Source organism: Erithacus rubecula, assembly GCF_903797595.1.
Source record: "Erithacus rubecula genome assembly, contig: scaffold_156_arrow_ctg1, whole genome shotgun sequence".
In the NCBI taxonomy this organism is placed as follows: Eukaryota; Metazoa; Chordata; class Aves; order Passeriformes; family Muscicapidae; genus Erithacus; species Erithacus rubecula.
In genome coordinates this window covers 179208-251296 of record NW_027636148.1, presented here as the reverse complement: position 1 = coordinate 251296, position 72089 = coordinate 179208, and the positions used below count along the sequence as shown (strand labels likewise).

At 46.8% G+C, this 72089-nt stretch overlaps 1 protein-coding gene across 1 annotated transcript; it reads right to left on the bottom strand.

The window, feature by feature from the left end:
• Positions 1-28133: 28133 nt before the first annotated feature.
• LOC306815560 (olfactory receptor 14C36-like) lies at positions 28134-52180 on the bottom strand (the record flags this gene model as incomplete). The annotated part of the gene is made up of 3 exons (XM_079332134.1): positions 28134-29089; positions 50433-51203; positions 52162-52180. The coding sequence occupies 3 exons, from the start codon at positions 52178-52180 to the stop codon at positions 28134-28136; spliced, it is 1746 nt and encodes a 581-aa protein (XP_079188260.1).
• Between the last annotated feature and the right edge of the window lie 19909 nt (positions 52181-72089).

The following is a 72089-nucleotide window of genomic DNA, read 5'->3' as shown; positions in this document are numbered from 1 at the left end:
AAGGGCCATTCCCAAAACCATGAATTGGTCAGCTTTATATTGAATCAAGCTGGGGCCCTCTGAGTCACCATCCAAATTCCTCGATGAATTAAGGGATGTAATGGGCTGCCACACATCACTGGACCCTGGGTTTGATGTAGGCATACAGCAGCTTGTTAATTTATTCTGGGGGCAATCTATGGATGACATAAGACGTAAACTTCAAAAGCTTCAGGGGGAGGATGGGACGAACTTAGAGACACTGTTGGACAAGGTGTGGAGAGTCTTTAGTAACCGGGAAAAAGGATATAAACAAGGAATGAGGAAGTTCATAGTATCATAAGTGAGAGGGAGAGAGGAAGATGCAGACAGGGATCACCTGGACAAGGTCTGTCCCACTTGGGCAAAGACCAGCGTGTGATCTGTAAGAAATATGGTCACTGGAAAAATTAATGTCCAGAATGAAGACAGGGTGACCCTCAGGTAAAGGGAGACTGGGAAAAGGGAAAAGTGATTGCACATGTGAAAGAAGACTGAGGAGGACCAGGAGATCTCACTGAAGGAGATCCACTGGTTGTAAATTAAAGCTGGGGAGAAAGGGAAAAAAAGTGGAATTTCTAGTTGACATGGGGGCAACATATTCAGTTCTGAATTAAACTATGGCACCTGTGGAGAAGGATTATATTACAGTAATAGGAGGGACTGGCCAACTTTAAAAAGCATATTTTTGCAAACCATTAAGGTATAGTCTTGGAAAGCAATAGGATATTCATAAATTTCTCTATCTGCCCAGTTTCCTGAGACAACTTTTAGGGAGAGACTTGTTAGAACAATTACAAGTAACCATTAAATTTTAAAATGTGGAGGTTATTCTGGAGGTAAATTATGAACAGTACATAGAGGCATTAATTTTAATGTTAACAGCTGCTCATATGGAGGGAGAAATTAGTGAAGAAATAATAAATCAAGTGTTTTCCGGAGTGTGGACCTCCAATGTACCAGGGAGGGTGAAAAATGCACCTCCTATAGTAATTAAACTGAAGGAAAAAAAACCCAATCAGTTAGGATTAAACAGTACCCCTTGAAAAAGGAAGATAGGGAAGGAATTAGTCCAATAGTTGAAAACTTCTTGCAATACGGGTTGTTAAAAGAGTTCCCATCTGAGTTCAACACTTCCATTTTGCCAGTCCAAAAACCAGATGAGTCATATGGGACAGTACAGAATCTAAGGGCTGTTAACAAAATAACTGAAGATCTCTATCCCATGATAGCAAACCCATACACTTTGCTAATGTGCCTAACACTAGAGCTAACTTGGGTTACCATTTTAGACTTTAAAAATACCTTCTTTTGCTTCTGTCTCCATGAAGACAGCCAGAAAAATTTTGCATTTGAGTGGGAAAACTCTAAAGTGGCCCAGATCCCAATTCACATGGATGGTGTTGCCTCTGGGATTTAAAAACTCTCCCACTCCGTTTGCGAGCAACTTGCCAAAGATCTGGAATTCTGGGAGGCTTCCTCAGAAGAAGGAAAGCTACTGAAGTACATGGACAATACCCTCATAGCCACCCAGATGAAAGAGGCATGTGTAGCCTGGACAGTAAGCCTTCTAAACTTTCTAGGACTTCAGGGATACAGGACATCAAAGAAAAAGACCCAGGTTGTGAACCAAAAGATAATTTATCTGGGTTATGAAATTAGTGTGGGACAATGGACTCTAGGTCAAGATCACAAGGAAGCAATATGTCAAACCCCAAAGCCTCAGACAGCAAAGGAACTGTGGACATTCTTAGGAATGACAGGGTGGTGTAGGCTGTGGATACACAGCTATGGCTTGCTTGTAAAACTCCTGTATGCGCTCATTGCAAATGGGAACAGAGGCCTCCAGTGGACAAAAGAGGCCACGTGTGCCTTTCACCAGCTGAAGAATGCTGTAATGTCAGCTGCAGCTCTCAGACTCCCAGGCGTAAGCAAACCATTCTTTGTGGTTTCCTGTGAAAAGCAGGGAATTGCCCTGGGGATACTGGCCCAGGACCTGAGTCCATACCAGAGAGCAGCTGCTTAATTATCCAAGCAACTGGACACAATAACCAAGGAGTGGCCAGCATGTCTCAGAGCCCTTGCAGCAGGTGCTGAATATTCAAGATGTACACAAATCCACCTTGGGCCAGAAAATGACTGTACTGGTGTCTCACACAGTGTCTGTGGTCCTGGAAGTAAAGATAGGGCACTGGCTCTCTCCACAAAGGTTCCTGAAATGCCAAGCCATCATGGTGGAACAAGACAATGTAGAGGTAGTTGTAACTAACATGATCAAATCAGCTTCTTTCCTTAGTGGAAATCAAGAGGAGCTGGTACATCACGACTGCCTGGAGACTATTGAAGCCTCCTACTCCAGCTGCCCAGATCTGAAGGACACCCCTTTGGATGGCACAGAATCTGGTTCACTGATGGAAGCGGCGATGTCGTCAGTGGAAAATGACATGCTGGGTATGCAGTTAGCACCTGCAGAGGTAATAGAGTCTGGACCCTTGTCAATAGATACCTCTGAACAAAAAGCTGAGATAATCCCTCTAACCCACGTCTAAGAAATCACAAAGAAATGAAAATAAATATTTATACAGAGTTATGCACTTGAGTTGTACATGTGTATGGCGCCATCTGGATAGAAAGCAGACTGTTAAACTCACAAGGGAAAAAAAGTGAAATGTGCAGGAAATATTGCAGCTGCTGGAAGCAGTTCAGCTACCTGAGCAGGTACCAGTTATGCACGTTAAGGCCCACCAAAAAGTGAGCTCAGAATTGGAGGAAGGAAACGAGCTGGAAGACAGAAATGCAAAGGAAGTCGAAAAAGATGTAGATAACAATTGAGGGAGCTTTAATTCAAGATGGACAGGTCTCCCTTGAAGGCAAGCCAATATGTTTTATTATGCTTCTAAACAGTGTAAAGTATAATGGTCAAACTGCTTTAAAAGGCCTGATTTTTGCAGTAAAAGGTCTCTCTTTTACACCTTCCTGGGGACTCGACATCACTAAAGACCCTCACCCGCATCACCCAAGGCTATATGTCTTGGTTTGATTATGTTTTGTTTGCAAATTTTATTATAGTTAACTTCTCTTGGAGATAGAATTTAGGAGCAAAACAAGGCAGGCCTAAAACTTAAAAAGGGTATAAAGAAGAACTTTATTATTAACACAGAGAAAATAACCAATTCGGAATAAGACTTCCAGATATCCTGGTTTGAAAGGACAGTTACCTGCCAATAAAGGCAGAAGCTTCTCTTTGAAAAAGAGAATTTAAACCCCCTCCCTCCACATTATTGTAAATTTGAAATTAAGGGGCTCTCAGGCAAAGATATGGGAATTAGGAATAACAGTTCCTTACCGGAAAATTAAAATAGAAATACAGTAATACAAAAAAAAAGAAAAAAACAATCCCAACCCTGACAGAGTCAATACAACCTGGCACCCCATCAGTCAGGGTGTTGGTAGCAGTCTGATCTAATGGTGGCTGCAGTCCCATGCAGTGGTAGGTGTGGTTCAGCTGAAGCAGTGCTCCTGTAGAAAGGTGCAGCCTTCCTCCAAAAGTCCAGGGATGATGTAGAAAGGTCCGGCTTCTCCACTGGAATCCAGTGGAAAGAAGGTAATTTGCTGTCCAAAATCTCAATTTTTATCTGGGTAGGAAAGGCTTGACCCCTCTCCCTGGGTGGAGCATCTCCCAATGGGATGATGTAATGTTATCAGTCATACAGTGGGACTTAATGGCCCAACAGCAGATGATATCTTCCTGGAGGGAGGATGGATTGTGGAAAAGATAAAGATGATTGACCCATCTTGTCTTGAAGATGAACCATTAGCAGATGGTATGTGCCACGGAGATAAGGAATCACTACCCCACTCGGTTTTAACCGATGGTGATAGAATACACATTTCTGGCCACATCAACCCAACTCAGCGTTGTGGATAGGGAATTAGATGTTATAGATCAGTCAAAGGGACAAAGTGAGTGAGGTGAACACACAGCTTTACCATCAACCCATATAATGGGTGGTCACTAGAGAGTGGCCCAGCTCCCACCTTCCCTCTGTGTGAGGCTGAGCCCTGCTGGCCCTTCCCCTTGTCCTCCTCCCTGGCAGTGACCCTGGGGGCAGCGCTGCTCAGCTGCCCCTGCCGGGGCTCCAGGGCCAAGGCCCCCTGAGCTGGCCAGGAGCCCAGACCTCCACTCCCAATGCCGGGGCTCAGCACAAAAGTGTCCATGCCAAACAGGTCAGCGAGTTTCCCTGGGAACAGAGGCACCCAGGCTGGGTGGGACTGTTGATCTGCTGGGGGGTAGGAAGTGTCTGCAGAGACACTTGGACAGGCTGGATCATGGGCTGAGGCCACCTGTATGAGGTTCAACAAGGTGAAGTGCCCCATACTGCATGTCTGCCACAACAGCCATGGGAGGTTCCAGGCTGGGGGCAGAGTGGCTGGAAAGCCACCCAGCTGAAAAGGTCATGGGGGTGCTGATTGGCAGTGGCTGAACGTGAGCCAGTGAGTGCCCAGGTGGCCAAGAAGGCCAAGAGCATCCTGTCCTGGGATATGCTTTAGTGGTGGCCTTGGCAGTGTTAGCAGCCTCAGATTATTAGAGAGATTCTCTGGTCTTAAATGGGTTTTCCAATGAAACAGTTCTTCAGCTCTAAACCTTCATTCCTTGTTTTCAAGGATGCAGTCCTAAATAGACACACATTGGTGTTTTTAAGGAATTCAACATCTCCCTTTCCTTGAAAGTAAAGGGAACCAGGCTTTAAATGCTCTTAAAATACTTTCATTCCTTGATCTTCAGCTGTGTATTTGAACTGAGGGGCTTTTGAACAGAAAGGTTGGACCATGAGATAAATGCAGGCAATTTAGCTTCAATGGCACTTGTTTTACCTGCCTTTCTGCTTCCTTTCCCCATGGGTAGCATATTTGTGAGTATTTGTCTTGTGCTTTGAGTTCTGGCTCAGACTTGCTCACAGACATGTTGTAAAATATTATCTACTCCTTTCTCTTGAAAAAATCTAGCTAGAGACAAGGCTTTCAAACCAGTCCCCAGTATGATTAGCCCAATGTCCCTGCTTAAATCCATGTATGCTTGTATTAGAAGGAGTGAATTATTCTAACTCCCCTGCCCCCTCCCCTTTTTTTTAAGTAGCTCTTTGGGCAAGTCCTGTATGCCATTCCCAGTCTTTGTTATCAAATGTGTGATGTTGCTGCTGTAGCAGCACCCTGAGTTGAGTGGGAACAACTCCAGAGCATTGGGTGCCACAGCAGTGGGCACGGTGAGAGACTCGCCTCCACTGCCATGGCCATCCAGCCATGGGGAGAGCAGCTGCTGGGGCTGCCCCCATTCTGCCAACAGCATTCTGCCCCCAGCATGTGGACTGTGTGGCCATGATTTTGACAGAATGTGGAAAATGCATTGTTTGAAGGTATTTTCATGTTGTCTAACATCACCTGACCCGGAGCAGCTTGGTAGGCAGAACGCCTTGTGGGCCGAGCCATGGCAGGGATGGGTGACTGTCACTTGCACTGGCAGTGTCATTTTTCCAGGCAGGCTCCTGATACAGCTGTGGGGGAAGGCACCAGCTGCTGAATCAGGCCCAGGAAGCAGCAGCAGCAGCACATTGAGGAGACCCTCATCTGCAAAGAGCCCCTCACCCTCTTTGCTCCCCCATGGCAGCACAAGGTGATTCCACTGCAGGTGCAGGACTGGAGCAGACTGGAGACTCCTTCAGGCAGGGCTTGCTGCAATCTCATTCCTGCAGCTGTGCTGGGAGGATGTTGGCTGCAGCAGGGGTGTCCATGCCCAGGAATGCTGCTCGGCTCAGGAAGGCAGAGTGTGCACAAAAGCTGCATTCAAAGCACTGATCGTGAGCCCCCTGAGCCACTGGCAAGTGCAGCAGCTCTTCTTCACTTTGTGCAAGTGAGAGCTCAGCCCTGGAGCCTGTCTCTGGGAACAGGGAAACACTCTGAGTATTGTTCTGAATTTTCAGGGACAGTCAAAGTGAGAATCATTTTGAGGCTGGTGTTGCAGTGTTGGGTTTGGGTGTGTCTGCAGGAAAGAAAGCAGGAATAAACCCTTGCCACAATGAAGGAGAACCTTTGCATGGCCAATTTCCACCCAACAGACACACTGATCATATTGGCCCACTAAATACTGGGGGCATCTAATGAAGAGTGAAAAGCTTCTTTAAGGAGACAGGAGAGATGAGACATGAAGAAATAATTTTGCTGATGTAGGAAAAGGGATCAGACCCACTGGTCCCTTGGCTTATGCTCTGTTCTGCCACATCAAGCATGATTAGTTTTAATCGCTCTGTTGGAGACTACTTCAGAAAAACCTGCTCCATGCTATTTCCATTAAGAAAATTTTGAATTGTCAGGAAGCACCAAGATCAGAAATATTTTGAGGCAAATCCTGTTTATGTTGTGTTTCAGTGTCTCTGCAATGAAGAAAGCAGGGAATAAACCCCTGAAGCACTGAAGCAGAGCAAAGGTGGAATGTTTGGATGGTCAGTTTCTTTCCTAGTGATATCGGCCAACTGAATTCAGGGATCATATCCTGGGGAGTGCAAAGCTTCTTTTACTGCCAATGCCTGGTTGTGTCTCAGCACTTTATTTGCTGTGAAGAGAAATAAACAAAATCCTCATCCAACAAGCTGCAGCCCAGAACTCAGTGAGAAGGACATAAATGAAGGCCTTGAAAAGCAGCTTTGGAAAGCATCAATTTCCTAGATAGTGTCAAACCCTCAGGCCCTGCAGAGCCCAGGGCTGGCTGCCCTTGGGAAGGGAAGGGAAGGGAAGGGAAGGGAAGGGAAGGGAAGGGAAGGGAAGGGAAGGGAAGGGAAGGGAAGGGAAGGGAAGGGAAGGGAAGGGAAGGGAAGGGGATGGTGCTGGGGTGGGGGTTCTGTGGCCATGGAAACGAGAGAACCAGGGGCGAGCGCGTCACAAAGGGGCAGCCCCGCGCTGGGGCTGGGAAGGTTGTGGGTGACACGGACACAGCGGCTGGAGACACAGCAGGAGACACGTCTGGCTCTGCTGTCTGTGCCCACTGCTGGCAATTGGAGTCACCCCACCTTGTTCTAGGGCTGGGGACCAGCTCCTGTCGCTGTCTATGCCAGAGAGTTCCCAAATTCAACCGAGATACTTCTGTGAGACACAAGTACGAGTTCAAACATGGATTCTACTGGAAAAGGCCACAGAAGGAAAAGGTGAGGATAGAAAGGAGCTGAAAGGCCTGACCAAAATGGAGAAAAATCCCACCTGTGTTCAGGGAAAATTGGTCCACTGTGGTCAGTGCTGCCCTGTGTCAGAGTTGGTGGCTGACAGCTACAGGTGATCCTGCAGGGACGCCCATGGCATCACAACATTCTGTCATTAGTTTACTCTGCTTTCTCCATTTTGACAGTAGCCAAATCACTCATACTGTCAGCCAGGACAGGGACTGTGGCCACAAATGACCCCAAATTGGACATGGTCAGGAGATGCAAGTCTTGTTTCTTTCTTAGCCATCAATGTTGGGTCTCACTACAGATGCATTTCCTGTTCTTCCTCTGCTTGGGTCCAACACTGAGGATGATATTACAGTGCTATAAAGCCACCAGCAAGGCCTGCCTGCTTGCTGAGAGCTCTTTGAGGTTTGCAGAAATAGCACTCACAGCTGTGTGGTCTTTAGTGGGTATTCACAAAAGGCCACCATCAAGAAGAAATTTTCCTCCCCTCTTATCATTGATCATTGGAGCTTTTGCCCTTTCCCTTCAGACATGATAACTCAATAGTGTTCAGAGGAATTAAACACAGGCTGGATCCCTAAAAAAATAAAACCAAAGAATTTTTCTCAAGAATTGAGAAGTCCCTCTAGATCTTCAACCATTGGATACGTATATGGTATGATAAAGGAGGAAGGTCATCTAACTCACCTGTTCCCTTGTGAGCACGGCTCAGCCTCACACAGAGGTAAGGTGGGAGCTGGGTCACTCTCTGGCAGGAGGAAGGGTCTTGTGCCAGCCTGGAGAGCCTGTGCCCATTGCCAGGGAACAGTTCTACCCTGCAGATACCCCCTGCCATGAGCTGCACTGCTCCCAGGGTCCCATGGAGCTGCAGGACTGCTCATCTGTGGGTCAGGGAGACGAACAGGAGGCTGCATGTGCAGCTGAGCCATTGCTGGAAGCACAGGGCTCTGAGCTCCCTGCTGTCCCAGGGCAGCCCAGAGGCCAGGCTGCTGCCCTGGGAGCTCTGTGCGAGTGGGTCAGGGTGTGGCCCTGACCTGCCCCAAGGGGCTGCTGGCAGGAACATGTTTCCCTGGGCAGCTATTTAGTGGTTTCCAGGAAATGTGTCCCATGCAACGTGGAGCTTCAGATGCTTTCAGCTTGCATTATTTTATGTTACATTTTGTGTCTTCACCTCTTGCCATGAAGTTTTCCCTGGCTAATCCCTCTATGCTCCTTCCCTCCAAGCCCTTACCTCCCATTCAGAAGAGCTCTCCTCCTACCAAGCCAAACAAAATGTGCAGCAGAAAGCAGGAGAACAGGGAAAAGGGCACTGGCTGTGATGATGACATAAGAAATAACAAGGAGCTCAATTCAGAGGGAAAAGGACATAAGGTAAGGAGACCAAGCAAAGTCCTGTGCAGTAGATTTTCAGTTTATGCCCTGTAGGCAGTGCTCAGAGATCTTTTCCTTTGGTGTGAGCCCATGGAAGCAACTGAGCCAAGGAAGAGCTTAGATGGACACTGCACTTCAGGTTGTCTTTGCAATGGGGCTGTAGTGCAGATTTCACATCCTCATTGTGTATTAAGAGCAGGAGGGGTTTTTTAATGGTTTCTGGGCTCTGACGTGGCTCCTGCTCTGCCTTATTGCTGAGAACGCCCCAACAAGCAGTCAGAGCAGCTCAAGTTGTCCTATCTGGATAAGCAATCCTCCTACATTCAGTAACCTATGGACATCTGTGAACCATGTCTATGTCTTGGTGGTGTGTTCTGTCGACTCTGTCTGCTTGGGAAGGAAAAAGGTGTTTACTGGAACAGGCAGTCCTGCAAAGTCATTTGCAGATTGTCTCAGCTTCTGAGTTGAGCAGCCATGGCCTTCTGCACAGTTGTCTCTGATGCTGTTTCTAGACTTCATCAGCTTCTGGGCAGCTGTGTGCTCTGGCATGGCTCTGTCCAGAGGGAAGGGGTGGGAGGTGGCCATAGGGAGAGCAGCCCAGAGCCCAGCCACACGATTGCCTTTGCATCAGGGCCAGCACCTGCAGTTGTTTTGGGTTTGCCACGGGGTGTAGGAGAAGGCAGGTGAACAACAGCTTTGGTAAAGAGAATGTCCAATCAAAGGCTTGTGTACTTGATGTCAGCCTTGATGAGAAAGGGCCCAATGTATCCCTGACAGGATCTGATCCTTTCACTGGAGTTTGAACAAGTCCTGATTTGGCTCTTTTCTGTGCCAGAAATGATGGGATACTAAGCAAGGACATGCATCTGCTCCCAGTGCCTCCATTCCCCTTCCTGGCCATGGCATGGGGGCCCTGTAGAAACCTGGGCTGGCAGAGACCTTCCAGAGAGCAGCAGGGCAGGGAGCTCTGCTGAACTTCCTGGATGCCAGTGAGCCTGAGATGATGGAGGTGTGGGAGCTGGAGAGCAGCGAGCATCCCGAGAGCTCTGCAGCTTCTGGGCTGAAAGGCTGCTGGGGAACTGAAAGAGGGAAGGGCAGCAGCAGAAGGAATGAGGGGCTTGAGAAAAGCAGGTTTTGACATCCTGCAGAATGGCTTTGTGGGATGTGGCTGGAGATTTGCAGTGGCTATGAGATGCCTAAGGGGCAGGGATGGAACAGTGATCTAAACTCATTCCCATACTATCCAAAAGGCCAGTGGAGGCAATGGTACCCCTGAACATACTGATGCCAAACATGTGGATTCCAGATGTGGAGGTTCTTTCTGACCCCCAGGTGCTCTACAGGCACCTAACTCCTGGAGCTCTATAGGCTCCTGCTCTGAGGTCTTAGGCTCTTACTTGTCAGGTAATCTTCTAAATAAGCAAAGAATTTAATAGTTAACAAAGTTATTTATTACAAAGCACATCTTATTACAAAGCACATCAGTCTCAAAAGGCAATACCAAAAGCAATGCAAGCAATGGCAAAAGCAGTAGCAATAAGCAAATGGCTAGAAGCCAGAATGGCTAAAAGCAACACCTCTCCCAATACATACTGTTATATAGCACTTTTCCAACAGGCTAATATGCAAACTCAGACCACCACTGTTTAACCTATTAGAATTCTAGTTTCTTAGCTCACCAGGTTATGTATAACACTACACATAGAATCTATCTAAGAAATGCAAGCAATATTCTTGTTATAACTCTATTACTGTCTAAGTCCTGTCTAACAGCTGTGGGCTTAGAGCCTCTACTGAAGATATCAGTGTTTTTGCAACCTTCAGCAGAACACAAGCTACTGCTGTGGAATCCAGACCTTTTACTCATTAAAGACATCAGAACTCACTCTAAGACTTATTCAATCCCTGCACTCTGACTTGTCTCTGAAGAATTCAGAGAGACCCCTAACTCACTGACTCCAACACATGGCCTTCCAGCATTTGCCAATCAGACTCATCCTCCCAGGTAACAGTGGCCTTCCCTATTTTGCCTGACCTGTCAGTGAAAGCAGCAGAACCTTGCACTGGCACCCGACTACTTTTGGGTCTCAAAGACAACTTAACTGTCTTTGTTACTTGCAGTAGCTTATGGCTGGGCAGATGACAAGCAATCTGTCCTGAAAAATCTTGCAGTGCACTTTGCAAGGAACACTATTAACAAAGCCTCTTTCAAAGAACTCCTGCTCCACAGGAAATACAATCCTTGTAGGGTCCACTGCTATCAAGTGCACACATCGTAGACAGCATTTGATTATCAGTCGGGCAAACAATTCCAACACCATCCTTGCTGTCTTTTGCAGCTGATGTGGCATAATAACCCACTCCAGAACCTGCAAAGGATCAGACCATGTGTCATTCTGCTGGCCAGTGATACCTGTAGGATGTAAATCCAGATTGGTGATAAACACAGTGATATCAATGGAAGGATCTACTTGGTATACCTGATGAGTAGAAAGACCTTGCTGCAGCCTGCTGCAGTGTGTCGGGCTACAATGACAACCCTGTGGCAAAACTTTCCATTGATATCTCTGCCCTGGCTCAGAATTGTTCACTGCAGGCACCGTAAAAACAAATTTTGGCCTATCTTCAGGACAAGGATATTGTGAAAAAGCAATCCTTCAAGTCAATGACCAAAATGTCCCATCCAGCAGGAAGCATGGTGGGCAAAGGCATAGCAGGCTGCACTGCCCCCATGCTCTCCATCACTGCATTTGAACCAATTGACGAAGGGCTATCAACTTAATTTTTCGTATGGACCACTAGTTCTGCCAAACAGGGGTATCAGTCAACCACCATAAAGGCATCATAGGATAATTCCTGCCCTTCACCTCAATAACCCCAATCAGAAATTTGCCTCAATTCACACTCCCCAGGCTGCCATACCTCCAAGTTGAATTTGAGGTGGGGTGGTGCCTGGTATCCTCAGAGTGCACAACATCTGTGGTTGCTGGTCGGAGATATTCATTGTGATGCGGGAAAAGCAAGGAAAATACCTTTCAGCCAATTTAGTCAAAAGGATATGTTTATTTCAGTGCTGGGCAAACATGCGGGATGTCTCCAAAGACGTGTGTGCCCTCGGCATTTTTTGGTCCTTCATTTATTCACAAAAATCATGCATATTCAAAAACACCTATACACATTTATTACCTGTCACCGCCCTTTCCCCACTTAGTATTAAAATTAGCTGCATACTCATTGCAGCTGTGTAGTATCCCCTTGGTTTTGGGGCGGTGGTCTTCAATTTGAGTTGAAGGGTTGTAAGAGATGAAGTAAGGATCGTCTACCTCTAAAAGGAGCTCTAAACTCTTTAACTCTGTCTTTTTACCATGACTACCTGACTTGTTAGTCCCTTTATTCATTTATTGCCTTCAGTGTCAAAATTTATAATTGATGGGTTTCTTTTGGCTAACTCTAAGCATTTTCTAATATATATCAGTTTCACTTATTGTTTCCATATGTATATTTTGCTGGTTCTGAATATTATATGACCTGACTTTGTCAACTTCTAATCCTCCTGCTAGGATATATATGTTTAAATGTTACATTCCTAACCTCTAGCTCCTAAGGTTTTCAAGATATCTACCCCATAACTCATTCCCTAAACATGCAATTCTCAAAACTTTAAAAAAATAATACAAATATTATGGCTCATTCCCCCCTTTTCTATAAAATTAGTTAGTCCTTTTACTAGTACCTAAGTCCTTTATCCTCATACTGAGGCACAGTGTCTCTTAAAGCCGCACTGAATGCTCTCATCAATGAAGTTAGAATTGCTACTCGTTGCAATATCCTCCAATTCCAAATGAACATTTTAATAGACATAATCATACTAACACCAACTAAAATTAATAGTACAATAATTGGATGAACCAATGCGTTGAATATTGCAGTCCCTTAAGGTGACCATCCAAAGAGTGCATCCCACCCACGGTAAGAGGTGTCTACTTCCAATCTTTTGAAAGCTCTTCCTATGGTTTCTGTGTCGTGGTGTAGTGTGATCAGAGTCTTTCTCCCTTTGTTCTTACTTTCATTGAGAATCTCCTTTAAGTCCTCATGCTTCAATAGCTGCTTGACTAAAGTCAAATTCATCCTGATAGGTACAGGCGATATTTCCTGTACTGAACTCAGATTTACTTTTATATATTGGTGTGATATCACAGGTGCTTGATATGAAAAGTCACAACCTTCAATTCTAACAAAGCTGCCAATACACAGATTGGACTGGGTTTCATTTATAGCTAATTCGTGTACCCGAATTGTGGAGCATGGTGTTCTGAGTCACACACAATCCTGGCCTCTGTGAACAACTAAGGTTGTCTGGTCGGCCAAGTGAACTTCAAAGTGGGAAATGCTTTTCTCTGTATCCAGACAGGTATCTTGGTCATTATTTATGTTTCCTTCATATATAAACCCCAATTGTTTCCTCAATGTACAAGAATCTATAAAAATAGTCTGCCATTTCCCTTTGGCCTTCTGTGCCCATTTCCTGTGCTCAGAAGGGAATATGATGGCTCCTTCATGGTTCAATCCTAAGGTAATTATTGGATGTTTCAGATTCACTGATGCATTATGTATAGTTAGAACAAAGGCAGTTACCATACTTGTTACAGGATCATAAGTGAAATTAATTAGGACCCACCATGACTGGAGGTCTTTTTTCTAAATCAGAAGCATTATCCCAAACTATTCTGCAAATCTCCACAGGGAATGTGCCTTTACCATCTTCCCTGATAATCGAGGCATCTACGGATTGCATCCATAATTGTGCTTGTACACATCCAAGGGCTAAGGACATATTCTCCTTAGCTGCTCCCATTGCATTCACTATTAGTTTGTGGTCTTGTTCTTCTATACTTTCCCACCCAGGTAATATTTTGGAAAATTTCCACTGTCTAGTACCTAAGGGTAGTAGAAAAGATTGTAGAGGTTGTTGTAATTTAACTGTGTCGCTACCAGTTGCAGCCAACTTATTCATTAACCCTTCTGAGTCCATACTGTTCAAGATTCCCAATCCTGTCCCTAGTATCCCAGTAAGATCTCTTTTCTGTCTGAGCATATCAGGAGCATGTTTCTGTAACCAAGTGGTCCGATCCATAAAGGAAGTGGTAAGGAATGGGGTACATTCTTATTGCATAGCAGAAGCATTTACTTGTATTTCCATTTCTACTCGCTTCAGGGACCACTCTGGATTCAGTAATCATCTTTGGGTCCCTACTCTCTTAATAGCACAAGGTCCAATTTGGGCTCAAGTGATTGTGGTTTCTTCCAGTCTCTGGGTCAGTGGATTTTCTGCAGTCTCATCTATGTGGAGTTCAACACAATCCTGAGTAATATTGTAATCCAATCTACACCCCTTAACTGCACACCTTCAATTTTAAGTCTAAACTCAGGACAGGTAGACAAACAGGTCTCACAACATCCAGAATCAATTCAAAGTCATTCATAGGATTCTGGTGATACTTATGAAATCCAACCTGAACAAATGTTTATTCACAACCCCAAACCTTTCTCCCTTCCCCAACAGTTGCATTGGTAACCTTCATCATTTGGGATAACATCCTACAGGAGTAAGCGTCATAAGCTTTTCCATGGTAAAAAAATCTCCCAGTTGTACTATATATATGTGGTGTTGCATTAACTTTGGTCACAGTTATGGCCATAATCATGAGAAATACAGTTCTCCAGGCTAACATTTCTATCCAAAATCTATTCATCTTTCTCAAGTAAATTTCAAATTCAGTTCATTATCACCCAGTGTTGCTTTCCAAGAGCATCTGGAGCCTTCTTTACTTGCATATGATGAATCCAATCCTTCTGTTCCTTAATCTTTATTGCAGTATTAGTGGTGAGAAGCACCTGTAACGCTCCTTCCCACTGAGGCTCCAGAGTCTTTTCTGTAAAAGACTTAACATACACATAATCTCCAGGTTGTGTGTCATGTACTGGGCCATCTAGTTCTCTGCTCCGAGCTCCAGCCACATGCTTCTCAATTTCTCTGAGTTGTTTGTTCAGGGCCACCATGTACCTGTGTAGGGTTTGTTCCCCTACTTGGGCCAATGTTCCCTGTTGTACCCCATATGGCCTTCCATAGAGAATCTCAAAAGGACTCAGTTTCTCTTTTGCCCTCAGTTTAGTCTGAATCCAAGACAATGCTAATGGAAGAGCCTGGGGCCAAGGTAATTGAGCTAATTGTCATAACCTTGCAATTTGCTGTTTCAAATTCAAATCAAATTATTCACTTTTTCTACCTGGCCACTTGACCTAGGATGATAGGGGGTGTGACGTTCCCAATCTATACCAAACAGGTGGCTAATTGGCTTTGAAATGAAATGAAATGTGGCCCTCTGTCTGAGGATAGTGTGGCTGGAACTGCAAAGCGTGGTATCATTTATTGTAACAGTACTTTGGTGACTTCTCCTGCTTTGGCAGTTCTGGTAGGAAAGGCTTCTGGCCATCCTGAGAAGGTGTCTATTAACACCAGTAAGTATTGGTACACCCCTTTCCTTGGAAGTGAGCTTCCCCATCCCTGTCCTTTGGGGTTTTCAAATTCAGACCACATCAAGCCTTGGACCACTTGGTGTGTGGCTGTTTCTTACAAATTGGACTGCTGACTTGCTGAGGTCTCTTCCAACTCAGCTCTCTGATGATCCTGGGACAATGCTGATCCCTGTTTTAGATAAAAGCACATATTTTTGGGACAGGAGACCTCCAGGGCTGTACAAGACCTGCAGCTTGTGGGGTGATTAGCACCATCATTTGAGTACTTTAAGAAATGTCAAAGTTTTCCTACTGCAAGAGTGCAGAAATTACCTGCAATTGTACAGTGCCAGAAGAAGAAATATTGATCTTTCCCTCTGTTTGTGTCACCAATATTCAGGTTTTGCATGTCCTTCTTCATTCATGAATTTCCACCTCTCCTATCTAAATGGCCATGTCTATCAACATCTCTTAACTAGACCAGCTGGATCTATGGCCTTCCCATTGCTCCCAGATGTCCTGCTCTACCTCCACTCTGGGCATTCCAATGCCTCTCATTTGAGTATCTTCCCACTTTGAGCTTCAGGGAGTTGCCCAGTCTTTCAGAACTTTAAATAACTCATTAGTCAACATCTTAATTGCACTTATGTCTTTTACAATTACCTTTGTTTATATCTAAAAATATTGCTGTATGGATATCCTTTGTGGATAAGTGGGCACATCAGATGCTGCTGGGTCATCTCATATGGCTGAGAGAAGAGTTTTGATGATTTTAAAATTATATGTTATTTAAAATTTTTTATGTTGGCCATGAAGAGAAACTTTCCTGTGCCTCTGAGTCTCACCAGTTCCTGACCCCCAAAGAACCAAAACTAAAACATTGCTGAGGTCCCTTCCAGACTCAGCTCCCTGATGATACCAGGATGGTGCTACTCCCAGTTTTGGAATGGGCTGGAGCAGATGTTTATAGGACAGGAGCCGTGGGGCTGTAGGGGACCTGACACTTGCAAAGGGCATGAGCACAACTCATTAGCTGGGTTACTTGAGTACTTTAATAAATGTCAAAGGTTTCCCACCAGGAGAGAACAGAAACTTCCTGGAAATGTACTGAGGCAGGAGAAGAAACATTGCCCTTCACCTTTACCATGTGTTACCATTATATGTTCCCCTCTGTGTTACCATTATACTGTCTATTGTTTCATGTCCCTCTTCATTTGGGTGTTTCCACCTCTCCTGTTTAAATGGCCATGTCTAAGGACATCTCTTCACTAGACCAGCTGGCTCCACTCTATGGCCTTCCCATTCTTACCAGATTTCCTCTTCCAGTTCTTCTCTAATCATTCCATATCAGTCAACATCTTAATTGTGTTCATATCTACCACAGAATCACCCTTTCTAATGTCTTTGTTTAAAACTATTCCTATAATGAAATCCCTTGTGTATGCTTATGCTCACATTTCTGGCAGTAGCTCTGTTTCTGGCCACCTGCACCCCAAATTGCTTTTTCTCCTAAGTTCTTAAGAATAGAAAATTAGATATATTATAAAAGAAATTATTTACTGAATGGCCTTAATCTTAACAGAAAAGAGACCTTAAATGGACTTCTTACTGCACAGGATTAATAAAAGAAGTACAGATACATAAAAACACAGTGCACAATAAACATTCCTGTATTACAGCCAGTGAAGAAATAGCAGAGATCAGGAGTCAATGTCACTTGCCACCAAAATGATGAGGGAGTACACATGGAGCCCTTTCACTCAACTTCTAGAAAAGTAACCACAAAAATCCAGATTTGGGGGATAAGCCCTACCTGTTTGCAGAGACTATGCAGAAGACTTTGTGAGAGTTTTGTGCAACATTTATAGTTTGTGAAATGAATGTGTGTCACTCAGTAATTCAAGCCTTATCTCCCTTCAGCTGCTCTCAAGGCAAGATGTTCATGATCAGCTGGGAATTCCACCTCCCTGGCACCAGAGAGAACTCAGGACAGGACAGATGTCCAGCCTGGGTTATCTCAGCAATTCCTGAGAGGGGGAAGATGCCCTGAGTTATGGCCCAGCTGATGGACAGAACAGATGAGCTCTGCTGGGCCAAAGGGGAAGTCCTGCTGCAGGAACCTCATGGAACCAAGAGTGTGTTGTGGCATTGTGATGCCTCATGGAACCAAGGAGATCATGGTGACACCAATGAACCTTGTGGAACCAAGGGGTCTTTGTGACACTGCAAGGCCTCAGGGAGCCAAGGAGTGCAAAGGTCTCAAACATTCCTTGCAGGGTTCTGCCTTGGGGAAGGGGAACCTCCTTGGTGGCACCTTGGGCTGGCACATACCTGAGGAGTGCATCTGTTTTCAGTGGCAAAAGTTTGGAGTTTTAGATTGCTTAAAAAAAAAAAAAAAAGAAAAAAAGAAACTCCCACTTTACTTGGGTGCCACTAGTTCTCAGAGACTCAGTGCAGAAAGGAAAAAGTAAATAACTTTAAATGACTGAAGCATCTAGAGGCATTGAGCCATTGGCCATTGAGCCCCACTGAGTGCTGTTTCTGAGAAAGGCTCTCAAGTGACTAATAAAAACAGATAACTGGAGGCCATGATTACACAAAGCTCTCAGAGACTCCAAGGCAAAAGCGAAACCCAAAGTCCTTTGAAAAACCTGCAATCCCTGGGAACATGAAGGAGCCCCCAGGGCTATTCCTGACCAAGGCTCCCCAGGGACTGGTCCCAGCAGATCCCTGAGGCCACTGGGATGTGGGGGGATGCTGAGGGCAGCACAAGGGGTGACAGTGCCCAGCCTTGCTGGGGCTGTGCCAGGAGGCCCCAGTGGCTCAGGACAAGGTGTCTCCTCCCAGCCCTTGGTGGCACAGACCCTGCTGTGCCCCAGGGCAACAAGACTTGGCTTCTCTTTTTCCCTACCTGTCATCTCTGCATCCAGTTTCCTGCTCTGACTTGAACCCTGGGACACTTTCTCAATTGTGTCCCTCAGTGGGACCCATTAAATCTTGAAGAAACTTTGGAGTTTGATTCTCACTTGGAGTTCTTGAGAGGTTTCCTAACAAACCATGGCTCTGCCTTGATTTCCCTCTGGTCTGGTGCAGTTCATTAGGAATGTTTCCTATAATAGTTATGGAAAAATACTTCATAATGTTTCTTAAAAATATCCATTCCTATTTTAAAGGATGGATTTTATTAATGTTCTCTTTAGGCAGAGGTGATTGCAGCATTCTGTGATTAATATTGATCCAGAGTTTCTCCTCAGGAGGTCTGGCCTGCTCAGAGAAGCTGTGCCTTGAAGTCTCACCCAGTGTGGACAACCTTGCTCCACATTCCCCAACCCCATCCTGTCTGTCCTTACTCACCTGGGACCTGCTTTGCTTGGTGAACTGCCTCCACTCAAGCAAACATGGTTTTCTCCCCTTTGCTTTACTTTTGAAGCAATCTAAAACAACTTATTTTCCCCTGTGAAAACAGACACCCTCCTGAGGTATGTGTCAGCCCAAGGTGCCACCAAGGAGGTTCAGGCGGGGCACCGGGGCCTCAGGGGGAGTGCCTGGAGCCGACGCCATTTTTCCTTTGTGCCTCTAACTCCCAGCATGCCTTGCAGCACCATAGAGCCCCATTGGAGCCGGGACTACAATACCCATCATGCCCCGTGCTCCACAGAACCCCGGTATCCCCCCTGTATGTCAAATAGATGTCCTCCAGAAACTCCAAGGATCCCTAAGTGTCCCCTCTACGCCAATTCGTGTACCCCCAAAAATGTCCCAGAATTCCCTTAATGATCTCAAGCCCACAGATGCCCGTTACAGCCACTTCTGGGAATTCATCTCCTGCTATCCCCCACGAGCTCAGAGCACCTCATAACACAGTCCCGTGCCTAAAACTCCTGCTGTGCCCCATGCCCTAAAGTGCCTGGCTAGAGCTCTCCAAGCTCCCCTCAAGTGCTCCCAAACTGTAAACATTCCTCCCTGAGGACTTGAAGTCGCCGTTCAGAGGCATATGTGTCCCCCAAGTGCCCTTCCAGTGCTCGTAAACACTCCACTAGAATCACTTCCGGGACTACAGCTCCCATCATGCTTTGTGGTGCCATAGAGTGCTATTCAAGCAATGACTTCATCTCCCATCATGCCCCATGCTTCGCCGAGAGACATTGCAGCTGCACCTGGAATAACCATGATGCTCTGCGGCCCCATTAAACTGTATTATACCTACTCCTACAACTCCCATCATGCCCTGCACCCCAGAGAACCCCCTTACAGACCCCCATGAGCCACTTCAAAGCCCAGACTTTCCCTCAGGATCCTTAAGTTTTTTTCTAGTGCCCACTCAATGCCCCCAAGTGTCCTCCTGTCCCTCAAAATTCTTCCCCCAGACCCAAAACTGCCCCGAATGTGCCCCAGAAATGTCTCCCTGGACCCCGAAGTGCCCACCCTAAACCTGTCTGAAAAAAAAAAAAAAGATATAAAAATAACTCAAACATTATGAATTATCCTAAAAAGGGAGAAATAAATAACCAATAGAGCTTAATTAATGAAGGGAATTGTATTACATAAAAGCAATGACCAATAATTTTTTTGGTTGCTAATAAAATATTTTTATTACGAATATAAAAATTTGGTTTAAAAAATAGAATAACAATATTACAAATAAGGAAAATTAATTTTAATTTTAAAATTAAATAACATTTTTATTGCAAAGAGAAATTAATGAGGTTTTTTATATTTTGGGTTGTCAGCACCAGGTGGGAGACATCATGATATGGTGATGATGGGGGTGAGGGGCAAGTTGTCCAAACAGGGTCAGCCTGCAAAGGGGCTCATTCTTCAATGTGCCCAGACCTTCTAAGGCAACATTCTGCATCAAGGCCACTTGGGAAATGCTTCTATCACTTCGCCTCTGAACAGAAAAATTGAAAAACATTCCCTTGAGTAAAGTTATGATGCACTTTCAAATCTTCCTTCTTAGGAAAACTCCAAAATGTCTCCAAGCATCTGCACAAGCCCTGGAGACTTGAAGACAAATGAAGAAATACAAAGAGCTCCTGGAATTTTTCTGTATTTTAATGATCCCCAAAATTGTTATGAATGGAGTCTTCAATTGTTCAGTTAATCAAACAACAAATATAAATTTAGCAGTAATTTATTAATAATAGCAGTAATTGTATATAAACAAATTCAATCAAAGTATATTTGTTATGTATATTTAAATAAATGCAAAATTTGGCAGTGAGTATTTTAGTGTAATTGAGGTTGAGTTCAAATAAAGCATAAGCAAAACCAACCAGGGGTACAGAGATGGCCCTTCCTCTCACACCATGCCAACTGAATCAAGCTAAAATCTCATTTATATAGTTTACTAATACATATTAATACAGAATGTTCTGGAAATTTCCTCCTAGATCCTATTCCTAAAATCTCCGTCACTATGTTGTGTTGCTCATGCTTCAACAATGGTCGGGGTCTCTCCTCCCTTCGGGGATCTTGTTTCTGGTGAAGGCTCTGGGTCTTCCTCAGGGTTCATTGTGTGGCCTCTCAGGTAGAGCAGGCGCACTGAGCTTAGAGTTATATAATTAAGCTGATGTTCCCATAACAAGCCAAGTGTCTAATGCTTGGAATCATCCCAATTTGGCTCAATTCAAAGACAAAAGTTTTATTTCTAGATGCTATTCTTAGACCTATACCCTTACTATCTCCACTCCCACTAAACAACTGGAGAATGATACCATCTGCTTTGCTTAACCTTCCTTTATCTTTTATGCATTGGAACAATAAAGTACAATTATTCTATTGATAAAAAGCAACAATTTTGCTAATATAATTACAATTTAATTAGCAGAAATCATATTTATAACAGGACAGATTTGGGGCCCCAGGCACTGAGACAAGGTTAAAGAAGCTGCTCAAGGAGTCAGAAGCAAAACTCCAAGTCCCTTGGAGCATCAGTGGCCCCACTGAGGGCAGGGACTGCCAAAGGCTCCCCAGGGACTGGTGAGAGCAGATCCTCGAGGGCAGGATGGCAGGAGCCAAAGGCTGTGAGCAGGAACTGCAATGCTGAGCAAAGCCTGGGCTGGTTGGAGGCAGCAGAAAGGCCAAGGGCTGAGCCCAGGCCTGGCCCAGCAGGGCCTGTCCCTCACGGGTGGCTCGGGGCTGTTCCTGGGGCACTGGGATGGGAGGGGCAGCAAGGTCTGCAAGCCTTGCCAGCCTGCTCAGGGAGGGCCGAGGCAGCAGCAAAGTGCAGCCCCTGCAGGGAAAGTTCCTGCTGTGGGGCTCAGAGGCGCTGCCCAGCCCAGGGCACAAAGGCCTGGGTGTCTCTGGCCCTGCCAGCCCTGCCCAGCCCTTGGCCATCTCTCCTGCAGCCTGTGCCCCTGTGCGTGCTGCTCCTCTGCCCTGGCTGGCTGCACACGCCCATCTCTCTGTGCCCCCAGCATTTCTCAGCCCAGCATTGCTGTGCCCTCCCTGGGCTCCCTGCACCCAGCGCTGCCGGCTCCTGGCACACAGAGCCATGGCATGGCCCAGCCTCAGCTGGGACACCTGGGCCACCAACATTCTGCCCTGGCAGGGACTTTGCTTTTTCCTCAGCTCCAGGCTGAACCTTCCAGGCTGCACCTTGGGGAGGTTTCCTTCTCTTCAAACTGCCAAGGAAAGCTCTGTGTTCTGCTGTTCACAAACAGAGAAGGGCTGGTGGGAGATGTGGTGATCAGAGGCTATTTGGGGTACAGTTATCATGAAATAATTAAGTTTTTAAACATCCTGTGAAAGAAGGAGGGGCATCAACTGTGGGAGTCCAGGGTTTTTCCCTGGCTCATTTGGAGATGCAAAAAACCCTCTGGCAGACCCCTCAGAGACCCCCGAGTGCTGCCCAGGAGCTGCAGGGGCTGGATTTGGCTTTTTGGGAGAATCTGCCCACGTTGAGGGAAGAGACACAGAAAATAACGATGAGTAGAGTGTAAATTAGAATGTTAGAATGTAGTATAAGTAGGTTTTTAGATTGTTTATATTAAAGGCCATGTGGCCAAGATGGAGGATCCTGGGTGTGGTGGGCTTCTTCCTCCTTCTTCTTCATGTCATCCATGCTGAAGTTGCACCCTGGGAACCACAGATTGGATGGGGAAAGAACTGGACATTGTAAAGAGGTTGCATGGTATTGGGGAGAATTTGTAAATATTGTACACATAGTTTAGAGTATAAAGACTTGGCACAGCCCTCCCAGGAAACCTGCAATGGTCGACCTGCAGAGCGGACCCATGCTGGGCTGGCAGAAACATTTTTAAGAGAAGATAAATAAACAGCCCTGAAAAAACACAAGATCATCTCAAGCTGCTTTCTTGCCGGTGCCTCCGAGAGAACCAGATTTTTTACCACCCTCATGCCCTCTCTGGGGAGGTCTCAAGCCTGAAGAGACCCTCAGAGACGGGACAATCAACAAAATTTCTAACACTGGAGTTAAAGAGAGCAGACTTCAACCTATTCAGGATGCAGATTTGTGTTGTACAAATCCGGTACTGATTGTTTTTGAGGGAAACAGTCCTTAAAACAAACGATTCCAAAAAGGATGGATATTTTTAAAGAAAGAAATCTTGAAGAAGCAGGAGCAGCCTGTACCAGTGTCCCAGAAGATGAGCCAGTGAGGAAAACAACTGGCCTGGTTGGACATGGAGCTTTTTTCAGGAACTCAGGAAAAAGAGGATGCATCAACTTTAGACAAAGGCGCAAGCAACTCAGGAAGTGTTTAAGGATGTTGTCAGGTCATGAAGAAAGAAAAGGAGGTGAAAGCTCAATCAACTTAAGATGGCAGTTCTGTGTAGGAAAACAAAAAATATTTTATCCATATATTAATGGCAAAAAGAGGGAAAAGGAGAACCTTGATTTCTTACTGGGGGTGGGGGGACAGGACGGGATATGTTTACCAAAGAGAAAAGGCTGAGGTACTTAGCCCTTTCCTGGCCTCAGTTTTCAACAATAACACAGGTTATCCTCAGGACAAGTGTTCTCCTGAGCTGGTAGATGGGGACAGGGAGCAGAACAGACCCTTGTAATCTAGGGAGAAGTAACAGGGGACCTGCTAAACCACTCAGATGCTTACAGGTGTCTCTACAATCAGATGGGATCCATTCTAGGGGGATATGGGAGCTGCTGGATGAGCTCCCCAAGTTGCTCTCCATCATTTATCATCAGTCCTGGCTCACCAGGGAGGTCCCAGAGGACTGGAGGTGCCAATGTGAGCCCATCCCCAAGAAGGGCTGGAAGGAGAATCTAGAGAACTCCAGGCCTGTCAGTCTGACCTCAGTGCCCAGCCAGGTGATGGAACAGATCACCTTGAGAGTCATCACAGGGCACCTACAGGATGAATGAGGGATCAGAACCAGCCAGCGTGGATTTCTGTATCTGCATTGATGATCTGAATGAGGGCATTGAGTGCGCCATCAGCATATTTGCAGATGACACCAAACTGGGTGTGAGTGTTCTGGAGGTTAGGAAGCTCTCCAGAGGGATCTGGACAGGCTGGATCCAGGGATTAAGTCCATCAATTTGAGGTTTAACGAGTGCTGGGCCCTGTACTTTGGCCACAACAACCCCTGAAGCGCTTCAGGCTGGGGACAGAGTAGCTGTACAGTGACCAGGCAGAAAGGGACCTGGGCCCACTGATGGACAGCAGGCTGGACATGAGCCAACAGTGTGCCCAGGTGGCCAAGTAGGCCAATGGCTCCTGGCCTGGGTCAGTAATGGTGTGGTCAGCAGGACCAGGGCAGTGATTCTTCCCCTGTGCTGAGCACTGGCTGTGCATCACCTAAAGTGCTGTGTCCAGTTCTGGGCCCCCCCAATTTGGGAAGGACAAGGAGGGGCTGGAGTGTGTCCAGACAAGGGAAACAAGGCTGGTGAGGGGTGGGGAACACAAGTCCTGTGAGGAGTGGCTGAAGGAGCTGGAGTTGTTTATCCTGGAGAAAGGAGGACTCAGAGGTTACCTTATCACTCTCTACAACTTCCTGAACCATGTTTTTAGTCAGGTGGAGGTTTGTCTCTTTCACCAGGCAGCAACTGACAGAATGAGAAGACACAGTGTTTAGCTTCAGCATAGGAAATACAGGTTGGATATCAGAAAAAATGTTTTCTACAGGAAATGCAGTAAAATTCTGGAATGCTCTCTCCAGGGGTTGGTGGAGACACCATCCCTTTATGTTTAAAAAAAGACTAGGTATGGCAATTGGTGCCATATAGAGGTGTTAGGCAGAGGTTGGACTTGATCTTGAAGTTCTCTTGCAACCTAGTGATTCTGTGATCTGTGAATTCACAGAGTCTTTCAACTTTTCAACAAGTTTTTCAGTCTTTTCAACAAGAAGTCTCTGTCCCTGTCCTTTCCCTGGGTCTGTGCTGCAGATGGAAGCTGCTGGTGCCATTCTCACCTTTAATCCCTAATTTGAATGGAGACAGATGCTCTTGGGTATGTCAAGCAGGTGTTTCTCAATGTTTATGTGGAATTTCTGTATCCTCATGGCACCAAGGAGACCATTGTGGCACAGTGGAAACTCAGGGAACAAAGCCATTGTGACACTGGGGCAGGATGGTACCATTGTGATACTGCGGATCCAAGGACACCGTGGTGACTCCATGGAAACTCATGGAATCATGGGCACTGTGAATCAGCAGGGCCTCGTGGAACCAAGAAGTGAATTGTGACTGTATCAAACCTCTTGGAACCAAAGAGCCATTGTGGAACTTCAGAGCCTTGTGGACCAAGGGGACCACAGTGACACTGTGGGGTCCATGGAACCAAGGGGTCATGGTGACACTGGAGCCTCATTGACCAATGGTGCATTGTGACACTGCAGGGCAGTATGGAATCATGGAGACAAATGTGACATTACACAGTGTCATGGCAGCAAGGGGCCATTGTGACACTGTGGGGCCTCGTGGGATCAAGGAACAGTTGAGGTACCATGGAAATTGTGGCAACTGTATCACCATGGAACCAAGGAGACCATTGTGACAGTTCACAGCACCACGGAACTAAGGATTCATGTAACAGTGTGGGATGAATGGAGCCAAGGGACCATTGTGACACTGTGGGGCCTCATGGATCCAAGGAGAGCATTGTGACACTGGACATAATGGAATTGTTGCAAATGATACCATTTTTAGGTTCAGGACAAGGTGTCTCCTCAGAGCCCTTGTGGCACAGACCCTGCTGTGCTCCAGAGCACCAAGACTTGGCTTCTCCTGGGCACTGCCAGCCCTGCCAGGGCCCTTGGCCATGTCCAGCACAGCTTGTCCTGTGCTGTCCCACAGCTGCTGCTGTGACCCTGCAGGCTGCACACTCCCATCTCACCGCCCCTGGATCTGCCCTGCCACTGCCAGCCCTGCCCTGACCTCTGCCACCCTCACCCTCTGTGCCTTGGGGGACACACACACACGCACTGAGCTCATCCTCCACCTCCTGGGTGCCTCTCCTTTCACAGCCCTGCCCTGGGAAGGTTTATTCCTCATAGGAGCTGCTGTGTTTGTACTGGTGCATTTTATAGCTCTACTCTGCCTGTCTGTCAATTCTGTCTTCAAAGAGCTCTCCAAGGAATAGATTCATTGAATTGTGGAATAACAAAGGTGGGAAGAGCCCCCTGAGCCCCCTTGGTCTGGGTGTGGCTGGGATGGAGTTCCCTTTGCCCAGGGTAGCCCCTGTCCTGCTGTGCTTTGCTGTTGGAGCTGGAGTGGGTTTGGTCCCAGCCCAAGGCTTTGGCTGTTCCTGAGCAAGGCTGGCCCCACATGTGGCATCTCTACAACCCCTAAACCAATGGGCTGGAGGGGGGCAAGTGTTCCTGGGGACACAGGGATGGGACAGCTGGGATGAACTGACCCAAAGGATCTTCCATTCCATGGGATGTCAGGATCAGGAGGGAAATGAGGGGGACAAGAGAGCCTATGGACTTTCTGTATTAGGATATTTGTCTTCCAGAGCAACCATTATGTGGGGTGAATTCTTACCTCTCCATGATTTTCCTTTCTTCTACATTTGGCCCTTGCATTTTAATCCCCCAAATATTAATCTCTCTTTATGGTGACCCACAACTGTTCACCTTATTTTCTCCTATTTTCTGTGTAAGGAGGGACAGTGACAGAGACACTCTGTAGTCACTGGATGCCCAGAGGGGTTTAACCACAGTCACCTTGCCCAACTCTGCTCTTATGGGCACAGCCAGAAATGTCAGGGCTCTGTCAGGTGCCCACCCCTGAGCTCATGCCCTGCTCACAGCCCCAGGGGTGTCCAGGGTCCTTCCCTGACACACACACAGACAGTTCATTGCAGCAGGACAGGGGGTCCCTGTGTCCCAGTCTGGGGTTTCTCCTTTGCCCCGAGATCACCCCAGAGGGGCACGAAGGTGGTTCAAACCCTGGTTTTCTCCCGAAGCTGCCGAAGAGAGATTGCTGGAGAAGGTTTTCTCTTTTTTCCAAGGATTGTTTATTGTTTCATATCTCAGGCACCTTTTGCCTGGCCAGCAGCGGTCTGCTCAGCCTGGCATCCATGGTGGAATCTGCCTGGTGAAGGCAGGGCTTATCTTATATAGTTTGTATTACACATTACATGTTTACAAAATTTTCCCAATACAATACAATTTTATTAAATGGTCCAGCCCTGACCCCATCCAATCCAAGAGTGCCAAAGTGTCACCCAGCATGGATGACATGGAGAAGAAGGAGGAAAAGGTGTCCACCCCCCAAATTCTCCATCTTGGCCACATGTCCCTTATCATAAACATTCCCAAAAGTCTATTTATCTACCTTCTAACAATCTAATTTACACTTCACTAGTTTTGGTAGCTTGTTTCCATTCTCCTTGTGCTGACAACTTTCCCCAGGGATTAGAATTCAGCACCTGTGACACCAGGGTCTCAGAGGTCTTTGAGACCCTTGCCAGGGGGGGTTTGAGACCCCCAAGGAGGCCAGGGGTATGCCCTGGGCTCCCACACCCTGGGCTCTGCTGCCAGCACCAGAGCCTGGCAGGGGCCTCAGCCCTGCGGTGTCACCCTGCGCTGCCCCTGCCCGAGGTGCCCCAGGGCCAGAGGGATGGACATGGGGAGCTCTGGGCACAGGAGCTCATCCCAGCCCTGCACCCAGGGCTTCCCAGGGGATGTTAGACTCTGGAAACTCCAGAAACAGCTGAAGGTGTTTGTGCTCACTGGGCTTATGTCCCCTCACACACACAGAGGATGTTCAGGGCTGTGGAATGTCCCTGCACTGCAAACACAGACTCCTGACCCAGTCACTTGATGTCCTTCCACAAAGGGAAGAACAACCTCTGTTGTTGCCCTGGGGTGAGAGGGCACTGCTGGAAGCAGCTCTGGCTTTGCAAGGGCACTGCTGGAACAGCCCCACCCTGAATACTGCCACACTTTGGCTGTCACTGCTGTTCTCCTCTCCAGGGCACTGTTGGGAGCATCCTTGAGAGCAAATGGGGAAGGAGATTGAAGCTTTCAGGCCCTGCACTGGGGAGATGCCCTTGCATGATGGAAATGCTGTTGCAGAGCCCAGCTCTGTTCCAGCAGTGCCCACGGCCTGTCCCTGCCTGCAGTGACTGCACAGCCACACACCAGGACTGGGACCAAGCTGAGAGAAATGTGAGACCTTAAACCAACACAGACGCTCTGCAGGGGAGTATGAAAGTGAAGGAAGGGGAGGTTATGGAGCAGATGCCCTGGGGGTGCCTGGCAGTGAGGAGCACTGTGTTCCCTTTTCAGACCAGCTCTGCCCAGAGGCACCAACCCTGCAGCTCCAGAGAAGCCAAACATGTCAGGCAACCATGGCATACAGAGTTCTCGATTTTGTGTAAGCACAGATGTAGTACAGCCCTTGGATTATATAGCCTGTGGTTCACACTAGGAATTCAAATACTGAATTAAAAAGAGTAATGACAAAGATTTTCCTGTGAACAAATTTTAAGAAGTGTGATACCTAAGCCAGCAGAAAAAAGACAGGACAGAGTAAGCATTACTGAGTAATATCATAATAATTATACAGTAGAATGAAAATTTATAACTTGTGAAAAGCATTCATGATGATTTTCCTCAGGCCATCCTTGAGCTCCTGGTTCCTCAGGCTGTAGATGAGCGGGTTCAGGGTTTGTGGCACCACCGAATACAGAACAGACAGGGCCAGATCCAGTGATGGGGAGGAGGCTGAGGGGGGCTTCAGGTAGGCAAATGTGGCAGTGCTGAGGAACAGGGAGACCACAGCCAGGTGAGGGAGGCAGGTGGAAAAGGCTTTGTGCCGTCCCTGCTCAGAGGGGATCCTCAGCACAGTCCTGAAGATCTGAACATAGGTGAAAACAATAAACACAAAACAACCAAATGCTAAAGAGATGGAAAACACACGAAGCCCAAGTTCTCTGAAGTAGGAGTGTGCGCAGGAGAGCTTGAGGATCTGTGGGATTTCACAGAAGAACTGGCCCAGGACATTGCCATGGCACAGGGGCAGGGAAAATGTATTGGTTGTGTGCATGAGAGCATTGAGAAAGGCACTGGCCCAGGCAGCTGCTGCCATGTGGGCACAAGCTCTGCTGCCCAGGAGGATCCCGTAGTGCAGGGGTTTGCAGATGGACACGTAGCGGTCGTAGCTCATGATGGTCAGGAGGGAAAACTCTGCTCCAAGAAAGAAGAAAATCAGAAATATCTGAGCAGCACATCCAGCATAGGAGATGTTCCTGGTGTCCCAGAGGGAATTGTGCATAGCTTTGGGCACAGTGGTGCAGATGCAGCCCAGGTCGGTGAGGGCCAGGTTGAGCAGGAAGAAGAACATGGGGGTGTGCAGGTGGTGGCCGCAGGCTACGGCGCTGATGATGAGGCCATTGCCCAGGAGGGCAGCCAGGGAGATGCCCAGGAAGAGGCAGAAGTGCAGGAGCTGCAGCTGCCACGTGTCTGCCAGTGGCAGGAGGACGAAGTGGCTGATGGAGCTGCTGTTGGACACTTGCTGTGTCTTGGCACAGGGATCTGTAAAAAAAGTTAATTATGGAATAGTTCAGTTTGGAGAGAATTTAAATATCCCAGCCCAGCTTGGTGGCACTTTCCCCCCACTCGCTGCCCAGAGCTCTCCTGCCTGGAGCTGTCCCTGCCAGCAGCTGATTCCCTGTGCTCGGTAATGGGCCCTGCCAGTGCTGCCAGAGCCCAGCCCAGCCCTGGGGCTCAGCTCTGCCCTGCAGACCCCTCCCAGCACAGGGCACTGCCCAAGGCCAGCTCAGCCTCTGCAGGCTCTGATGGCAATGTCACAGCAACCCTGAGGAGGCTGGAAAAGCAACAGTGATGCTGCCTCTAAGGGACCTTGAGCTGATTTCTCCCTTCACCTTGTTTATTACAATGTAGAGAATTATTTTTTTTATTTTTGTCAACCTGAACTGAGAGATGAATATCAGTGTGCTATTTCCCATCCAGGCAACCCAGAACAGTAGATATAATAACAGCTCCTGCCTTGCTGTGCTCCCTGTATAATCTAATTCAAAATACTCTGGAGTTAAATGTCATGCTAGAGTCATGACACATGAATCCTGAACAATGCAGCATCCTCATCACACAAGGAGAACACTTCCAAGCCTTACCAGCTATCTCCTTCCACCCAGACTTTCTCCCCCAGTGCTGTGAGCAGCTCCCAGGGCTGGCTGAGAGCTGTCCCTGGCTGGCATCAGAGTCCCTGCCCCAGCACAGTGCCCTGGGCTGCAGGACCTGGACACCCCTGGCTGCTCTACACAAGAGAGAATCATAGAATGTACTCACAGAGTCTGTAGGCATTGGGATGTTCCAGCTTCAGGAGATCACTCCAGGAGCTGCAGCTGCCTTGTCCTGCAGCCAGAGGCTGCCTGTGTCAAGGTCTGGGATTGATTCTGCCCCAGTCACTTGTGAGCATCTTCCCAGCCCTGACTGATAGAAGCTCTCTGTGCCTCTGTGCTGTGCCTGGGGTGGCTGCAGGCAGTGCCCTCAGCCCTTCTGGGCTCTGAGAAGAGCTGCTAATCAAGAGAAATGTGCTTTTGAAGCTCTTCTTAATAGCTAGAATGGCCCTCTGTGCCAGAAGCCCAGTCCAGCTCAGCAGCACAGATACAGCACAAGGACTTTAATGACACTCTTGGGGTTTGTGCTTATGCCCTGAACATCAGTCCCTGAGAGGGAGCTGGAGAAACCTCTCAAGAACTCCAAGTCAGAAATAAACTCCGAAGTTTCTTCAAGTTTTAATGGGTCTCACTGATGGACACAACTGAGAAAGCGTCCCCAGGTTCTAGTTAGAGCAGGAGAGAAACCATGTCTTGGTGGCCTGGGGCACAGCAGGGTCTGTGCCACGAAGGGCTGTGAGGAGACACCTTGTCCTGAGACACTGGGGCCTCCTGGCACAGCCCCAGCAAGGCTGGCCACTGTCACCCCTTGTCCTGATCTCAGCATGCCCCCCACATCCCAGTGGCCTCAGGGATCTGCTGGGACCAGTCCCTGAAGAGCCTTGGTCAGGAATGGCCCTGGGGGCTCCTTCATGCTTCCAAGGACTGCAGGTTTTTCAGAAGGCTTTGGGTTTTGCTTTTGCCTTGCAGTCTCTGAGAGCTTTGTGCAATCATGACCTCCAATTATCTGCTTTACTTAGTCCCTTGAAAACCCTTCTCAGTAACAACACTCAGTGGGATCCATTAATGCTTTGAGACACTTTGGGGTTTTTTTCTGACTTGGACTCCTGGAAAGGTTTGTCAAATCTCCTCTCAGGCCCTCAGGTTCCAAGGCTCAGCACCAAATGCACCACGGGGCTCATTGAGATCAACAAGTCCTGACAAACTATGGCTGTGCCTTGATTTCCCTCTGGTCTGGTGCAGTTCATTAGGAATGTTTCCTAATAGAGTTAAGGAGAAATATTTCAAAGAGCTTCTAAGAAATGCACATTCCTATTTTAAAGGATGTCTTTTATTCCTGTTCACTTTAGAGCAGAGGTGATTGCAGCATTCTGTGATTGATGTTAATCCAGGGTCTTTCCTCAGGAGGTTTCGTCAGATCAGAAAAGCTGTGCCTTGAGATCTGACTCAGTTTGGACAACCTTCCTGCACATTCCCCAACCTCCTCCTGTTTGTCCACACTTACCTGGGGCCTGCTTTGTTTGGAGAGATGTTGCACACAGCCAAAAAGAAGTTTTCCCCCTTTTTTTTTCCTCCCTTTTTTAAGCAATCTAAAACTCTTGAATTTCCTCATTCAAAAAAGACACTTTCAATTAGTGTGGCAGCCGAAGCTGTAGGAGGTTCCCCTTCCCCAAGGCAGAACCCTGCAAGGAATGTTTGAGATCTTTGCACTTCTTCGTTCCCTGAGACCATGAAGTGTCACAAAGACCCCTTGGTTCCATGAGGTTCCAGACTGTCACAGTAGATATTTGGGTCCATGGGGCCCCATGGTGTCACAATGCTCTTTTTGGTTCTGAATTATCAAAATTACCAATTACCATTGCGCCCCATGCAAGGAATTTTTTAGACCTTTGGGCTCCTTGATTCCACAAGGCCTTTTTTGTCACCATGGACTCTTGGTTCTGTGAGGTTCTATGCTGTCACAATGGAGATTTGTGTCCATGGGGCCCCACAGTGTCACAATGCTCTTTTTGCTTCCATGAGACCTTGATCTGTCACATTGACTTTTGGTTCCTTGAGATTCTGTACTCTCAACAATGGTCTTAGTGTCACAACAAACCCTTGGTTCCATGAGATTCTTGAGTGTCAAAATGGAATCCATGGTTCCAATTGGCCCTGCAGTGTCACCATGGTCTCCTTGGTTCTATTCAGTGGCCATTCAGTGTGACAATGGCCCATAGGTTTCATAAGGCCCCACAATGTCACAGTGGACCTTTGGTTCCATGTGTTCTCCCCAATGTCACAAGAGTTTTCTTGGATTCACAGTGTCAAAATGGTTCCTTGGCTTCACACAGCCCCGCTGTGTCACAATGAACTCTCGGTTCCATTAAACCCTACAGTGCCACAGGGATTTCCTTGGTTCCATGAGGTTCTGTAGTGTCACAATGGACGTTTGGTTCCATGTTACCCACAGGGTCACAGTGGTCTCCTTTTTCCTGTGGCACCCAGCAGAATATCCCACTGGCAGGACTGAATGCCTGGGAAGAAAGAGGAGAAGCAGACATTTGGAGTCATGGTTTTTGTCTTCCCAGGTCACAGTGCCATGGGGTGGGGCCCTGCTGTTCTGGAGGTGGCTGAACACTGGCCTGCCCACAGAAGGGGGAAGAGACAACAACCTCTGTGCATGGAACTGCAACAGCAGAGAGGTCAGGCTTGAGAAGAATGTTGCATTTGTCTTTGCAAACAAGCTGTGGATATCTGTTGGTAGATAGAGTTAGCACTAAGAGGTAAAAGAAACAACGGGAGGCATTCCACTGATTGATGAATGGGAAAAGATGAATTCTTTTACAAAAAAAATGTAGGTTTGCTGGTAAATGAAATTGGATATCGGAAGATGAAAGAAGCAATGGGGGGGGCGGGGGGGGATGGAAACTATGAATTATGTAAGAATTAAAAATTAAAAGGGAGGGTTACACATTAGAGAGGAATCTCAGGCATCAGGTGTTCCAGGAAGTCTGGGCTTCTTAAGTACCTCAGCCACTGGGGAAAGAGAGAGGGAAATGCGGCAAGGAAAATAGGATAAAAGGGAGGCTGTGTCCTCCAAAAATTTGAGAGATCCCAGGTCAATGTGCCATGGCCTCTCCCTTTATTCGAATAAAGCAAAAAGGACTCCTCTGTCTCCTTTTTGGACTTAAACCTCTGGTGTTTGTGGATTCATTTTCCTTACAGACTGAAGGCTGGGCTTAAAAGACTGTCACCAGCACAGGAAACATCCATCTGAGAAGAAAGATATGTGCTACTGTCTTTACAAATCATTTGATGGGTGAAGGGATTGGTGTTACAACCTTTGAAATGGGTCATAATGTTTCTACTGACTTTGGGCAGCAGGTTTGTTACCAGGCCCACACAGCTTGGCTCCTGAAACAGACATGGGTCCGCACAAACCTGAACTTCTAAATTTGGGGGGAAATTCCAGGTTCAAGTGGGAATATGGGGTACACGGGTTGGGAAGACAGTAGGTAAAGGAAAAGGGCAAGGTGTGGCCAGGAGTTTAGGATAAAGGGAGGCTGCACCCTCTGAAAGCTCGAGAGAGAAAGCACGGTGGGTGTGTACCCAGGTGAACTCTCATCCTTTATTCAAATGAAGTTGAAGGTGTGCTCTGTCTCCTTTTTGGACATAAACCTGTGATGCTTATGGATTTTCCTGACAATGACAATATGAAATCTCATGGAACCAAGTGTCCACAGTTTCATGGCGCAGCCTCATGGAGCGCTGGAGACCATTACGTCACAATGGGAACACATGGAACAATGGCTCCATAGCAACACTGCAGGGCCTCATGGAATGCAAGAGATCCTTGTAAATGGATGGAATGGAAATTCATGGAACCAAGTGCTCACTGTTTTACAGCAAGGCCTCATGGAATGATGGATACCATTGTGTTGCAATGGAAACACATGGCACAAAGGCTCCACTGTGACCCAGAAGGGCCTCGTGGAATGCAAGAGATCATTGTGATGCACTGGAAACCCATGTAACCAAGGCTCTGTTGGGACAAACCTGGGCCTGATGGAACCAAGGAGACCACTGTGATGAAATGCAATCTCAAGAAACCTTGGGTCAATTGTCAACACATCAGGCTCTCATAAAACTAAGGAGAACATTGTGACACAATGGATTCTTATGGAACCCAGGCCCCATTGTGATAGCGCAGCCTGATGGAAACCCAGTGCCACTGGGACATGCCCAGCCTTGGAGGAAGCAAGTGTCTACTGTGATACAGCACAGCCCATGAATCACAGGAGAGCACAGTGACACCATGTAATCTTGGGGAACAAAATGTTAATTGTAAACAGAGCAGGGACTCATGGAAGCCAGGAAACTATTGTGATGCTGCACTTTGTCACAATGGGGCCTTGCTGTGTGAGTGTCCATTTCCCCACAATCTGATGGGTCCCATGAGGCCCCACTGTGTCTCAATGTCCCCTTGCTTCCACAAGCCATGGCACGGTCCCAATTTCCCCTGGGTTCCATGAGGCCATGCTATTTTCAGAATTGACTCTTGCTTCCATGAGATTTCATTGCATCACAATGGTCCCCATGTTTCCACGAGGCTGTGCTGTGTCACAAAGTACACTGGATTCCACAAGAGCTGGCAGTGTCCCAATGGCAAAAGGGTTCCAGGAGGCCATGCCATGTCACAATTGACTGTTGCTTCCATGAGATTCCATTGTGACACAGAGCTCTCCCACACCCCATGAGGCCTTGATCTGCCACAATGGTGTCTTGTTTCTACTATACCTGTAAAAATTTCCCTGGCCCTTGTGGTCCATCTGGCCCCTCTCTGTCAGAATTGACCTTTGATTCCATTGCATTACAACACTCCCTATGTTTCCATGACCTGCCCTTGTCTCAATGGACACTGGATTCCACAAGAGCTGGCAGTGTCCCAGTGGCTCTTGTCTCCTATTCGGCTCCACTTTGTCAAAATAAAGCCTTGCTTTCCAGAGATTTCACTGTGTCACAATGTTCTCCTTAGTTTCCTAAGAACCTGATGTGGTGACAATTGACCCTTGGTTCCTTGAGATTTGATTGCATCACAGTGGTGTCCTTGGTCTTATAAAGCCCAGGTTTGTCACAACAGTTTCGGGATATTCCATTACAACATAATGGTCTCCAACACTCTATGAGGCTCCACCGTGAAAGAGTGGACACTTGGTTCCATGGGATTCCTTTGGGTAACAATGTTCTCATGTATTCCATTAGGCCTGGCTCTGTCACAATGGACACTTGCTTATACCAGCCCTGGAAATGTCCCATTGGCACCTGGGTTCCATCAGGCCCTTCTGTCTTGAAAATTGACCTGTTCTTCCAGTACATTCCATTCCTCACAATGGTCTCCTTGGTCCCATGAGGTCTCTCTGTGTCACAATGCAGCCTTGGGTTCTTGACATTCCATTGCCTCACAATGGTCTCCTGTGTTCATTAGGCCTAGTGTGTCACAATGGACACTTGGTTCCATGAGCAGTGGCAATGTCCCAGTGGCACTTGTGTTCCATGACACCCTGCTGTGTTACACCTGACAGTTTGTTCCATGAGATTCCATGGAGTCACAATGGTCACTTGGTTCCATGGGGCCCCACTGTGTCTCAATGCCCCTTTGCTTCCATGAGCCATGGTATGGTCCTACTTGCACCTGGGTTCCATGAGGCCATGCCATGTTCACAATTGACACTTGCTTCCATGAGATTTCATTGCATTACAATTGTCCCCATGCTTTCATGAGGCTGTGCTGTGTCACATGGACACTGGGTTCCACATGCCCTGGTGATCTACAAAAATAAGAGTATTGGTCTAATACTGATACTCAACTGTGAGGGAGAAAACACTCTTTAACAATTTAAAGTTAGAAAGTGTATGTTTATTCAGGGCATTTGCTGAAAAACAAAATCCTCTTCATCTCCTTCTCTATCAAATGTCTCTGTTCATATTCCAGTGCCAAAACAGAGAGCTCAATTTCCCGAGGCAAAAAAAAAGTCTTCATATCAAGCACACATCTTCCCCAAGTATATTTCACAGTTTAAAGGAATTTTAGTGAAGTCACAATCTCCTCATAGTCCCACAAAAAAGGTTTTCAGCTACTTACCAGTTGTATCTTTTCAATCTCTTCCCATCAGGAACTTTATCTTCATTCCGCTGACCTCTGTAGTCTCCATGCTTTATTTCTTCTCATTTAGGGGATCTCAGGAGATCGAGACTCTTATTTAGGCATTAAGAAGTTAAAATTGTATCTAGATCGTGAAAAAGCCATGCGGTCAGCTGGAGGCCTCTTCTAGCACATGGAGAGCCGAGCTGAGCCGAGCCGGGCCCCTGCAGAGCCAGTGCCGAGCCGGGCCCCCTGCAGAGACGGTGCCAAGCCAGGCCCCGGGCAGAGCCGGTGCCAGGCCGAGATGCTGGGCCCTGCCCCAGACCGAGCCCGGAGCCGGGCCAGGGCCCGGGCCAGGGACCCCCGCTTCTCTGGAGGCCGGAAGCCGAAAAAGCCCCCCAGCACTTGATCCACTGTGATTTGTGAAAGTGAAATAACTTTTCATTGGTTTCCCAAGCTGTCCATCACCAAATCAGCTCTCTGATTGGTTTCAACCGCTCACAGGAGAAGCCCCCAGAGACGGGACAGCCCCCTCCATTCCTGGTCCATGTGGAGCTTCCCCTGAGGGGAAACCACTCCTCCCCACAAGCACGTGAAGCCAACACACCACCAGAACCCAAACAGTCAGTGAGGAGCTGCCCTCTCCAGCCCGCTCCCACCAGAGACCAGCGTGGCCACGGCTGCCCCCTCCCACCTCCATTCCCGCCCACTTCTCTGCTGCTGCTGGGCTTTGCTCCATCTGCAGGACTGGGACCGAGTGCAGAGAGAGCGTGCCTGCAGCCAAAGACAGGACTGGAGCCAAGTTATCTATTCTGTTTCGTTGGTAATTTTGACAACTGCTGTTGTCTCTGCTTGTACGTTAGATGTATTAGTAAAAGAGCTGTTATTCCTAATCCTTTATCTCTGCCTCAGAGTTCTTGATTCAAACAATTATAATACTTGGAGGAAGTGAAATGAAAGTCTCTATTTCAAAGGAAAACTTCTGCCTTTATCGGCAGACACCTGTCCTTGAAACCAGGACACTTCCAATTCCCAAGAAGTACAGCAATGGACAAAAGCAAACTTACACTGACTAAAATAAGCAGCACAGTGATTGGGTGAATTAAGGCATTAAGCAAACCAGTGGCAGTTGGTGACCATCCAAATAGCACATCCCACCAATGATGAGACAGATGTTCTTAAACTCATTTAAAAACCCCTTTTATGGTCTCCATGTTAAGGTGTATCATAATCAAAGTCCTTTTCCCTGCATCTTGAATCTCTTTTAAAATTTTTCTTAATTCCTGATGTTTCAGTAGCTGAGCAACTAGGTTAAATTCATAACTACAGGCACACGCAATATTTCTTCACAGTAACCAGGTTTGCCTTTATGTACTGATGTGATATTACAGGTGCTCAATAGGAAAAGTCACATCCTTTGACTTTAGCAAAATTGCAAACACATAAATTGAATTGAGTTTCATTCACAATTTGATCGTCTATCATTATGGTGGGACATTCTGTTCTGAGACAGACACAACCTTGTCCTATATACACAAGTGAAGTTGTCTGGCTGGTTAGATGCATTTCAAAGTGGCAAACGCTTTGGTCTGTGTCTAGGCAAGCATCTTTGTCATTTTCCAAAGTTCCCTCACATATATATCCTAATTGTTTTTTCATAGAACAGGGCTCTAGGTTAATGGTCTGCCATTTTCCCTTAATTTCTTGTGCCCACATTCTATGTTCAGAAGGATACAGTACAGTCCCTTCATGATTTAGTCCTAGAGTTACTATTGGGTGTATTAAACTCACAGATGCACTATGTATAGTTAAAACAAAAGCTGTTACTTTATTTGCCTCAGGGTCATAGGTAAAATTGACCAAAACCCACCAAGACTGAAGCTCTCTTTCCATTTCAGAGACATTATCCCAAGCAATTTTGTGAATTTCAGAAGGGAATGTTCCTTCCTCACCTTCCCTGATTACTACGGCAGCCACTGACTGCATCCGCATTTGTGCTTGAGTATATCCAAGAGCCAGACAAATGTTTGCACTAGCTGTGCCTAGGGCTTTAATTATTACCTCATGGTCTCTCTCTTCTATATTTTCCCATTTGGTAATATTTTGGTTAGTTTCCAATGATTGCTAACTAGTGCTAACAAAGAAGATTGCAAAGATTGCTGTAATTTAACTTAATTGCTTCCCATCACAGTCAATTGGTTCATTAACACCTCCAAATTCATTGTATTTAAAACTCCCAATCCTGTTCCTAATATCCCAGTGAAGTCTCTCTTTTTCTTAAAACTAGAGGGCATACGGCTTTGAAACCAGTTAGTCCATTCCGTAAAAGGAGCTTTGAGAAATGGGGCAGATTATGGCCAAATGCCAGAAGCATTTACTTGCATTCTCATTTCTACTTGCTCTAAGAGACCATTCTTGGCTTAGTTGGCAGTCGGAATTTCTGTTTTCTTGACAGCATATAGTCCAATTTTAGAAATTATGGGAATTATAGGTTGCTTCATTTCCTCTGAAATAATTGGAGTTTGGATTGTTACAGTCCTGTCTGACACAGATGGGGTTGATTTGGCTTTGATTTTGTGAAACTTGATGCAATATTGAGTAACGTCAAAATCAATATTAAATCCTTTTGCTTCACACCCTTCAATTTTAAGTCTAAATTCAGGACACGTGGTCAAGCATTTGTCACAGCAAATCTAGGCCCAACTTGGATGAGTTCCATGGGTGGATGGTAAGCCTCATGAAACCCCTCTTGTACAAATGCATATTCACATCCCCAAACATTTCTCCCTTCCCACATACTTGCATTTGTGACCCTTAACATTTTGCTCAAAGCCCTATGAGAGTAGGGATCGTACGCTTTCCCTTGGCATTAATAAATCTCGGTTACATTGTACTGGTGTGGTGTTGCTTTGACTCTTATTATACTCGTGGCAATGACCACAAGGGTCACAACCATTTGCATTATGTCCATGATAGTTATACATCCATTACTCGCTGTTCTTGGTGAATTTCAGCTTCAGGTCTCTGCTGCTGGGTGCAGTTTTCCAAATTTCTTCAGGAGCCTTCTTCACTCGGGAGTGATGGATCCACGCCTTCTCTTCTTTGATCTTGACTGCTGTGAAGGTGGTGAGCAGTACCTGGAATGGTCCTTCCCACTGTGGCTCCAAAGTCTTCTCTGCGAAAGACTTAACATATACATAATCTCCAGATTGTACATCATGTATTGGCCCATTTAATTCTCTGCTTTGGGCCCCAGCCACATATTTTGCAATTTCTCTAAGCTGTTTATTCAGGACCACTATGTATTTGTGTAGATTTTCTTCCTCTGCTTGAATGGGTGTTATTCCTTCTTGGACTGCATATGGTCTCCCATACTACATTTCAAAAGGACTTAATTTCCCTTCTGTTCTTGGTTTCATTCTAATCTGTACTAATGCCAGTGAAAGAGCCTGGGGCCAAGGCAAATTTGCCTCTTGCCCCAGCCTAACAATTTGTTGTTTGATCATATGGTTCATTTTCTCTACTTGGCCACTGGATTGAGGGTGATATGGAGTATGCAATTCCCAATCTATCCCCAGGTGATGACTTATTTGCTGTATAATTTTGGAGATAAAATGTGGCCCTCTATGAGAAGATATAGCGGCTGGGACTCCAAAATGTGGTATCATTTCTTGTAACAATGCCTTGGTCACCTCTCATGCCTTAGCTGTCCCGGTAGAGAAGGCTTCTGGCCATCATGAAAAGGTATCTGTTAACACTAATAAGTGTTAACGATACCCCCCTTTCCTGGGCAATTCAGTAAAATCAATTTACCATTGCTGCCCAGGTCCACAGCCTTTTCCAATTTGTCCAACTTCAGGCTTTGAAATGTTTTTAGGATTAGTTTGGAGGCAAACACCACAGTGATGAGTTACTTGTGTAACTGTGCCTTGTAATTTTCTAGCCAGAATTTTATCGTTTAAATAATTGCATAGGGCGTTCATGCCCCAATGTGTTTTCTCATGTTCTTTTAGCACTAGTGAGCACAAGTAAGAAGGTACTACAACTTTTCCTTCTTTGGTTATAGCCCACCCTTCCTGGTTATAAGTTGCTTCTTCTTCCTTAATAAGTTTTTTATCCTTTTTGTTATATACTGCCTTACCTTCAATGAAGATCTTTCCATCTGGAATTAATGCTGCCTCGACTGTTTCATTGAGTTCCTCACCTTTGGCTGTGTCTTTTGCCTCTCTGTCCACCAGCATATTTCCTTCTTCCAATTCTGAGATCACTTTTAGTGTGCCCTGATGTGCATAATAGCTACCTTTTCAGATAACTGAACTGCATCTAATAGTTTAGTATTTCTTGTGTGTGTTTAATATTTTTTCCTTGTGAATTCAGCAGTCCTCTTTCTTTCCAAATTGCTCCGTGTGCTTGTACCACCCCAAATGCATACCTTAAGTCTGTATAAATGTTGATTTCTTTTCTTTTTGTCAGTTCTAAGGCCCGGGTTAAGGGGATTATTTCAGCTTTTTGTGCAGAGGAATTTGTTGGCAATGGTCCAGATTCTATTACCTCTCTGCTTCTGGTAACTGCATACCCAGCATGTCTTTTTCCACTGATGATATAGCTGCTCCCATCAGTGAACCAGCTCTCAGCCTCCTCGAGAGGGGTGTCCTTCAGATCCGGGTGACTGCAGTAGGTGGCTTCAATGGTCTCCAGGCAGTCGTGGATCACTGGTTCTCCCATGCTCCAGCTGAGGAAAGAAGCTGGGTTCACAATGTTAGTTACCATAATTTCAACATCATCTTGTTCTACCAGTATGGCCTGGTACTTTAAGAAATCTCTGTGGGGAAAGCCAATGTCCCCCTTTTGCCTCCAGGACTGCAGACACTGTGTGGAATACTAGCACAGTCATCTTCTGGCCTAGGGTGAATTTGAGTGCTTTTTGGATGTTCACTGCTACTGCTGCAACAGCTCTGAGGCACCCTGGCCACCCCTTGGCTGCCGTGTCCAGCTGTTTGGAGGGGGAGGCGACTGCCCTCTGGTATGGCCCCAGGTTCTGTGCTAGTACTCCCAGAGCAATCCCTTGTTTTTCATGAGAAAACAGAAAAAAATGTTTTACTCACATCTGGAAGTCCCAGGGCTGGAGCTGACAAAAGAGCCTTCTTCAGTTGGTTGAAGGCTCATGTTGTTTCTGTTGTCCACTGAAGATCCCTGCTCCCTTCCATGATTAGGGCGTACAGGGGTTTAATGAAGAATCCATAGTTATAAATCCACAGTCTGCATCACCCCGTCATGCCCAGAAAGGTTCTCAGTTATTTCACTGTCTGGGGTTTTGGGGTTTGGCATATTGCTTCTTTATGGTCTTGCCCCAAGGTCCTTTGTTCAGCACTTACTTCATAGCCCAGGTAAATTACTGTTTGTTTCACCATCTGGGCTTTCTTTTGGGATGCCTGATATCCCTGCAGGCCCAAAAAGTTTAGGAGGCTCACCGTCCAATCCACACGTGCCTCCTGGGTCCGGGTGGCTGTTAAGAGTTCATCCACATACTGAAGCAGCTGTCCCTCTCCTGGTGGAGGTTCCCAAGACTCCAAATCCTTTGCCAGCTGTTCTCCAAATATAGTAGGAGAGTTCTTGAACCCCTGGGGCAGTACACACCATGTGAGCCAAGTTTTACATCCAGTTTTGGGATTCTCCCATTCAAATGCAAAAAATTTCTAGCTGGCTTCATGGAGAGGGAGGCAAAAGAAAACATCCTTCAAATCTAAAACAGTAAACCAGGTTAGTTCAGGTGTTAGAAAAGTTAACAAGGTGTAGGGGTTAGCAACACTGGGCATAAATCTTCAGTTATCTTATTAACAGCTCTTAAATCTTGTACTAACCTGTATGATTAATCAGGCTTTTTTTGAGGGCACTGGCACTCTTTCAATAGTCCTATTTGCAAAAAGTTTTCAACGATTGGGCTAATTCCTTCTCTGTCTTCCCTTTTTAAGGGATATTGCTTGACCCTTACTGATTGTTCTCCTCTTTAAGCCAGATTTGTACTGGTAGAGCATTCTTTGCTTTCCCTGCTATATTAGAGGCCCAGGCTTCAGAGAACACCTGATCTCTTTATTTATTTATTTATTTATTTATTTATTTATTTATTTATTTATTAATAATTTCTTCTTCATTTTCAACTTAACAATTCCATATATTGTTGATCTTTTACCTCCAAACTAATTTCCCCATTTTTAAATATTATTTTTGCGTCCAGCTGCTCTAGCAGATCCCTGCCTAAAAGTGCAGATGGAGCTTTAGGCATATGCAAAAATCGGTGAATTTCCCAGTCTTTTCCCACTTTATACTTTTATGATTTACAAAAATATGCTTTTTCAGGTCAACCAGTAGCCCTTTTACATTTTCCTTTATTATTGCTAGTAGGTTTTTTGTTTGTTTTTTTTTTTGTCTCTGGTTTACACCCCTCTTCTCAATAGCTGAAAACTCTCCAGGCCTCATCTAGCAAAGTCTCCAAGTTCCAACTTGCTGGGCCCCGCATCTTCTGGAGCTTTCACTTGATGTCACCTGTAGATTGCCCTAAAAACAAGTTTTCCAATTGTTGTATTCTCTTATCAAATTCAGGATCCAGAGTGGTGTGTTGACACATTGCTCCTCGCAACTGGTCTAGATATTCAGAAGCAGTTTGAGAGGAATTCTGTTTAATAACATAAACATAAAACAGCATAACATAAAATAGGGTGGATACTGTTGGGTTGGCTCTTGTGACTCAGGAATTGGGAGGGGACTCCCATATTAATTACTGTTCTCTCAAGTGAGGATGAAGCAGGGGATGAAGCAGAGGTAAAACCTGAAGTTGATGGCAATTCCAAATCTACTTCCCCTACCACCCTCTCTCTTCCTTGTCTTTTAGGGGGTGGTCTGAGCACTTCTTCTGTCTCCTCTTCCTGACTCTCCATACTGTAGCTGTTTTTTCTTTTAGAGCTGGTGTTTTCCAGTCCCAGGGTCTGCAGTCTTGAGTCCAGGTACTTCTGAACCCTGGATGCAGAGCCCTCAGCTACTCACCAGTGAAGAACAAAAGGCTTGAGACCGTGCTGCAAAGTTCCAAGGATAACTTTATTGTCCTTGAAGGGAAATGCTAGCAACGGTCTAATTATATCAGATAACAAAACTCTTTATATAGGTTTCCAGAGGACTGAGTTTCTAACCAATAAAAACTACAACTTACAAACTAACCAATTATCTTAAAATTCTAAGTGAGAAAAGAACCAATTAACTTGTAACTTTAAGAGCCAATAGAAATCATAAGAGATAATGAACGGGGTTTTCAGTAGGGGAGGGGGGAGTTACGTTTGAAGGAATTTCTTTGTTTTATGGGATGGCATCCCAGGGGTATGCTTTAGGGAGTGTAACAACATCTACACCATACAATATGCCTTGTCAGGATGTGTACACCTTTGATTTATTGAGCATGTGCTGCAACACCTCCTGGGTTTTTTCTTATTAGCTTTATTATCTTTTTCAAGAGCCAACACTAAAGGGTCAGAGGGTGGTCTAATTCCACAAGCACTTTGCCACTCAGGGTGATTTCTAATGGTGAAAAACATGTCAGCATAAGTAACTTCATGTCACTTCTGCTCATGCCTAAGGAAAAGCATCAGCTGTACCAAAGTGTTATAGTCCAACATCCCTGATGGGGGCCATTTCACCCCCTCCTCAAGTTTATAAAGTGGCCACCACTGTGTGTATAACTTAATAAGCTCTCTTTTAGTTTCTGTATCCTTATGGTCCACCAGCTCTTTCCAATATGCCAAAACATATCCCAAAGCACTACCTTTAGGAACCTCTTTGCTTTCACTTGCCTCCATACTGAAGATTCTTTTTCTCTCAATGCCTTTAAACCTTATCCCAGCTTTGGAGCTTCACCTAGCAGTAACTTGGTACAAAGATCTTCCACTTATACACTTATCTGACTGTGAGAGTCCGTCTGAGCCTCTCGTCTGTTTCTGCCCAACGACCCTCGCCTGAGGCCTGCGCTGGCCAGGGATGGGAGGAACGCCAAGTGACTGTTCCGCAGGTGATGCCTACCAGGACTGGTTTCTCATGACAACTAGTCACAAGGCGCTGACTCAACAAAGCTCCCACAGATGGAAGAACAATGGACTGGTCAGTATGGGCTGCCCTGCGTGTGTTCATAACAACAAAGATGGTTTGGTGTGCCTTGAAACGTCCTGTTTCCACCTGTTCCTCAGGGTAATGAGCTCCACATACAATAGTCCATAAACCTTCCCACCTTTTGGCCAGAAGCCACTCGCTTTGGGAAAGGACTATAAAAGTGACTTTCTCAAAGGAGACCCCCGAGATCTCCCCAGATGGCAACAGACATCTATTGGCTGCTCCATGAGGATTCGTCTGCCTGTCTTGGTAGCTATAATCCCGACCCCCCTTTCTCTCTCTCTCTCTCTCTCTTTCTGTCCCACTATGGCATTTTGGTTGGCACTAAATAAAGTGCATTTCTGTAAAAGTAAACTGGTTTTGTCCCCTGCTGTGTCTTTTGTGCTCTGAGATCCATAAAAGAACCCGTCACGACTCCCGCTCGGGTTGGGTGGATCGTGACACATGCCCACGCCAGGTCCCGCTGCAGGAAAAGTGCCAGGCAGCCCCAGCACAGGGAAGGACACAAATACAGAGTGCCAGGGTGGGACCTGTGCCAGAGAGAGCCTGAGACAGCAAAGGCACCTTGGCAGCAGCAGCTGCTTCCAGGGCATGGCCAGAAGCCTCCCTTGGCAAGCTGGCCTGGTGGCCACCAGTGCAGAGCTGCTGCCTCAGGGGCATTTCTGGCTGGGCTCTGCAAAGCCATTTGTGCTCCAGGAACCTGACTGGGAAGCAATTGGCCCCAGCACCCTGGGGTCAAGATATTAATGTCAAAACTGTTCATCCCTGCAGAGACAGGGCAGGTACAGAGGAAAGGGAAGAGCAATCGTGATGGCTGTGAGGTCACTGCCACTGCAGCAGCCTGGCTGGCCCTCAGCAGACATTCTGGCGACAAGTGCTGTGAGGCTACCCAGCACGTGAGAGAACCCACACAAGAGGAATTCTGTCCTTGGGGAGGGCAGGGGTTTCATCATGTCAGCTTGCACAAAGCTCCTGCTCTTGGAGCATTCCTGGCATGGGGCATCCACTTCTCTGGAAAAGCACTTGCAGTTTTGTGCCACTCTCATTGTAAAATATTTCCTTCTTCTAACAAATGTACATTTACTCTGATTCAGTTTCAGGATATAGACCCTTGTTCTGTCACTGCAAGTTTTGGGAGAGAATAACACTCTACATTTCTTGGACTTTGACCACTATGTTTCCATTTACAAAGACCTTGGAGAGGACCCAAAAATCTCCCAAGACTGGGTTTGGAGGCCTCATCACATCAGCATCAGGCAGAGGCTGAGGGCCCTGAGCTCAGTGGAGACTGAGGATAGAACAGGAGTAGCCTGAGAGGGATTGAGGGGAGGGTCCACACATGGTGGAGCTTTTCTTCATTGTATAAAACAGCCTAAAAAAGAAATATTGGCACCTGCCCCGGGAAGAGCCCTGAGCAATGAGGGAGGGACAGGATCTGCCCTGCCAGGGGCTGGGGCTCAGGCCTGGGCCCTTTGCATTCCTGAAACACATCCAGCTGTGCTCAGCACCAAAGACACCTTTCCCTGCTTTGTCCCCACCTGCCACCAGTGCCTCCAGTGTTCTGCTCTAGCTGGGACCTGGGGACACTTTCTCAGTCCTGTTCCTCACTGGGATCTAGTTAAATATGAGAAACTTCAGTGCTTCAATCTCACTTGGAGCTCTTGAGAAGTTTTTTGAGCACACTCTCTCAGGGACTGAGTCTGATGCAAACAGCACCAAAGCCCTGAGAGAGTGATTCAAGTCCTATTGCTGTGCCTGTGCTGCTGAGCTGGGCCAGGCTCCAGCACAGAGGCAGCTCCTGGCAAGGGCAGCGCTGCAGAGAGACAGCTCTGCCCAGGAGCAGCTCCTGTGACAGCCCAGCAGGGCTGGGGCACTGCCAGGGCATGGCAGGGACACGAGCAGGGCACAGGTAGGGCTCACAGTGCTCAGCACTGGCAGGGGCTGCGTCATGTCCCAGAGGGGGCTGTGGCACAGCAGCACCTCTGTGGCTGTGTCATGGAGCCAGAGAGCAGCTGTGATGTCAGAAAGGGGCTGTGTGACAGCACAGGGTGGGTTGTGTGAGGTCACAGGTTGGGCTGTGACATCACAGAACAGGCTGTGATATTGCTGAGTGGGCTGTGACAGCACTGGACAGTTGTGTGACACCATAGAGAGGGCAGTGAGGTCACAGAGGAGACTGTGCCATCATAGAGGGTGGCTCTGTGATATCAGACAGCAGGCTGTGACATTACAGAGCAGCTGTGTGATGTCCCAAAGAAGACTGTGGCATCAGAGAGCGTGTTCTGCCATCACAGGGTGGCTATGTGACATCAGAGAGGGGCTGTGACATCCTGGAGCAGGCTGTGACATCACAGAATGGCCGTGTGACATCCCAGGGCAGATTGTGTGACATCACAGCAATGACTGTGACTTCACAGATCACAGAGACTGTGTGACATCACAGGGGCTATATGACATCACAGGGTAGTGTGACATCACAGGGCTGTGTGACAGCACATGTGGCCATGTGATACCACTGCGGGCTGTGTGACATCACAAGGATTGTGTGATATCACAGGGCTGTGTGACATCACAGGGGCTGTGTAACATCATAGCGTGCTGGGTGACATCACAGGGTTGTATGACATCACAATGATTTTGTGACATCATAGGGTGTTGTGTGACATCATAGGGTGCTGTGTGACATCACAGAGCTGTGTGACATCATAGGGTGTTGTGTGACATCACAATGATTTTGTGACATCATAGGGTGCTGTGTGACATCCCAGGGCTGTGTGAGGTCACTGGGGAGGTCACTCTGCCCCGTTCCCCCCTCACAGTCCAACGCTGCTCGTGCACAGGGGGGTCCCCTGTCCCCCCAGGTCCCCCCGCCCCCCGGTGCCGCAGCCTCCCCCAGAGGATGTTCCACGAGATCGACCCCAGAGCCTGACACGGGGACAGGGGCTGGGCCCTGGGGGTGGCACAGGGGGACAGGGACCCCCCAGCAGCGTCCCCGTGTCCCAGGGCCAGAGCCTGGGCTAGGGCTCCTTCACCCTGTTATGAGCCAGGGGCTGAGAGCATTTAAAAAATCCCCAGCACAGGATCAGCAAAAACCAGATTTAATATTGAGCTACAGCACTGTGATAAATGATCTCCCCTGAAGGTTGCAAATGAGGATTGTTAGAGAGTTGGAATTGTCACTTACCTTATCATGTGATACACTGTTCTGTATGACCCCAGCTCATTCTTTAATCCAGTTGTTGTATTCCCTTCATTGAATCCAGTTCATTGTATTCCCTGTTCCAGTTTGTTCCCTGTTACTTCCCACTTCCACCCTTTCCACTACCTCATTCAGGCCTGGCTGCTGCTGCTCCCCTCTTGTCCATCAATTGAAAGAACGCGCCCAACATGTGAAATCGCAAGACTCCCAAAACACCACTCTTCAGGAGAGTTCCCTTGAAGAGAAAAAGCCCCTGGAACAGCGAGTCAATACAAGATTCGGGAACCCTCCAGACACCATACAGTCAGCTACGGGACCAACTGCTAAAAATTGCCTTCGTCCTCCAGTGGTAAGCTCACCATCTTATGAAAAGCGACTTTGCATACAAACAAACCTAAACAACACTAGACACTGTAGGTCCATGGGCACTCCCACAAATGTGGAAACCCCCCCACGCTTTCTGGAGAGTTCACAGGGGGTGTGTGGTACCTTGTTTCTGGTGTGGCTGTACAGCAGTACCGCCATACAACATTCTCTTAGGTTTGCTCCTGCGTACAGTAATAAAGAGCTCCTTAGTTAAAGGCTGCAGTTTTGGTTATTTTTAGCTTTGGGATCTTGGGACCCCCATTCCCGGTGGGTCCAGGGCACCTCACCCCCAGGCCTCCCTTTCCTGGGAAACCCGACCTGGACACGGGACTCTCTGGCCGCTCTGCGATTGATGATCACCCACAGCAAAGGGAGAGAACAGGAGAAAGAGAGAGAAGGAGATCGGCAATCAGGGCTCGCAGTCGCAGCGCCCAGTCCTGCTCCGCCGGGGCTCGGAGCCGCAGCCGCAGGAAAAAATGGATCCGCGGCTGGCGGTGCTTGCCCCGCTTTGGGCCGAAGGCGGCGGGTTGCAGGCAGAGCTGGAGCGCAGGCCCCGGGAGCTGAGCACAGCCCGGCCCGGGGGTCCCGCAGTGCGCGGCTGAGGAGGGTCCCGGGGGATCCCGGAGGGGTTCCAGGGGAATTCCTGGGAATTTCTCCATGCCCTCCCCGCCGCGCTCCCTCGGGCACTTTTTCTTTTGCCTTTGGCAGCCAGCGGCAATGCCGGGATCTGCCCGGCGACCGGTGACGCCTCTGCACTCTCGGGCTGCCATTGGCTGACAGGAAAGAGCAGCGCCAATGGCAGGGCCGGAAGTTGCTCAGGGGGCGGTGCTGGGGCTGGGGGAGGGGCCACAGCCGAGCAGCGCCATGGCTCCAGCGCTGGGGCTGGGGCGCTCCTGGGGGCCCCGGGGGGCGGCCAGAGCTGAGGGGGCCCCCCGGCCCCGGGACTCTTTGATCGCCCATTCCAGAGCACGGAGAGACCCCCACACCCCCATTCCCGGGCACCTTGATCCCCCCGAACCCCCATTCCCAGCCATGCGTTCCACCCTGCACTCCTTTATCCAGCACCAGTAACCCCGGCACCCCTTTCCCGGCCATCCCGCCTCTCCTGGCCCGCACAGTTCCCTTCTCCTTGACCCAGAGACCCCCTGCACCCCTATTCCTGCCTTTCCCAGCACCCAGCCCCTCCTTCCCTCAACACTGAGGACACCCTTGACCCCTATTCCCGGCCATCCCGGCTTTCCCCGCCCTGTGCTGCAAGTGGGGACACCGGGGACCCTTGGAGCTCCCTTTGCTGCATACAGGGAACCCCTGCTGCAGGAGGTTTCCACCTGTGCCCTCCTGTCCCACAGCAGCATCCGCGGATCCCATGGGCTCGCCAAGGACGGCCGGGAAGTCCTCTCCTTCCAGCTGCGATCTGGGACATTCGTGGTGGCCGCTGGCGCTGCCCAGGTCACCAAGAGGTGCTGGGAAACTGAGGAGATCGAGGCTGAGCAATTCACAGATGACCTGGGGCACACCTGCCAGAAATGTCTCTGGAAATATGGCAGGGATGAAACCAGAAGGGGAAGAATCCCATGGAAGCTCCCTCCTGCAGTGCTCTGCCTGGGGTGTTCTGTGCAGTGCGGCAGACAGTGAGAAACACTCCTAGGCTGTCACTCATCACAGTTCTCAGGGTTTTGGGTGAGATGCTTGCAGCAGATCCAGCGCTGAGGGGAGTTCAGGGGAGTCCCATGGGATTTGCAGAGAACCCCCCGGTCCCCCCAGGATCTCCCTGAACACGCTGGCGCTGCCCGAGCGCAGTGAGAAGGTTCATACCTGGCACGGGGTCCCAGCTCTGTCACCGGCACCGCCCAGGTACCCCCAAAACCTCCCGGGAACCCCAAACCCCCCGGGGCTCCTTTGCTGGAATCAACGGGAATGGTGTTGCACTTTTAAGTGCAGTTTCAGTGGCGCCTTCCATTTGACGGCTCTTTAAAGCGGCGATGGTAGGGACAATCCCTAAAATCCACCCTGGGGGACAAAACATCCCCTACAGCGGGTTGTAGTGGGGGCTCCCCTACAAATGTCACTTTAAGCCGTCATGATCCCCCCTTAAAAGGGGCCTTTGGGGCTGCGGTCCCAGTTCCCTCCAGCTGATCCCAGTGTGTCCCCACTCTCTCCCAGTGCCTCCCAGTGAGTCCATCTCCTGGTCTATCTCCACGATGATTCTGGGGGTGTTGTGTGTCGTCTTGTCCCCACCCCTTCCCCGGCCTCGATGTCACTGTGCCCCAGCCCAGCTGCTCCCAGTGTTCCCAGTAAAGCTTCCCAGTTTGCCCCAGTCCCGTTTATTGTGCAGTGGGACGGGGGAGACTCGGGGGTCCAGGTGGGGAACACTGGGTGCTGCGGATCTGCCCGGCAACCGATGAGTCACCAAAGCTGCTCTCTCTGATTGGCTGACTCTTCTTCATCGCATTGTCTGATTGGCTGAGGAGAGGGCAGGTTGCTGAGAGAAGGAACAGGAGAGATCCTGCCGCGAGCACCAAATGGGAACAACAGACCCAGCCTGGGAAACAGGGAGGGAATTTATTACCAACCAAATCACAGCAGGACATGGAGAAGGGAGAGAAATCTCTATAACCCCTTTCCCCTCACCCAACGGGGATCATCAGGGCTCTGCCCAACGGGGATCATCCAACACCCATCCTGCCATGGGGGATGGAGCTGGAGCAGAGCACCAAGCTCTTCCAGAAATTGGGGCACTCACAGGAGTTCTGTTATTGATGTCTCAGTTGGTGTTTGGTCAAGTTTGAGCTGTGTGAGAAGCTCTTCGCACACTCAGGGCACTCACGGGGTTCCCTCAGTGGTGTCTCTGTTGGTGTTTGGTCAAGTTTGAGCTGTGGGAGAAGCTCTTCCCACACTCAGCACACTCGTGGGGTCTCTCCCCGCTGTGGCTGCGCCGGTGCCTGACAAAATGCGAGTTGTGCTTGAATCCCTTCCCGCAGTTGGGGCAGCGCAGGGGCCTCTCCTCTGTGTGAATCCTCTGGTGTTTGAGGAGATCTGAGCTGCTCTGAAACCTCTTCCCACACTCAGGACACTCGTGGGGCCTCTCCTTGCTGTGGAGACGCTGTTGGTGTCTTCTGAGGTCCGATCTCCTGAAGCTCTTCCCACATTCCGAGCAGGTGTAGGGTCGTTTCCCAGTGTGGATCATCTGGTACTGCAGCAGGTTGGAGCTGTGGCTGAAGCTCTTCCCACATTCCCCACACTCAAAGGGTCGTTCCCAAGCGTGGATCCTCTGGTGTTGCATCAGATGGGAGCTGTAGCAGAAGCTCTTCCCACATGCCCCACACTCGTAGGGATTTTCTCCAGTGTGGATCCTCTGGTGTTCCCTCAGCTGGGAGCTCTGACTGAAGCTCTTCTCACACTCCCCAGACTCGTAGGGCTGTTCCCCAGTGTGGATCCTCTGGTGTCTGATCAGGTCAGCACTGCGACTGAAACCCTTCCCACATTCCCCACACTCGTGGAGCTTCTCCCCTCCAGGAGGTTTCTCCACCAGCTCTGAGCTCTGGGAGGATCTCCGGCTGCTTTCCTGGCTCAGGGAGGGTTTTTCCTCCTTGCAGCCAGGGCTGGGTGTGCAGCCCCTCCTTGTGAGAGATCTCTGGGGTTTTTCTGCCTCACATCTGCCCAAACCTTGGGAATAAAAAAACAAGAGTACATTGGGTTTGGGGTTCCTTCTTGCCTAAATTCATCTCAAGAAGACATTGGGCAACTCAGGTCTGTAAGAACCTGCATAACAACAAGATACAGAGGAAAAATCCTCCAGACATCAAGACACAGATGAAAAATCCTCCAAACATCAAGATACAGATCAAAAACTCCCCAAACATCAGGACACCACATTGAGGTAATTCAAAAGTTCATGTTTTTGTTCCTGGTCTAATTTCTAAAAATAAAGGGGGAGAAAGGACAGTTAGAAGCATGGGTGTTCTTAATTGAAAGAGTTTAAAGTTAAATAGTTTATTAAAAAAAAATTAAAACAGAGGAAGGGGGAAAATGAATAAAGGAATAAAGAAAATATGTATGTTCTTTATTAAAATGGTTTTAAGTTAAATGGTTACTTGTTTTGAATGAAATGGTTCTTGTTTAACTATTTCTGAACATAAGCACTGCAGCTTCAGGTACATGAAACTCATCACCATCTAAGAAAGCCAAAATTATTAAACCAGGCAAAAACCTCATTCAAACTGAATTTCTGCTGTCAATGTCACCTTGTCTGAAAATGGACCCTTGCAGATAACAGAGAACAATGCACACTAGCATTTTGAATTTTTTTCTTTTCAAACTAATAAAAAAGAAACGGGGAATGGCTGCAGAACCTATTTGTGAGAACCTTCAACCAAACAAAAGTGCTTGCCCAGGAATATTAAGAAGGGTTGTGAGTATGTTGGGGGAGTTTGGAAATTCTCCCAGAGGGCATCAAGGACAGGGAACCCGGGGGAAATCAGGGAAATCTAGAAGGGATTTAGAGAACAGGGATGGATGCTGTTGGTGGTCTGGGAAGGGATTGGGTGAAGAGGAGTGTGCAGAAATATGGTTCAGGCGAGAAGCAGCAGGAGCTCATTAATAAAATCACTTTTATTCCCCGCACGATCCAACAACGGCGCCATTGCCCGCTGGGGGGGGCTTGTCCCCGCTCTGCCCAATGAGAGCGAGGAGTGACAGCAGAAACAGCCAATGGCCGCGAGGGGCGGGGCCATCCCCGGGGCTCTCTCAGGCCTCTGGCGCTCCCAGACTCGGGCCGGGCCCAGCGCGGAGAAAGGGAGGAGCCCATCCCTCGCTGCGATTGGCTGATTCTGCCGTCACTCCTCGTTTTCGCACGCTGATTGGGCAAAACTTCGACAAGCCCCGCCCCGGGGCCGCCTCCAGGGAGCTCCGTGCGCAGCAAAGGCGCCATTGCCGAAGCGCTGGTGCTCGCCCGGGAACGGCGGCAGCGGCCGGAGCCGATGAGGTGGCGGCAGAGCTCGCAGGCCGCCCTAACGCAGCGTGCCGGGAACGTGGTGAACAGTCACCTCTGTGCGACCCACAGGAACCGGGATAGCACTACTCTGACACCGGCCCTGCCGAGGCCCCAGCAGCCGCTCCCGCAGTGCCCTCAGAGCGGAACACAGACCGGGCACAGCACAACGAACCCGCAGCGAGCCCCGAGCCCCCGCAGAACCGAGCGCGGCTCCCACCTGCAATAAACGGAGCAGGGCCAAAGCCTTTATTAAATAGCAGCTCTTTTATTGAAGAATTGAGGGGGGTCGCCAGGGACCGACACCTGTTGCTGCTTGCTTAGGCGACGCTGGAAGTAGGTTCCCGTGCAGTCCTGTCCGAGGGCAGGAAAGGGAGTTCCAACCTCACAGGCACGTCCAGAACTCGATTGGGGCTCGTTGGTCCAGGGGTGCCACTCTTCTCAACAGCTCCTTAGTTCATGGGTAGTTAGGACTTCCACTGAAGAGGTGTTTCTTGGGAACTCTGGAAACTTTGCATATGGGGCAGTGTCTTTTGATTGACAGGGGGCAGCAGAAGGCAGCCGGAAGCGAAGTGAGGGACAGGGCAGAAGTAGGAAGTGATTGAACTAGAACTGGGATTGTTTGGGAAAATACAAACAGATGGCCAACTTGGGGATACAGAACATGCATATCAAGAACAGTAAGTTGCTTAACATTTTAACAGAGGGGACAACTTTTAAAACTATTTGTAACCCTTAATTTTATGGCTGCTGAACCTATTTACCTCAATCCTTCCTCTTTTTCTTTGATCAGGTCTTCAACCCGCATCAAGTCACAATTTTTGGCTTCTTGGGAGTATAACTTTTGTAGTTCTAAATACAGGTTTCCACCTTATAATTGATTTTTTTTTATATTTAAGTACCTTTTGCTTGGCATAGTTCTTACAAATGTTTCATATGGGCTCCCGACTCTTTTAATACATTCTTCTCCAATAAATATATATTTTAAGTTCCATTGTTCTTTTCTTCGCTTTTGCCCCGGTAATGGAGATGTTTGGTTAGTTTGCTTCCATTTTAGAATTTTAAGAGGCTTAAACTGATTCCTTCCCATGGCCAAATTTCGGACATTTGCGTATTACCGCATACCCAGCAATTTGTTATGTTCAATTCTTTACTAATTCTTTCAAATAAATCTATGAATAAGTTTGTTTTTTTTTTTTTCCCAAAGGTACTTCCAATTTATTTTCTTTTTTTGGTATTTATCACTAATTGTTTTTCTTTGATTAAATCTATTAATTTTCCTTGATTATTTTCATGTTCGAAGCAAAGCCAGGCTTCCCCTATAGGACACTCTCCAAGTAACCGCTGCCAAAAGGTGGCAGTATTTTTAGCAATCCAATATGTTTTTCCACTTTCATGACAGGTGGAAATTTGGGAATGATCAAAACAGCTGGGGTTCACATTAGTGTGAATTCTTGTTAGGGACTCTTGGGTTTCTCCATCATATAGCGGATGGTAACACTTGTTGCATTTAGCCTCTTCGCTGCTAACTAGATTGTTTGTTAGCAAGGCCAGCAACACTCCTCTCAAGAGTCCGGTATGAACTACTTTCAGTCTCACCCGGGCTTGCCTCTTGGAGGTGGGTATTCTCTTAGGTAAGATCTTACTTTCCCAGAGTTTTTTCATCCCCTTCATATATTAATTTAGGTGTCCTTGGAGAGTGTTCTGCAGGGAAATTAGTTTTTATGTTTCGGCCAAATTCTAATTTGAGGATTTAGAAGGAAAATAGAGTGATACTTAAAATTGGAGAAGGATGTATGATACAAAAATGAATTTTTGTAACGACAAGGACTATAGTGAACTGGTGGGAATTTAACAAACTACAACAATTATGTAACAACAACTCTATAACAACAACTAGAATTGGTATCAACTGCGTTACAGTGACACTTTATATTTAAACTGGAACTGTTCAAGTCCTTTAGCTGTCTTCTTCTTTTTGCTTAAAGGTAAGTCGGAGGTCTGTAGATCCTTTTGTAATTGTCCACTTAGGTGCCTTTGGCTGAGATTCTGTGGAGTCTGATTCATCAAAGGGAGGTGGAATTGGTCCTTTAACTTGAGATATGTGAGTCCAACCCCTTTCTTTTGTTCTTACAGCAGTGTGTGTAGTTAGGAGGACCTGGAAGGGGCCTTCGTACCTAGGAGATAGAGATGTGCGACTCAAGGATTTTATGAGAGCCCAGTCCCCTGGGTTGATTTGATGAACGTTTGAGTCTAACGGAGAAGTTTGGGGAAGGTATCCTTTTTTCTTTAGTTGCTCTATTGTTCTTCCAATAACTCTTAAATACTCTTGGGTGGCAGCTTCTCCTTCTAGATAATTTGCAGAGCTAGAGGGGGTAATTAAAAAGGGAAGCCCAAACATCATTTCATAGGGTGAAACCCCTATATCTGCGCGTGGTCTGGTCCTAATGCGTAATAGGGCAAGAGGTAGACATTTGAGCCAATTCATTTGAGTTTCTTCGATTAATTTTGTTAACACATTTTTCAAAGTTTTATTCATTCTTTCTACCCGGCCGGAGCTTTGAGGATGCCATGGAGTGTGCAACCTCCATTTCATCCCTAGTGCTCCAATGACTCCATGTAATATCTGTGATGTAAAATGGGAGCCTCCATCGGAGTCTATGCAGTTAATTAATCCATATCTGGGGATAATTTGTTCAAGGATTATTTTTATGACCACTTCTGAGGTTTCTTTAATGGTGGGGAAGGCTTCTACCCAATGGGTAAGATGGTCCACGATAACTAATAGATGTTTAAATTTTTGCACTGGGGGCATTTCTGTAAAATCAATTTGAACACTATGGAATGGTCTTAAAGCTAACTCTCTTCCTCCATATTCGATTTTTCACATAACTTTTTGATTAGCTTTTTGGCAAATTAGACACCCTTTAGTTATTGATTTAGCTAGATTATATATCCCAATACAAAAATTTTCTCTGAGAAAGTGGTCACATAATCCCTGAACACCCCAGTGTGTCAATTCATGGATTTCTGCTAATAATTTTCTGGCTAGAGCTTTATTTAAAAACTTGCGCCCATCTTTCATTACCCACTCTCCTTGATCTCCTTGATGTATTACTAACTTTTTTATCATTTTTAACTCTCCTTCGCTAAAAGTGGGCTTTGTAATTTCTGATTTCTCTGGTGTTTCATTTAATTTAAAGACTTCTATAGGCCCTTCGGAACTTAATGAGACTTCTTTGGCTATTTTGTCAGCATACCGATTTCCTCTTTCTTCTAAGGTATTTCCCTTTTGGTGCCCTCTTATGTGCACAACTGCGATTTCTGTTGGTTTGAGCAAGGATTCTAATACTAATTTTATTAAGGTTTTATGTACCAAATCTTTCCCCTTTGAGTTTAAATACCCGCGTTCTGCCCAGATTTTTCCAAATGTGTGGACTATTTCAAATGCATATTTTGAGTCAGTGTAAATGGTTCCTGGCTTCCCTTCTAATGAGTCTAGCCCTCTTTTTAACGCATAGATTTCGCAACATTGTGTGGACCAATTGGATGGTAGCTTTCCTTTCTCTATTACTTCTAGATCTTTTCCTTTTGCCCCTTTTACTACAGCATACCCGGATGCTCTTTTTCCATCTACTACTCTAGATGAACTGTCAGTAAACAGTATCTCTCCATATGGCAGTGGTGCACTCTCTAGATCTTCTCTTACTTTAGTTTGGAAATTTATGAGCTCCAGGCAATTGTGTTCTAGCTCTGGCAAGGGTTCCCCTGAGAGGAATTGAGCTGGATTTATACTTTTAGAGGTGGTTAATTCTATATTACTTGTATTCATTAATATGATTTCATATTTTAGTATTCTAGCTTCTGTTAGCTATTGCTGGGCACCTTGACTGAGGACAGTCTTAATATCATGTGGTGTATATACTTTAAGTTTTCCCTGCAATGTTAGTTTTTGTGCATCTTCTATTAAAATTGCTGCAGCAGCAATTGCCTGGAGACATAGTGGCCATCCTTTTGCTACTGGGTCTAATAATTTAGAAAGGTATGCTATTGGCTTTCGACAGCCCCCCCATTCTTGAGTTAATACACCATAAGCTACTCCCCCTTCGGTGTTGGTAAATAGTTCAAACTCTTTTTTAAGATCTGGTAAATTTAGAACTGGGGCTGAAGATAATTTCTCTTTTAATTCTTCTAATTGTTTCTCGTCTTGTGCAGTCCAATTTGTAAGTTCAGGGTTCACTAATTTTTCATAAAGAAATTTTACACTTTGAGTATATTTGTCTAACCATAATTTACAGTACCCAAACAGGCCTAAAAGTTTCCGAATGTCATGTTTGGTTTTTGGGGTTGAAATGGCTAGTAGGCCTGAAATTCTTTCGGGGTTGAACTTTTTGTATCCATTTCCAATTATATGACCAAGGTATGTTACTTCTGGTTCAACAAATTGCAATTTGTTTCTGGATACTTTTAAACCTTTTTCTCCCAGGAAGTTAAGGAGTTTGATACTAGTTGTCCTGACTGACTGTTGCTCTTTCCCAGATATTAATAAATCGTCTACATATTGGAGGATTTGTGTCTCATTTTTGGGGTGAACTGGTCTAATAGTTCTTATAGAGCCTGTCCGAAAAGATTGGGGGACTCCGTAAATCCTTGAGGTAGACGGGTCCATCTTAATTGTTGTTTTCTCTTCCCTCCTGGGTACTCCCACTCAAATGCAAACCAGTCACGGCATTCCTCCGCTAGCGGACACGCCCAAAAGGCATCTTTTAAGTCTATGGTAGTGAACCATGCATGTTCCCTGGGAATTTTATTCAACAGAGTATAAGGGTTAGACACTACAGGGTGTCTAATGATGGTCTTTTTATTAATTTCTCTTAGATCTTGGACTAATCTGTATTTTCCCTCTGCCTTTTTGACTGCTAAAATTGGGGTGTTATAGGGGGACATGCATGGTTCTAGCACACCTTCCGCTATAAGGTGGTCTATAATTGGAGCTAGTCCTTCTCTACCCTTTTCTGATATTGGGTACTGCTTCACCTTGACTGGGGTAGTCCCTTCTTGCATTTGCACTTTTATTGGTGTAATGTTTAAAAAGCCAGTTTTTCCTTCCTCTGCCCATACTTGGGGATTGATTTCACTCATATCTTGTTCAGTCAATTTCATAATACGTACAACCATTTTCCCATTTTCTGGAATAACTGCTATTCCTAACTTAATTTGCAAATCTCTCCCCAACAGATTCTTTTCCAAATGTGGTAAATAAATCATTTCTGCCACACACTGTTTCAAGTTCCCCTTCAATTCCACTCCTTCAATTATTGGTGCTTTAAAAGGTGTCCCTTCGGCTCCTATTACTTCACATGTTCGATTACTAATACGGACTCCTATTGGAAGATCTTTCAAACTGGACCGATCAGCTCCAGTGTCAACTAGGAATTCAAAACTTAAATTCTGAGGACCAACATTGAGGTTTATCAAGGGCTCATCTAGATGTTTCATTGGGTCCCCTAAGGAATAGAGCCCCTGACACCCCTAATCTTCCCCTTTCAGAATTTTTTCCAAATGTTCTTGTTCCCTTTCTATCTCTTCATCAATTGCAATCTTTTTGCAGAACCTCCCGAGGTGACCTATTTCACCACAGTAATAACACCTGCCTTGAAACTTCCCGGGCTTCTGCCAGGGGTTGGCATTAGGACCTCCTGCATCTGGCGCAATCTTAGGCCCCTCTTCTCCTGATTCACATGGCTTCCCTGGCTTATTTTTACTTGCATTTATACATTTTTTGGCCACAGCTACCATCACTCGGGCTTTCGACTTTGCTTTTTCCTCTTCTCTCCTCAAATACACTCTTAGAGCCTCTTTAAGTAGATCATTTATTCCTTTCTCCTGCCAGTCTTCCATCTTTTCTAATTTTCTTCGGATGTCAGGCCAAGATTTGGTGACAAAATGTACTCTCAATACTGCTTGGCCATCCGGACTATCAGGATCTATAGTAGAGTACAGCTGAAAATTTTTCCTTAACCGATTTAACCACGCGGATGGAGTCTCATCTTTCTCTTGTACTGCCCCAAAGGCCAATTTGGTGTTACTTTGGCGAGGAACAGACTCTCTTATTCCCCTAACTATTAGGGCTCGATAGTCAGTCATATTTCGCCTCCCCTCTTCTTGGTTTGGATTCCATCCTGGGTCTGCGAGAGGTAGTTTATGGTCACCTGGTGGTCCTTGCCTGTTTTCCCTCTCCCATATGCGTAGACCGGCTTCCCTGATCATCCTAACTTCTTCTGGGTTAAATAATATATTTATAACCCAATTCATTTCTTTCCAGGTATAAATGCTAGGTCCTAAGAACTGATCTAGTTGTTCTGCAATACCTACAGGATCTTCCACTAAATTCCCCATTTCTCTTTTAAATCCTCTCACTTCTGAGGCTGTTAATGGTGCATCTACAAATCCAAATCTGCCCTCTCTTCCTCCCATAGGGACTTCCCTGAGTGGGAACATCCTTTCTGCCTTTGCTGCCCTTGACCTTGTATTATAATATGGTTCCTCTGTAAACTTACTATCTTGTGCTGGTGTAGGGTTCTGTAGATTACTGGAGGAAGCGCTACTGCTGGATGGAGATAGACTCAGTTCCCAACCGGGGGGACGTAAAGGAACGGCTACTGGTGGAGGTGCCTGAACCAAGGCAGAAGGAATTGGGGCTTGTGGGGATACCAGAGGTGAAGGCAAGCTGGGAAGTGGAGACATAGGTAAAAGAGACTGGTTTGGAATAGGGGTACTAAGGGAAGGTGGTGATGAAAGAGTTATGATAGATGGTTGAAGAGGAAAAGGAACTGGAAATGCTTGAGGAGATGTGGGACTTAGAAATGAGGGTTGGGAGTTGTGGCCAGCCGGAGGAGGAAGAGGAGGACCTTGGGCATTGGCAGACGGAGGAGAGAGGTGGGTTTCAATGGGAGTGACAGAGGGAGCAGAAGAAGGAAGGTAATTGGGGGTGTAGGTGGGCGGAGAAGAGGTAGAAGGAGGATTGACAGATGGAGCAGAAAAAGGAAGGTAATTGGGGTTGTAGGTGGGGGGTTCAAAGGAAATAGTGGGCGGAGGAGGGAGAGGAAGGGGTTGAAGGAGGTTGACAGCCGGAGGAGGAGGAAGTGGGGGATCAAGGGCATTGACAGGCGGGGGAGGAGGGGGAAGGTAATCAAGGGGGTCCCATTTACTTTCATTTTTCTCTTCTTTGTTACCTTGTCCCTTTTTCTCTGCTACTTTACATATCTTTACTGGTTTATCTTCTGCTATATTTTCTCTCCAACAAGCTGCGTATTTTAGTTGTTCCACATTTGATTCCCCATAGATTTTTAAATACTGATTTAGCGTTGAACACATCCATGGATCTTGGGTACGTAACCACAGCCATGTTTCTGGTAGGTTTAACTTTGGCCATACTTCAACACAATAGTGGATCATTTTTATTTTATCTAACTTTTTAGTAGCTTCACAAGTATCCCAGTTATTTAACATTATCGCTAAAGGGCTGTCAGGAGGGATGTTCTTTACCTTTTTGTTCTCTTTTGCTCTACTCTTTCGGCTCATGCAAGCTCCCATATTGATTACTAAAACAGTATGCTCGCTTACACACAAGACTGCTACACTCACTCTACACAGTTCACTCACTTACACACACTGGTACAGCCACACTTTCCTTTTTCGCAAACGGAGAATTTACACACACACTCTCGCTTACACACAAGACTGCTACACTTACTCTACACAGTTCACTCACTTACACACACTGGTACAGCCACACTTTGCTTTTACAAACAGAGAATTTACACACACACTCTACTGGAATAGAATGAGTTAGGTCCTAGCGAGGATTGTGGTCCCCTTCCCCAACTGAGCGAGGATCGCGGTCCCCTTCCCCAACTGAGTCAGGTCCTAGCGAGAACTGCGATTCCCTTCCCCAACTGAGTTAGCGAGGATCGCGGTCCTCTTCCCTAACTGAGTCAGGTCCTAGCGAGGATCGCGGTCCCCTTCCCTAACTGAGTTAGGTCTTAGGAGGATCGCGGTCCCCTTCCCTAACAAAGTTAAACTGGGATAGAGCCGGTCTCTAGCCGGGCCCCGGTCGCCCCCTCCCTCTACTCTTCCCAGTTGTCAATGGGAGTTGGGTAAGGTCCCAGCGGGGCCCGGATACCCCTTCCTAAACCCTCGTCCCTGGGGGCTCGGTCACAGCTGGGCTCTGGCTGCCCCTTCCTGCACCCCCCCTCTTACACAATGTCGGGTCCTAGCGAGGGTCTCCCCCCCTTCCCCAACCAAGTCCTGGGTCCTAGTGAGGGTCTTCCCCCTTCCCCAGCTTTGGGCCTAAGCCCCAAGGAGACACCTCTTTCACACTCTAGGCCTTAGTAGACCTCACTCGCTTCCCCCTTTTCCCGGCCGGCCCCCTCGTGGGAATCCGGAACCGCGGTACTCAGGGGTCCTCACTCGCTTCGGGGTCTGAGCTGCCAGTCCCCATCTCATTCACACCACACTCGCTCGCCTCCCATGCCCGCCGCCGCTCTCCTTACCGGCGCTCCCAGCGTTGTCCTGGTCCCGCGCTGCTCCGGGTCCGGGGTGGCCAGCTGGCCCAGATGGTCCCTTCGGGGTGGTGCCATCCCCTCCGATGTCCTCTTCTGGGTGTGGCTCCTCCCGGTCAAGCCCCCAAATAATTGTAGTAAACGGAGCAGGGCCAAAGCCTTAATTAAATAGCAGCTCTTTTATTGAAGAATTGGGGGGGGCGCCAGGGACCGACACCTGTTGCTGCTTGCCTAGGCGACGCTGGAAGGAGGTTCCTGTGCAGTCCTGTCCAAGGGCAGGAAAGGGAGTTCTAACCTCACAGGCACGTCCAGAACTCGATTGGGGCTCGTTGGTCCAGGGGTGCCACTCTTCTCAACAGCTCCTTAGTTCATGGGTAGTTAGGACTTCCACTGAAGAGGTGTTTCTTGGGAACTCTGGAAACTTTGCATATGGGGCAGTGTCTTTTGATTGACATGGGGCAGCAGCAGGTGGCCGGAAGCGAAGTGAGGGACAGGGCAGAAGAAGGAAGTGATTGAACTAGAACTGGGATTGTTTGGGAAAATACAAACAGATGGCCAACTTGGGGATACAGAACATGCATATCAAGAACAGTAAGTTGCTTAACATTTTAACAGAGGGGACAACTCTTAAAACTATTTGTAACCCTTAATTTTATGGCTGCTGAACCTATTTACCTCACTGCTCTCCTGCAACAAGGCCCCAGCTGAGCCATATCCACAGTTGTGTCCATGGCTTTCTAACCAATTCCCAACACAAAGCCTCTCAGGCCTCTGGGCACAGCAGGGGCCACAAGGCCACGAGTTCAGGGCTGCTCTCAGCCAGTTCCTGCCTGCTGCACTGCTCCTGGGGTGCCGGGGGTGGCCCTTGGTGACACGGGCGCTTCGTGTCATGGCCCTTTGTGATGTGGGACATGATGGTGCCCAGAGACCATTGTGACATCAGGGAGCCCCACCCTGGCCTGGGGGTATTTAAGGGGCGCAGAGGCCTGGAGTGCTCAGTCCAAGGAGAGCCACTCTCTGAGGAGGAAGCAACTCCCTGGACCTGTCAGCGGTTGAGGACGGTCGAAATTACGGAGAAGATGGAGGAGAACCAGGAGCTCTCCCAAGCAGAAGAGACCATCATGGTCCTTCCAAAGGACAACCCATCTGATGAAGAGCTGTCCCCAGTGCAAGAGGTCATCGAGGGTCAACTGCCCCAATGGGATTGCTATGAGCATGAGAAGCTTTCCCCAGATGTCAAATATGAAATAGTTCCATGCTTTGGGGAAGATGGTGATGACGAAGACATGTCCCCATGGGAAGCAAATGACAACAAACAGCTCTCCCTGTGGGAAGGATGTGAGCAGGAGGAGGTGATGAGGAGGGCCCTGCTCGGTGGTAGGGACAGCCATTCAAGCTCCTCACCTGAGCTGCAATCACTGGGGACACGGGGCCGGCTCAGTGTCCCGTTCAGTACTCCAGCCAGCAGCCAGGCTCAGCTCTCCATGAGGCAGAACAGCCCCAGGGAGCCCCTGAACCAGGCTGTGCTGGAGAAGCAGGCACTGGGGCAGCAGCAGCAGCAGCAGGGAGCTCCTGAAGGGGCCGCAGTCGAGGCCTGGGGCCAGGGCAGCGGCGGCTCCCCAGAGCTGGAGCGCAGCAGCAGCAGCAGCGCGGCCATGGCCTGGTTCATCCCCAGGGACGTGGTGGTGGCCAAGGCCGTGGGGCTGGCGGGCAGCAGAAGCAGCAGCAGCAGCTCTCTGGGGCTGGCGTTCAGCATGGCTGCAGAGAGGCAAGCAGCAGTTCCCCCAGAAAGGGAAGGGAGCTCTGGGCTTGCCTTGCACAGCCCTCCCAGGCCCCGGCCTGCCCAGCCGGGAGCCCAGGCCCTCCCCGGGCAGCCGTGTGCCCCTGGGAAACGTCCCTCCCGCTTCAGGCGCGCGCTGCGGGCGCTGCTCTGCTTTGGCTGCCTGAGGCCACGGCCCCAGGAATAAAACAGGGGAGGAAGAAGATGAAGGAGATAAACGCGAGATAGTGACAAAGCAGATGAAGACGAAGGCAACAAAGACAACAAAACAAAGGCGAAGAACATGATGATGACGAAGCAGATGAAGACCAAGACCATGAAGACTAAGAATACAGAGAAGACAAAGAAGAATAATTTCAAAAGACATATAAGAAGAATAGTCACGAGTTTAACAATAGAGGAATAGTTGTAAGAATTGAAGAATTCATAGAAGAAGAGAGGAATAGGAATAAGAATAAGAATAGGAATAGGAATAGGAATAGGAATAGGAATAAGAGACAAGAATAGGAACAGGAATAAGAATAGGAGTAGGAAAAGGAATCTAAGAAGAATTTAGAAACACAGAGAAGAAGTGGAGAAGAAAAGTTAGAATAGCAAAGAAGAAAAAGAAGAAGAGTAGTTAGATAGCAAAGAATAGTAGTTATAAACAAGGATAATTAAAAATATAAGAATAATTTCAGGATACAGACATGAAAATAAACATGAATAAATAAATAAAACTAGCAAATTTCTTTATTGTATCTCAGGTATTTATATACAGTCTGTGATATAAAAACATGAATATACAATATTTTGTAGTGGCGAATACATTATAATTTCCCAGAAAATGCACAAATTACTGAAGAATTTGTGTATTTCCTAATAAGGTTTGTGAGACACAAGACAAGAGTCTCTGTATTTCATGCCCTGCCTCTCCGAGGTGCTGCTGTGTCCCCTCAGTGCCGCTGGTCCCTGTGGGCAGGGGCTGCTCAGCCCCAGCGGCAGCGGGAGAGTTCCTGGCGGGGCCGGCAGGGCAGGGCTGTCCCTGCTCTCTGCAGCAAACGAAAGGCGCCGCTGAGCCCGGCGGAGAGAGAGCTGTGCTGGAAGCGCTGTGCAGCAGGGCTGGGCAGGGGCACAGCGCAGCCACCCCAGCCCCGCTCGGTGCTGCCCGTGCCCAGGAGCCCGGCTGGCTGAGAAAGGCAGCGCCACTGGCCGAGGCTGAGCAGGGACGGCTGCTCCTTCCCAGGCTCGCTGCGGCTGCACAGGTGCTGCAAAAGCTCTTCTCAGCGTTCTCACTGCCATTCAGCACACGGAACATCCACCAGAAGGTGCTTGCAGCTGGCGCTGGGGCTAAAGCCTTGCCCCCTCTACTCCCCTGTCCTTGCCCAGGGCCTGCTCAGCAGGAAGCAGCTGAGGAGTCACTTCTGGAGCCTGTTCAGCTTCTACACCAACAGAATGGTTGGGGATGGCTGGGACCATACAGCTCCTCTAGTTCCAGCTGATTATCTCGTGCTCGGCATCTCCCTCTCTCTGACTGGTCTCTTCTCTTCTCTTCTCTTCTCTTCTCTTCTCTTCTCTTCTCTTCTCTTCTCTTCTCTTCTCTTCTCTTCTCTTCTCTTCTCTTCTCTTCTCTTCTCTTCTCTTCTCTTCTCTTCTCTCTTCTCTTCTCTTCTCTTCTCTTTTCTCTTCTCTAAGTAAAATCTATGTTGTTTAATAAATTCCTCCTGGTGCCATCCCATGGTCTGATATGCCCCTTATTCAGGGCATAGATATCTCTCCCTCATTGGATTGTGACATGTGACATGTGGACAGGGACACCTTCCACTATCCCAGGCTGCTCCAAGCCCCAATATCCAATCTCCCCTGGGACGCTTCCAGGGATCCAGGGCTGGATGCAGCTTCTAGGGGCAATGTGTGCCAGAGCCTCCCCTGCCTCATAGGGAAGAATTACTTTGGAAAAACCTCTCAGAATTCATTCCCTGGAGCCAGGCTGGGTGTGTTCCTCACCAGTCCTGCCTGCCTCAAGCAACCTAGTGCAGGGTGGGAGGGTTTACCTCATTGCAGCACCCACTGAGGCAGCAGCAGCTCTGTGCTGTTCCTGACGCATCCCTGTGGGAGCAGCTGCACAGGGCAGTGCAGCCAAAGTCCCCAAATCCTGAGCAGCTGTGACTGGAGCCTGGAGTCCCCACCTCCAGCCTCGGGGTGCTCCAGGGCAGGAGCTTTCTCCAGGGTTAGTTTTTCCTTCTTCTGGGAAAATTTTCATGGAATTACAGAATGCCTGAGGTTGGAAAAGGCCTCCAAGACGACCAAAACTGTGCCCAATGCCCACCTTGTCCCCAGCCCAGTGCACTGACTGCTATGTCCAGGCTTTACTTTGGATGCCTCCTGGAATGGGCACTCCACCACCTCCTTGGGCAGTCACTTCCAATGCTTAACCACCCTTTCCATGAAGAAATTCCTGCTTATATCCAACCTGACCTTCCCCTGGCACAGTTGAGTCTATGTCTTCTCATCCTGTCTCTTGCCAAGGAAAACAGGCCAGTCCCCACCTGGCTGCACCCTCCTGTAGGGATACTGTGGAGAGCAATGAGGTCTCCCTTGGGCCATTCCTGTTTATTAACTCACTTCCTTCCCTTTTTATGAGCACAACCAACTTTCTCACTGAGTGAGGATCCCTTTGGGGCAGCAACCCCCATTTTTGTGCAGTTGTTCCAATGTCCCAATGGAAAGAAATTACACTCACAAAACTGGAGAATCTTTGCTGCTCTCACCACCTCCTCAAAGAGTAGCTATTTCTGTGGATTTGCTGATGACCCCAGAGCTAAGATCCCATTGTTCTCAGCAGCACTCTTGGAGAAGTCAGGAGTGCTGTCAAGGAACAGGAGGGATCATTGGTGTTGCTTGGAGCAAAATGTGTTTTCTGGATTAACCCAGCGATGGCATAAAACAGTTTAACTTCATGTTTGTATTACCCACATTAACGTCACCATTTATTTATCTGTCTCTACTGATATTTCTTATCAAACAGACTCTTGGGATTCTGTCCAGAGAACCAGGGATGTTTCCCCTCAGCTAAACCAAGCCACCATCATCGACCTGCACCCTTCCTCCACCTACAACATCCGCATGTACGTCAAGAACCGCATTGGCAAGAGCGAGGCCAGCAACGAGCTCACCATCACCACTGATGAAGCAGGTAAGCCCTGGCTTTGCAACCTCTACATTTTTTAGGAATTATCTCTCTGATGTCAGGAATCATTGCATGAAATGCTGCTTATGTGGCTGGAGATGTATCAAAAGGAATACTGAGTTATTCCCATAGAATATCCTGATTTTTGCAACTTCTTATGCAGGGCTGTAATTAAAGCTATTCAGTGGCATCTAGTGGTCAAAGAAGATATTGTGCTCCAAATTTTCAGCTTGTGATGTTGGAAATAACACACTTGTATCTACAGTGAGGCAACTCAATCAGCAACATCCTGGGTTTAGTGGTGGTGCCTCCCCTGTGGGTACTGTGGCTTTCCTTACATGTTTAGATATTAATGTAGGTAACTAATTTAAATTTCTCCCTTTCGAGAATGTTGATCCACATGAATCAACTCTCCATTTGAATATTCCTTCACTCAACCCACCCACCATTTATTTACTTGTTAATGCCATCCCCAATCTTTATTCTGTTGTATTACAGAATCATTTAAGTTGAAAAGGACCTCCAAGATCATCGAGTCTGACCTTTAATTTACCTTTAAACTTTTATCCTTCTACATCAGCACCAGGAGTACTGTGTGGGCATTTTCCTTTTGCTTCCTTCTTTGAGGGTTTAGAGATGACAACCTGGTGATAATTTCCTGGTCCTAGTGTCCCTTTCTCTTTCAAGATTCATGTTGCTCTTGGATTTGAACACCCTGAGACTGATTTTTTAATTCAGCTCCTATGAACACAACTGTGTAATTCCTACTTAATTTCTCTGGGAATTTCTGCAATGAAAACACAGTCCTTGTCAGGACAATGTGGTTTTGGTTCTGAGGGACTTTCTGAGTAGGAACAGGACACAAGGGCTCACAGTGGAAAGCAGAATAAGCTGGAGACTATATAAGTTTAATTTCTTTTGTCAGTCCAGCAAAAGGAAAGCTTGCAGTGCACAGATTTAACAGTGAATAGTTTGTTTGAAAAGTACTTATTTTTGATCATAAATTTTCTCTTCTTTTGTGCAAAGAAAATGTAAAATTACTAGAGAAAACAGATTATCCATTCTTCCTACCATAGTCATCTATAACCCTAAAATGCCCATCTTTCCTTATGCAAAATAGAGGGCTGAGTCTTGGATCAGTTCTCTCATGCTCCTTTATTCACCCATGCTTGGAATGTTTTTTACTTGCCAAGTTTTTCCTGACTAGTAATTAAGTTGTCAGGATCAGCAGCTGCCCTTGGAATAAAAAACCAGCTTCCCCATGAGCAGGGTGGAACTTTAACATCACAATTGATTCAGTTCTTTGTAACCAGGTTTCAGAATAAATGATCCTTTTGTCACTGTCTTTTGAGGAGCTGCTTGTTGGTGGAAAAAGACCAGCAGTGTGGAACTGTATTCAAAAGTCACTGATCTGCCTAGGGAAGGACTGGGAGACAGGAGGTCAGGCTCAGGCAGAGTTTGTGATGTTTTTCTCCTGGGTTTTTATTTCAGGGATGCACAAAGTGGAGGAACATCATTTTTTTGATCACTGTTTACTTCTGTTCTCTGCTTTTAGAGCAGGCAATGGAGAACAGCATGGGTGCAGGGGATGAGAGAGAAGGTAATGAGCAGGGAGCAAAATAAATGTCCAAGAAATACAAGATAAAAACCAAACAACTTGGAAAGGGGATACAGATTCTGTATCACATATTGCAAAGAAATACCTCTGTTAAAAAGAAACCTGTAAAGGTCTCTGTGGCAAAAGGAGAGGTAAGGATGGAATGATTTCAAAGCTTGCAGATTGCATCTTTCTTTCCATACAACCCCAATTAGCTCATGTGTTGGAATATAGATGGCATTACACACTTGCACTAACACCTGTCAGAAGAAAAAAAACATGGTCATAACATATGGTCATTGCCTAATACTGAAATCAATAGAGGAAACAGAGATATCTGGGTTTTCTTTATGTCCTTGCCACAAATTCTGTATGACATTAATTATGAAAAACAAACTACTTCTTATTTAACATTTCCCTATGGTGTGCTGGGAGCACTTAACTATTCAGGTCTGTAAAAAAAAAATGGGGTCTTTTGAGGGAAAGTCAGGATTTTTAGATGCACATTTTAAACCCCATTTTTAGGATCAAATGCTTCACTCAAATGCCACTACATTTTAATGTACCCTGGAGAAGTGGCATTCATTTTTGTCAACAGGGGGACAGAATCAAGGTCAGGCTTCAAACAATTCATAGAGATCTCATTTTTTTTGATCCTCTTCTCCTTTCTTTGTATTAATGCAAGAAGAATGGAACACAGGGAATGGCTTCAGACTGCCAGAGGGCAAGGCTGGATGGGATATTGGGAATTAGGAATTGCTCCTGGGAGGGGCTGGGATGGAATTGCCAGAGCAGCTGTGGCTGCCCCTGGATCCCTGGAATGTTCAGTTCCAGGTTGGACACTGGGGCTGGAGCAGCCTGGGACAGTGGGAGGTGTCCCTGCCATGGCAGGAGTGGCACTGGATGATATTTGAGGTCCCTTCCAACCCAAACCATTTTGATATTCTATGAAAATGGAGAAAGGAGGAGAGATGTTCTGGTACTGTCTTATATTACTTAGATCCTACTAAGAATATTATTTTCAGTCTATATATATTTATACTTATATATATATCCTCCCAATACCTCTTTCCTCAAAAGCAAAATAAAGAACAAAAATATCATACCATTGTTCCTAGACCAAAGCATGGAAAATTCAATTCCTAACGATGAAAGTTTAAAGAACTTTTAATAATACACAGACACAGACACATGAGATTCCACAATCACTTTATTGTAATTGTAACTATTATAATCACTTCAGGTCACCTCAGTAGGATGCTATGCACTGCTCTATTTCTGAAGCATTGAAATTCTAAATTCAGGGGAGGTTTTGTCCCTAACCTTTTTTAATGCCTTGAAAATGCTATGAGATGAACTAATGTAGTTTTGGATCCCCTAAATGCTTTTGAAAAACTGGATCAAGACATTTTGTGGTACAGATAAATATGCTCACAGTCCTGTCAATGAGGTTACTTGACTATTGTTTAATGAGCTACACAATATGTTTTCAAGGAAATTAGTCAATGGATTTTCCTTTCTTATTTATCTACTTTATTGGTCACTTGTGAATATATTTGCCAACTTTTTTATTTGTAATGAGAGTTACAAAAGTGACAAGGGAGCAGGTTCAGTTGATTAACTGGCTTAATGAATTTCCAGTATTTTTTGCCAATAAAAAATTATGTGATGAAAGTTACTAATTTTTTTCCAATTAAATATTAAGGGATTCATTCTAAAATTTACATACATTACAAGATCACCTGGCCCCAGCTGTAGCTGTATCCAGAGGATGCAGTAAATGAAAATTGCTCAGCTCTAGACTTGTGTTTCTGAACACTGAATGTTCTGGTATCAGCCTAAAGTCCTTTAACAGTTACTTTAGAGCACCCAGGTCCTGACTCAGATGCTCTTGGGACACCTAGAGCTTGGAAATAGATGGATTTATTTCAATGAAAAAAAATCTATAATATAAAATCTAAAATGTAAAACTGAACTGTAAAACACATGTTGCATTTTCAAGTTACTTTTGTCAAGTAGATCCCAGCATAGCAAACCTTCCCTAAATTCTCTCTGAACACAAATGTTCTCTGCCCTGAGCCTTGGGAGTGGGATTTAAGCCATCAGGAATTGGGTGTAGTGTCCATACTGCCTCAGGAGCTTGGGCACAGGCTGGGCTTGGGGACATCTGCTTCATGTCAGAAGCCTCAAACATTCCTTCTCCTTCTCCTTCTCCTTCTCCTTCTCCTTCTCCTTCTCCTTCTCCTTCTCCTTCTCCTTCTCCTTCTCCTTCTCCTTCTCCTTCTCCTTCTCCTTCTCCTTCTCCTTCTCCTTCTCCTTCTCCTTCTCCTTCTCCTTCTCCTTCTCCTTCTCCTTCTCCTTCTCCTCCTCCTTCTCCTCCTTTCTCCTTCTCCTTATTCTCCCCTTAGCCCATCTCTTCCTCATTTGCTCACCCCAGTCCTTTTGCTGTCTCCATCTCTGGGATCAGGCAGGCTGAGGGAGCACATTGCCTCAGGCTGTGTTTGGCATCTGTGCAAATGCTCATCTCTCACCTTTAATCCTCCTGGCTGCCCAGCAATAACTCACCCTAAGGCAGCCTGACAAAACTTTCCAGATTTTCTGATGCCTCACACTGGTTCCATTCATTAAATCTTTGGTCCAGAAAACTAAATGGAAAAGTGTTCCAGAAAATACAATGACTTCAGCTGCACAACTTTTTATTAAGGGCAGGAAGGATTTTGAGTGGAATATACAGAGACCTGCAGTTAAGTATAAGCCAGACCCAAAATCCTGGATTTAAACATCCTGAAGGGTGTGGAAGTTAAAGAGGAAAAGAATATTCACATTGCCAAACTCTATGCACCAAACGAGTGCTTCATTCCTCAGAATAATGGACATTTCTGCTGTAATTTTCTAAGGAAACTGTTCTGTAGAGGATTATTTTCAGTAGGTTTAATTCCAATGCACCTATAAGATCCTGCCCTGAAATGAGTTTAAGCACTTCCTTGGCATCTTAATGACATAAATAAGTTGGGATCTTAAAAAAGCTTAGAAATGGAAACCTTCTATCTCTGCTCCCAGATCTTCTCTGGCTGAAATTATGACACAAGATATTCCACCCTCCTCTAATAAAATCTGGAAATCTGGAATATTTTTAAGTGGCTGCCAAGCCTTCCACATCATTATTGCTATGAGGTTATATCACATCATTAATTCCTTTCTCTTTTTTTCTTTTTTTTTTTTTTTTTACATGAGAGGAAACTTTTCTTAGTAAAATCAATGGTGCAGAATTTTCCACTGCTACTGGAAAAGCCAGTGGGGGCCTCCTGTGACTTCTTTGTTCAGCTAAGGACATCAGCCCAAAATTTCTTCAGCAGACTTGAAATCTCTAATGGGGTGAAATAAGGGTAACCCAGCAAGTGATTCCTGGATGGAATATGTTGATACTTTGATTTCTTATTATGTTTAATACTGATTTTAAACACCAGAGGTCAGACAATGCTGCTGATCAGCTAAGGAAATGAGAACAACTGGAGCAAATAATAGGAAATGAGCTTTCAAGGAATGAGCTTTCCCTTCAATAGCATCATATTTATGGGTTTTATCTAGCTTCCCCCCCACCCTTTTCTGAAAGCTGACTTCAGAAAAGATGCTGCTCTTTTTGGAGTTCCTTCTGGTAGAAAAATAAGCCAAGGGGAAATGTCCAGTTTTAATAAAATCATTCTGGTTTTGTCTCTTTACCTTTTCCATTTTACAGTTTCTAATAAGCTGCTCATCCTCTTCACCTGGAGACTTGATTTCATAAACCATTAAAAAGTAAAGCAGCTCTTCCAATTCTTTTCTCTGCTGTGATTAAAATGCAGTTGGAAAGGCTTCTCTGTTTTGTAGCAAGAGGGAGTGTGTGTGACAAGTTCCCTCTCTGCTCCTGTGCTGCAAATGCAATATGAGAAAACAACAATTAAAACAAATTCTGCCTGAACAAGTCTGAAAGATGTCACAGCATCTTGGCTGGCAGCAGTGCCCTGACCTTGAGCAGACCATGGGAGGACACAGACCCCAGAGTCCCCATCCCAGGAAAGATTCCTGCAGCTGGGAATTTGGTCTGGGTGTCTGTCAGAGGTGGCACCTGGGATGGCTGTGACACAGGAAGATCCACATTTCTCTCTTACCTCTTTATTTTTTTGAGGAAATGCATTCCTGTGTACAGCAAGCTGTTTAGTTTCAGAGCCAGGCAAAAGCTGCAGCAGGAAGGAAGGGGAAATAGCACCAAATCCCCCTGCCAGCCCCACTCTGCCTGAATCCAGAGAGATTTTCCTCCTCTCTGTTCTCTCCCTGGACACCAAGCCTCCTGACCATTAACATGAGAGGCACAGACAGCATCTGGCAATATTTAAATTTATTCTAAAATGATTAAGCAGAAATCCAGTCAGGTGCATGTTCAGCACTCCTTGGAGCAGAGCTCTGCTTGGGCTT